At 37.8% G+C, this 72,089-nt stretch overlaps 5 protein-coding genes across 5 annotated transcripts; all 5 read right to left on the minus strand.

Annotated features, from left to right (window-relative positions):
• Nucleotides 1-23,590: 23,590 nt before the first annotated feature.
• Nucleotides 23,591-24,500, minus strand: LOC128870271 (uncharacterized). The gene is made up of 4 exons (XM_054112871.1): nucleotides 24,381-24,500; nucleotides 24,097-24,309; nucleotides 23,880-24,036; nucleotides 23,591-23,709 (listed from the first exon to the last, which is right to left on the minus strand). The coding sequence occupies exons 1-4, from the start codon at nucleotides 24,441-24,443 to the stop codon at nucleotides 23,591-23,593; spliced, it is 552 nt and encodes a 183-aa protein (XP_053968846.1). The 5' UTR covers nucleotides 24,444-24,500.
• Nucleotides 24,501-33,774: 9,274 nt separating this feature from the next.
• Nucleotides 33,775-34,612, minus strand: LOC128870272 (uncharacterized). Its single transcript, XM_054112872.1, has 4 exons — nucleotides 34,560-34,612; nucleotides 34,276-34,488; nucleotides 34,059-34,215; nucleotides 33,775-33,893 (listed from the first exon to the last, which is right to left on the minus strand). The coding sequence occupies exons 2-4, from the start codon at nucleotides 34,396-34,398 to the stop codon at nucleotides 33,775-33,777; spliced, it is 399 nt and encodes a 132-aa protein (XP_053968847.1). The 5' UTR covers nucleotides 34,399-34,488; nucleotides 34,560-34,612.
• Nucleotides 34,613-43,642: 9,030 nt separating this feature from the next.
• Nucleotides 43,643-44,480, minus strand: LOC128870273 (uncharacterized). Its single transcript, XM_054112873.1, has 4 exons — nucleotides 44,428-44,480; nucleotides 44,144-44,356; nucleotides 43,927-44,083; nucleotides 43,643-43,761 (listed from the first exon to the last, which is right to left on the minus strand). The coding sequence occupies exons 2-4, from the start codon at nucleotides 44,264-44,266 to the stop codon at nucleotides 43,643-43,645; spliced, it is 399 nt and encodes a 132-aa protein (XP_053968848.1). The 5' UTR covers nucleotides 44,267-44,356; nucleotides 44,428-44,480.
• Nucleotides 44,481-53,540: 9,060 nt separating this feature from the next.
• Nucleotides 53,541-54,211, minus strand: LOC128870274 (uncharacterized). Its single transcript, XM_054112874.1, has 3 exons — nucleotides 54,042-54,211; nucleotides 53,825-53,981; nucleotides 53,541-53,659 (listed from the first exon to the last, which is right to left on the minus strand). The coding sequence occupies exons 1-3, from the start codon at nucleotides 54,162-54,164 to the stop codon at nucleotides 53,541-53,543; spliced, it is 399 nt and encodes a 132-aa protein (XP_053968849.1). The 5' UTR covers nucleotides 54,165-54,211.
• A 9,227-nt stretch (nucleotides 54,212-63,438) lies between these two features.
• Nucleotides 63,439-65,282, minus strand: LOC128870275 (uncharacterized). Its single transcript, XM_054112876.1, has 5 exons — nucleotides 64,428-65,282; nucleotides 64,224-64,351; nucleotides 63,940-64,152; nucleotides 63,723-63,879; nucleotides 63,439-63,557 (listed from the first exon to the last, which is right to left on the minus strand). The coding sequence occupies exons 2-5, from the start codon at nucleotides 64,284-64,286 to the stop codon at nucleotides 63,439-63,441; spliced, it is 552 nt and encodes a 183-aa protein (XP_053968851.1). The 5' UTR covers nucleotides 64,287-64,351; nucleotides 64,428-65,282.
• Between the last annotated feature and the right edge of the window lie 6,807 nt (nucleotides 65,283-72,089).

Genomic DNA, 72,089 nt, shown 5'->3' on the forward strand with positions numbered 1-72,089 from the left:
TCGTTAGATGAGTGACAAGTGCCACCGTCCTTTTGAAGCCACATATCGTCTACATCCATATCTTCCAATTCGGGCCATAAAAAGTTCGTTATCATCTCACGATGGCGAACACTATTCACAGTAACTGTCTGACCGTCCTCATTTTGGAAAAAATACGGCCCAATGATGCCGCCGGCCCATAAACCGTACCAAACAGCCACTCTTTGTGGGTGCATTGGTTTTTCGGCAATCACTCTTGGATTCTCATTCGCCCAAATGCGGCAATTCTGCCCTTTGGCGAATCCACTGAGGTGAAAATGTGCTTCATCACTGAAGATGATTTTCTTCATGAAGTGCGCGATATGCATTTTGATTTGAACGCCCGTTTTCATAATAAGCCTGAATAACTTTAGCGTGTTGCTAGATTGTGTGTCTTTCCATGTTTCAAATTGAATTAGTCTGGAATTCAAAAATGTCAAACGAAATTAAAAAAGAAACTTGACGTTGAGGTGTGGTTTACATTCAACATCGGCCTTTAAAATTTAACCACCCTCGAGACAAAAACTAGCTAATTTTTAACAATCTTAAAGTTATTTCATTTAGACCAACAGTCTACATGATACCAAAAGTGTTCATTGTGGCCTTATTTTACTACTAAGTGATAAAAATAAAAATGGCAGGAAAGTAAATATCGATTCCGAAAATATATAACTTGTTTGCGCAGGGTCAAAAAGATAATCTGAAATGATTGTATTTCAAAACATTAACAAAAGAAACGTTTAATTTTAGCAATTGCCTTCTTTGAAAAAATATTTTCATTTAGTTTTAAAAAGGCAAATTGTTTCAGCATAGTGGTCGAAGAGAAAAAGATCGTTCAAACACTGACTTGCGTCGCAAATACCGAATCTGCGTCAGTATCGATTCGCTTTTCTCTAAAGCAATCAACATTCTAAAAACCTCTTCGGATTTCATCCTTATGACAAATTTGCCAACTCAAGCTTTGTATTGAGGATTCGTTAACCAAATATGCCAAGCCTTCACTGAGTTGATTTCTTTTAAAAAATGAATCACGATTTTAAATGGCAGAGGGAATCACAAAGAATATTTGAAACAACAATAGATGTTTTGAAAATCATGAAAAAAACATCCGCTTTAAAACTGTTTTTGCCGGACTCCATCATTTCATTCGGAAAGAAAAGTGTCAGAGAAAGAGATAGGAAAGAATAGAGACAGAGAAAAAGCTAATTAGTCCGTTGACAACTATCCAGATTCTTTGGCAAATCTGTAAATATCCTCCAGTTTTATAGAACGAATATTACTCTTTCTCACGACATCGGAACCCAAATTTCGTAGCCTTGCTTTAGCTCAGTGCTATCCGCCTCCTCCAAGCACGACAGGCACATTGGGTTCTCAGTGATTCCAATGGTGGTAATATGCTGTAATAATACCGACCATCAACCGAACGTCTTTCCTTCCAAGTTTTAATAGAGAGTTCATGATTCCTGCGGAACTGATTTCGATTATTGGCTCTGGCCCTTGTGGGGGAGCCGCTGATCCACGGTTGGCCAATTCATCGGCAATCTCGTTTACTTGAACACCGGAGTGTTCTGGAACCCCTATAATTATAAGCCTATTTTGTCTTGTGACATAATTAAGCTTCTTCTTACATTACTGGACAATCTTCGAGCTTTGCTTCACGTTCTCCAGGGCCTTCAGTGCAGCCTGACTGTCACTGAAAATTCCAATCTGTTTCCCGCTCCATCTCCTCTCGATTATCCATTCGGCTACTTTCAGGATGGCAAAAATTTCCGTTTGGAAAACAGTTGCCATTTCCCCCATCGCATAGTGATAGTATTACTATTGTTTAAGCACCATCCAACTCTGGACCATATTTCATTCTTGGAATGCATTCTGGATTGCTCCATTGCTCATGCAATGAAAATCTGACATCAAATTTCCTTCCAACTGAAACTATGGGTATCAGGTCGTCTTTAGGTGCCAAAAACAGTGGATACTGCTTAGATAGCAACTTAAAGATTTCTCTGTGTCCCGAAGTTCCGTCTTCGTGCCAGAAACCATATTTATGGATCCTACACATTGCTTTTATATTTTCCTGTTGTATCTTAAGATCCAAAGGGAGCAACTCAAGCATAGCATTAAGGGCATCGCCAGAGGTTTTACTCATGGCACCCGTATTGCAGTAAAATATAATTCTTTGTAGCCTGTATAGTTCCCGGAGTGTGGACTTAATCATGCTCCGTCGCAACCAGACCATAGAGGCATAAGTAATGAATGGTCTGATAAGTGCTGTGAATATCCATAGGATCACAGCAGGTTCCAGACCTCAGGTTTTACCAGAGGCTCCACGGCATTGCTGCAAAATCCTTAATGCGCGATTTACCTTCAGTGAAACGTGTGTCTCCCAATCCACACCTTTCAGTGTTGGAAGACTGAGTCCCATCCAATTTCCGTTTTCTCGTGAACAAGACTATGGTGGTTGTGTTCGTATTAACGGAAAGACCTTCTCTGCACGCGCCGCAATCAGATTAAGGCGTTCGGGCCATAGGCTAGACTTAAGTTACGGGCACTCTAGCATTCTTAAAAACTTTGAGTTCATCCCAATGGTGCTGGACCACTGTACACCCACGCTGGGTCCGAGCGGACCTTTTTCTACTCACATTCCCTCAAGGGATGAGTGGGCGGGGTGCAACATTTGGCGGCAGGGCATGGCAAACATGTTCACGGTTGGCTCTAAGTTAGACGGAAAGGTTGGTGGGGGAGTATTCTGTAAGGAGCCTTCCATCAAACTTAAATTTAGGCCCCCGGACCACTGTAGCTTTTTCTATGCGGAGGTATCCGCAATTACGGAAGCGGTGGACTGGTTGCTTAATTCGGTGATTAGCGCCTTGGGCTCGCTGTTTGTGCGTTCGAGATTGGTCGGGGAATATCTGGCTTCTCTCTCGATTGCATCCGAATACTTCATCATCAGGCTCATTTGGGTTCCCGGGTAGAGCGGCAAAGAGGGAAACTGCTGAGCTGATGAGTTGGCTAGACAGGGAACTTTGGAGACGATTTCGTCGCGAAATGAGAGAATTGGGGTTCCCCTGAGAACCTGTGGTCTACTCCTGAAAAGATGGGCCTCGAGTCAACTCAGCGAGCGCTGGGCTAGTGCACAAACGTGCAAGGTCGCGAGATCCTTCTGGCTACGGGTAGATCGGGGACGCTCAAGGCAACTCCTGAGGCTAACAAAGCCCCAGCTCTCGCATTTGGTGGGCATCCTTACCGGACATTGTCCGTTAGGTGTTCACGCCGTGAGACTTGGGATTGCCTCAAGTCCGTTCTGCAGAAACTGTCTGGAGGACGAGGTGGAATCATCTCAACACCTTCTTCTCAGCAGCCCTGCTCTCGTCTGGCAAAGACTTAGACATCTGGGCTCTCACTTTTTCGCTACGCCTGCGGATATAGCCGGTGTAAATATCATAAATTTGGTGAAGTTCATCAGTAGCTTGTTACGGCTAACTACGAACGCAAATCAGCCCCCGTCGGCGTCGTCGTAAAATGTACGGTCATCATCGTCTCTAATCCCCAGGCTCCTACTTCCTTCCCATCTCCTTTCTCCTCTCCCATGTATGGCACCACAACGGACGAATTTCTTAATATTTGTCCAAGTGAGCCCTTAGCTAGGGCAGCCATTTAACCTAACCTAGCCTAACCTAACCTTCTCTCATGAACCAGTCATTGATTTTGTCCAGGATTCTCAGCATTTTCGTGCAAAGCCTCTTGAGGGATTTATCCGATATTAGCGCACAGACATCGTTCGCATATGCTTGGACATGAAAACCGAGTTCCTGCATCTCCGCTAGTAGAGAGTCTACTACCAAGCACCATAGCAGCGGAGAAAAAACACCCCCTATGGGACATCCTTGGTTGGCCCTGACGGTGATTAGTTCGCCACTGTTCTCCCCAGCGGTTAACAGCCTCTCAGAGAGCATGGAATTTATCCATTTTACAATGGTTTGATTAACTCCATGTCATTCGGCAGAAGAACATATTGTGCCAAAGGTGGTATTATCCAAAGCCCCCTCAATGTCCACGAACGCAACCATTGTGTACTCGTCAGCTTTCAGTCCGGCTTCAATCTTTCTAACAAGATCATGTAAGGCTGATTCACATGATTTTCCACTCTGGTAAACGTGTTGATTTCTATAAAGTGAACTTCTCGGCAATACAGCCACTCGAATATGTTTCTCCACCACTCGTTTTAGACTTTTCAGCACTAACGATGTCAAAACTAATTGGTCTAAGGCTTTTTGCTAGGGAATAGTCATCTTTTTCTGGTTTCGGAATAAATACTACTCTTACGCGTCGCCATTGGGATGCTATATGACCAAGTGCAAGACCGGCTGTGAAGATCCTTTTCAGGTCCTCAAACAGCCTGTCTCCTTTTTTAAGCATTGGTGGATATATTCCGACAGGTCCAGGAGACTTAAAGTTTTCAAAGGAATATAAGAATAGATTCTTATCGATTCTTTTGTCACTATACGAATAGCAATGTACCAGCTGTATCTAGAAGTTCAACCGTCGCTACCGTTATTGTTCATGCCACTCTGTACTTCAGAGAGTGTTCTATTAGCCGGGAAATAGGTTTCGAGTAGAGCATTAAACGTTTCCGTAGTGGAATTGGTGTATGAACCTTCACATTTTCGAATAGAATTTAGCCTTATTGAGCGGTCTAGATGAAGAACCTTACAAAGTCTCGCTGTTTCCCTCATTTCTTCGACGTTAATACAGAAATTTTTATAGAATTCAAGTTTGGCTTTCCGTACTTTTTTCTTATATTATGTCTGTGTAAGTCGATGATTGGTCTTCCGTTTGGGGTTTGTAAGGTCTCATTAAGAAGTTTCCTGGACCGTATACGAAGCTTCGACAGTTCAGGAATCCACAAAGGAACCGCTTTCCTCTGTCTACTTTGCCTGAGTGAACACAGCTCCTCAAAGCAATTGATTAAGGAAGGTAGGTATAGTGGTTTTCGTTTGACACACCTAGGCCTGCTGTAGGCCCATTGTGATACCAACGGGGCTGTCCGCTCTTCTCAATCTACATTGTCCTCATTGAACAAACCTGTGGCTTTGATATATCTAACAAGACTTGTTATTTTTATATAAACTACTTCTGCCAAGTTATTCAGGGAGCTTTTTCCTAAAATAACCTAAAAGAACCTTCTTCTATCCAGAGTCATGCACCCGCATAGAAAGTGTTTTATAGTCGCTTCTTCTTCAATGTCATTACAGCTGCTGCAATAGTCGTTATATTTATTTATTGAATTTATTTCTTTGAATAGATACATTCTTACAGACTATATTAAGCTAATGTACAATAGTTTGTAGTTACTAAGAAAAGAACGATTTAAGATGATTGACTAAGATGCCATACGGCCATGTAAAATCAGCACCAGAAGAATTGAAAAACATATTTAAATCTGAACATGCCCTAGGAATCGGAGCATTCTCCCCATAGTTGGTTCTCGATAATCCAATTTTAAAGGTTTCGTACTGTCGGAGCCTCATATTGGGTATATTAAATTGAATTTTACTTAAAAGGGAAGGACAATCAATAGATCCAGAAATGATACGAATAATAAATGAGCACGATAGAATAGATCGTCTGCTATCAAGTGGTTTTAAGTCAATCAATAGACATCGGAGCGCAAAACGAAGAAAGACATTCTGAACTCTCTCAACCCGATTAGACAGACCTATTTGGTACGGTCTCCAAATAATAGCGGCATACTCTAATCTTGATCTAACAAAACCACAATACAATGTTTTGAGAGTGTGTGGGTTGGTAAATGCAGAACAATTTCGGCGAACGAATGCTAGCATCGCATTTGATCGTCTTATGACATGGTTAACATGGCTGGTGAAATTCAGCTTAGTGTCGAAAATAACGCCTAAGTCTTTAATTTCCTCAACGGATTGCAAAGCCAGCAATATTATATAGGGCGCTCCCAGTCCACTGGCCTGCCTGCCAATCAGACAATGCCAGGTTAGGACTCCGAGAAGATTTCTCATGTTTTTCCTGTTTAGTTTCAACAGTTGGTTTGTGCGGCCCTTGTTCCATTCCGGCCATGTCATTTTACTAGTTGCACAGGTCAGGCATTGAGACCATAGCCTGTTGGCAGCACTGATAGTGTGTTTATCTATAAACATCTTGCAAGTTGCTAAGGGTATAGGCATGTTCGCTTTGTCTGGTTGGATCAGTAATGTGGTACCCAATCTCGCCAGTTCATCTGCGTTGCAGTTGCCTTCTATGCCTCTATGACCCGGCACCCAGAACAGGTTTATTACAAAGTACTGTGATAGTGCCAAAACGTCGATACATTCTTTTACTGACTTCGAGTTAATATTACGCGATTTTAAAGCTTTCAGGGCCGATTGACTATCTGACTATATGTTTATATCTCTTCTTGTGAGGACACTTTTATTTAGAGCTAGCAGGCCTTCTCTGATAGCCAATACTTCAGCTTGAAATACGCTGCAGTGATCCGGTAACCGGAATGAGATGTTGGCATTCATTCCTTCAGAATGAAAACCTCCGCCTACTTAGTCATTTAGCTTGGAACCATCAGTATAGATGCTGATTTCGGTTGTATTGTCCATTACCCCATTGTCCCAATCTTCTCCCGTGGGGAAAGTTGTGGTAAAGGATGTTTTTAAATGCAACTCCATTTCCAACTGACCTATTGGTAAGTGTTAAATCCACCCTTCAAATCCCCTGTGTCCTTTTAGTCAGAAAAGTTGGTTTGTTAGCAGGGTTTTGAATGACCAAATCAGATGACAGGATAAAATCCAGTAACTTGAAATCTCTGCGGTTGCATTTTCTGCTGCCCCATACAATGTTCTACGATAGTACGAAATTTCGCAGACGTAAACTTGTTTTAAGCTAGGGACGGGCAGCAGAGTGGCACGCTCGCAGCAGAGCGTGCTAGCAAAGTGCTAGATGAGGGGGCGACAAACTTACATCAGAAGGGTAAGCAATAGGCGTGTACGTATATTAATCAGTTCTGAGCAACGCATATGTGTTTGTAAAAAAGAGAGTGAAGCTTTGCCAATAGCAAAGTTACCAGATAAGGGACTTCATTCCATGTTAGGGGATTTTGAAGTGTTGGGATTTGCTAGATCGTTCATAATAAATAATAAGATGCTTTTCGTTTTTTTTTTATTGGAAACGCTTCTTTGAATATTAACATCATCTTTGCAAATTTCTATTTTATTTACTTTTTTAATTTTTGTAATCAAGAAGTTCGAACACTCGCATGTCAAAGTTTCATAGTTTCAAACTATGTGGAGAAAAATTTGTACTGACAAATCGGTGTATATTTTTCTGAATGAAAAAATTGTCTTCGTTTACATATAAGTATGTATGTATATCGTATGTCTTTATGTTAGTGAATTGTTTTAAAGAAATGCAGCAAACAGTAATCTCAACCAGCCATGTTTTATTTAAACAATGCATGTTATAAATTTTATGTTGTTAAAAAAGACAATTTATACATGTTTCCATTAAAAAAATAGAGGATTTTTTCAGAAAACATTGAGGAAATTATCATAGCAGAGTGGGTATTCTTGGTGAGTACATAGTTGCTCTAAAATTCAAATCACACGCATATGGCAATGCGCACAGTATGACAAAGTACACAAAAATGATTAGAGAAATTTGTTTGCATCCGCTCATGGATTTCGCACTATCGGTGGCAACGCAAACCACTTTTCGCCATGATACACCCAAGCGTTCAGTACATTCATTAACACATTGAAATAAATCCTCACCTTTAGTCGTCCCTTTCATTGGAATAATGTCCAAAAGTTCTTCACATATATTTGGGTGGGCATCAACTCCTCGGATAAAAATCGCTAATTGGGCTATGTCGGATATATCTGTACTGTTGTCAATTGCCAATGAAATCGCTGTGAATGATTTTATACGCTCTTTTAACTGCGATATTGTAATTTCCGCCATTTCATCTACTCGTCTGCTTATAGTTCTACGAGATAAGGGGACAAAACTCCTACTGCTTTTAATATACAAGACTTCACCAATTCGCCATCCGAAAATGCACGATTCTCACGAACAAGGTTTAACGCGATTTCATAAGTTGTACGCTTTGCATCTACAACGCAATCTTCGTTTTCCTAAGAAATTAAAAAAAAATTTTAATAATTTGAATTTTTCCGACCATCTGTAATTTGGCACATCGAATCGGGCTCTTATTTTAGATTTAAGGATTTGTATATACTTGTCCTTTCTTCTCGTACATATTCATCATATTCACTCCTGTGCAGCTCTATGTTAAAAACCTTACACACCACACGTTTTTCACATACAAGGCATTGTGATACTCCGTCTACATATTTGCATAAAAAAGTTACCCTCCACTTCGGATTCAAATTTAACAATGTTCTTTTATTTGAGGTCATGCTGAACCAAATGTTTTATATTTAATATTTAATTTAACTTTGTTTATCTAGATTAAAAGTTAAAACAGAGTAATATATTACACATTAGAAATAAATTTATGTTTTTGTCGGCAGTTGAACACTGTGCACTTTGTTTTGACGTTCGCCGTTTCAAATTTTTAAATAGAATTTTCAGCACTTTCACTGCATCCACACCATACCAATACACTTAATATTAGCGGTTTTTTATGCGATAATAATATGTAACTTACGGTCTCAAAAAATATCGTCGAAAAATGAAGAAATCACGAAAAAACTGATTTTATTTATGAAATGTCAAAACTTATGAGTAAGAGTTGCCGCAGTTGTTAAATGTGGGAATCAATTTGGGAAATTGTTGATTTTATTATTCATGATTTATATACATAAGTATATACTATTGGTTGTTTACTTTTATTTGCAGTTGTGCATATCAGAGTGTATTGGATTTATATGGGCGAAATTAGTTGTCAATCACGTCCACTTGAAAAATAAAAGAAAAAATGGTATCATATAGTAGCTAAAAATTCAGAAAAATTTGACAAACTTCGGTAGCTGAAGAGAGTTTGCAGTTTTATAAAGTAATTTGCTAAAAAAATTGATTTCTGGATTTCTTAGCTCAATTTAAAAAAATTTATCCGATCTCAAAAACCATTCAAGTAATCATAACATAAGTGTGAATAATTTACAGATTCGTCAGTATATGCAGTGATCAATATTATTGAAGATTTAACTGTCATTGCTTTCCAATATGTAAGATTTTAATTTAGTCTCAAATGAAATATTTTCAGATGCCTTAATCTTCTTTACATCTAGCAATTAAAAAACAGTATTACGCGAACTTTTGAAATGTTTTATTGCATGTCTATTGTTGTTTATTATCTTAATTCATTATTATAATAGAAAGTGTAATTTGTATTTAATTTAGTTGTTGAAGAAAAATCTACCAAAAAGCCAAATTTTTTAGAAATTTTTTGATATGAAGTTAAAAGTTGTCATCCCTGGTAAGAATTCATGAATAATTGCTCTCTCATTCAGGATACAAACACAGACACAACTCGCTCAATTTTTCTGTTTCTTCCCTGTGCTTTGTTATCCCCCTTCACCTAGCACTTTTAGCTCGCAGAAGCACACGCTGCTGCACAGTGCAAATGTGCTGAGTTTGCCCATCACTATTTTAAGCTAACGGCGGCTTTTGTTTATATCATTAATGTGTGCTTCTGCGCGCACTTGACACACAGCAGCTAAAACAATCACCATTCGCTACGACTGGCGCCATTCTGTCACGCATTTTGTGTGAAAAACTAAATCAAGTGAGCGGATGCATTCCGAATGTTGACTGTGTCATACGGAGAAGCTTCTTTGGACCAAATCAACGTTTATCGGTGGTAAAAAATGTTCTTAGAAGGCCGAGAAGATGTGAATGACGAAAAGCGTGCCGGCATGCCGGACGCCAGAGCACTTCAACAAAAGACGAAAAAATTGATGAAGTGAAGAAAATGGTATTGGCCAATCGTCGAAACACCGTTGGAGAAGTTGCTGAGGACCTAGACATATCGATTGGCTCGTGCCATTCAATTCTGTTCAATGATTTGGGCATGAGACGAGTCGCCGCAAAATTCGTACCAAAACTGCTCAATTTCGACCAAAATCAGCATCGCATGAACAATGCTTATGAGATGTTAGACTCTGTTCGCGACGACCCAAATTTGCTCCAGAGGGTCATAACTGGTGACGAATCATGGGTTTATGGTTATGACGTGGAAACCAAAGCTGAATTATCTCAATGGAAGCTGCCACACGAACCAAGATCGAAAAAAGCGCGCCAAGTTCGGTCGAATGTACAAGTTTTGCTTACCGTTTTCTTCGATTGTAGGGGCATTGTGCATAATGAGTTGTTGCCACAGGGTAAAACGGTAAATAAGGAATATTACCTGCAAGTTATGCCCAATTTGCGCGAAACAATCCGCCAGAAGCGCCCAGATTTGTGGAAGAACAAAAATTGGCTCTTGCATCACCCTTCTCACACATCGTTGCTTGTGCGCGACTTTTTGGCCAAAAACAGCACACTAATGAGGCCACAGCCACCGTATTTCCCAGATCTGGCCCCTTGTGACTTTTTCTTGTTCCCTAAAGTGAGGCCAATGAAAGGACAACGCTACGCTGCGATTGACGAGATAAAGACGGTTCGATGCCGGAGGAGCTGAACAAGATAAAAAAAACTGATTTTTTGAAGTGCTTCGAACGTTGGCACAAGTGCATAGTATCTCGTGGGGATTACTTTGAAGGGGACGAAATAGATATTAATGAATAAATAAATAATTACTGAAAAAAAACAAAAAATTCGCTTTACTTTTTGAACTTACCTCGTATATACGAAGATGCCGGTACTCACCACGACAAAAATTGACGGTTCACCAAACATGTTTGTCTTCCTCAAGAAAAAAGGCTTATGAACAGCTCAGACGCGTGAGGGAAGGTGCGGTGGGCTCGTTTTATAAATGATTGAGTCCTTATTTGATAAATACGCGCTTGCGTTTATGAATGGAAAAGTTTTTGTTGTATTAAAGAACATTTTATAATTCTGTTTCTGCACCTATTATAGGTATTTTTTTTTGTAAGTATAATATTTTGAATATCGACTGGGGGACGGCAAATTTCATTAAGTACATAATAAATAAAAACGTATATTTTGTTAACCTTTACAGATAAATTCAAATACATATGTACATGTATGTATGTATGTAAATCAATATTAAATCAAATTGTTCATCATATTGTACATATAAGATCCTCTAACTCCTAGTTGGAGCATAGAACCTTGAATGGTAATGTAGGTATAAAATTATCTGCTTTATTGCGTCATAAATATTAAAATACATTTTTGTATTTTATTTATTTATTTATATAAAGAGAAACAATTATAAATAATTATTACACGTATATCTAAAGCACTGGCTGCCAGGATCGTCGGCTAGATAGAAAAATAGTATACTCAAGTAATAATATTTAGTTAATAATAATGGGTCTATTTAAAACTGATGTAAGGATATTTGGTTATATGCTTATTTTACATAGAGATACAAAGTGTGATAGAATATATACGTTGGTGATTTAAAATATTTCATACAAAAATCTACAAAAAGCAAAAATTGGGAAATCAAAATTTTGGCATAGCATTAAACATGTTAAACAAAATCATTTACAAAATAAAGTTAGAAAAATTATAGTTTTTATTAAAATAACTTAAAAACAGTGTTGAATAATGTTAATTATAGATAAATGAGTTTTTGGTGGTTTTTGGCTTTAGTTTATTAAACAATGGAATATTGTAACTGACGTTCCGCGATGCTACCAGTATCATTATAACGAGTAATGGTGCGATAAACAAAAACTGTATTTACTTTAAGGTGTTCGAGCTCACGAACAATCGCTGGTTGTGATTTTCCAGCCAAATATAATGCAATCACCCTATTATTACACACCAAATATAAAGGTTGTCAAAAAAGGTCTTACGGTATTTCCGCAAGCTTGGCTTTGCAAGCGCGTAGTTCTAGTTGTATTCGTCGCATCGGTTCCCGCTAGAGCTTTTTGGAAAGCTCTTTTCACGTGCTAACACGTGTTTGATTAATTGTTGTTTGCTTTTAGTCGTTCGTGAGTTATAGCAGAGAATGTTAATGCAATGAGAAGGTGCAAATGTTACTGTGAGCTTTTTTTAGTACAATTGAGATTTGAAAGATTTGTAATAAGATCTGACTTTTGCCCACACAAAAATTAGAAACACCACACATCTTTCACCTCAACACACAACACATTTCTCACCTCGACATTAAACCAATTAAATTTTTACTATTTTCGTATTTTTGAAATAATAAGCGAATACGTAAAATTTATTACATAATTTTTTTTTTTCAATTACATTAAAAAAAACGATTTAAAAAAAAAAATTTATAAAAAAAAGTTTGCGCCGGGAATTGAACTCGGGTCTAACATGTGGCGAGGAAAAATAGGCGGTGCGTTTATTTTTTCGAATGCTTATTTTTTGACCATTTTGTTACTTTTGAAATGATAAGCGGATTCATAAAATGTATTACAAATTTTTTTACGATTACATTAAAAAAAAAAACGATTTAAAAAAAAAAAATTTATAAAAAAAAGTTTGCGCCGGGAATTGAACTCGAGTCTAACATGTGGCGAGGAAAAATAGGCGGTGCGTTTATTTCTTCGACTGCTTATTTTTTGACCATTTTGTTACTTTTGAAATGATAAGCGGATACATAAAATGTATTACAAATTTTTTTACGATTACATTAAAAAAAAAAAAATTTAAAAACGAAAAAAAAATTTGTGCCGAGAATTGATGGCGAGTCACGTGGGGAGGATAAATACGCAGAGCGTTTATTTCTGCGCCTGCGTTGTGAACAAAAGGTTTTGTGCATTAGAGGTGCCAAACTATCGATGGTGGGCGCCATCGATTGTGGACGATAGTAATTCTCAAACCATCGATGGTGGTCGATAGTACCATCGATAGTGGTCGATAGTCGCAATAAAAAACAGTGATTGAAAATCATTGAAATTTATAAGAAAAAACAAATAATTTGAATTTTATTTTAATTCACAAGGAACACTTTAGAACAACTATATATTTTCACAAGTGTGAGTGACTTACATTTGGAAAAAAAGAGTAAGAGGCTATGGGCCTTTTCTGCCAAAATATTGAACTTATAAGTTTAAGGAACATTGCTTACATTTTATCAAATTACATTTTAGGGAAAAAGCTAAAAATATATTACAAAAGCCTTATAAAAGACTTAAAAGCTAAAACTTGAAAACTATAATTTGATTTATTTGTTATAGCGAAAGATTTTTGTTTAAAAACAACAAAACGTTCACATTTTCTTCTTTAAGCCGTGTTCGCCTATCAGAAACAATTTGTCCCGCCTTGCTGAAAGCTCTTTCCGAATCCACAGACGTTGCGGGGATGCATAAATATTTATACATCAGTAATTTTAATAAAGGAAAATCCACCTGGTTGACCTGCAATCAAATGTATTACCAAAACTTAGTTTTATGTATCGAAGATTGATTTATTAATTTTACCTTGATCCATAAAAGAGGGTCCATTTCCTGTGGGGCTATGTCTCTCTCCAGATACTGCCTTTTAATAATGATTGCATCAGATCGAACATTACTCTTTTTAGTAGCACATTGTTGGTTCAAAAAATCAAAAACTGGGTCCGTAGTGGTCGTGCTTGCTTCCAGACTGACAGGGTCTTCAACATGAGTCAAATTGCCCAAATTGACCAACTCATTTTTCAAGATACTTGCTGCTTGTTCAGCATTTGCGTTGGATTGAAACCTGGCTTCATGTTTTAATAAAACTCTCTCAATCATGTCGTGGAAGCTGTTCCACCTTGTTGGGGTTTCTTGCAACAAGGTATGTATATGCAAAATTTTCTTGAACTTGTTTCAATTTTTCGTTCGCAATTGAACTTTTCTTAAAAAATTTTACAATATTTTTACATTTTGCAACATCGTTGTGACATCGTTGTGATTGAGATTCAAGCCATCTTGGACTACCAAATTAACTGTATGAGCAAAGCATGGCAGATTTTGGATTTTTAAAATTTCACATGCTTTCAGCATTGAGCTTGCATTGTCAGTTACAATGCAGACAGTTTTTTCAAAGATATGCCAAGATGTTGAATTTGAATTTGAATTTGAAAAGGTCGAGCCAAGGAGCACCAGGAGATTTGGTGGCTCCTAAAACACTCAGGCTAAAAAAGCCCATTGTATTTAAAGCTCTGGAAAGGGGGTAGATAGTCAAGGAGGGAGGGAGAAAAGTATCATAGAAAGAGATAGGAAAGAATAGAGACAGAGATAGAGATAGTTAGTCCTGTGAGAATTTTCCAGATTCTTTGACAAATTTGTAAATATCCTCCAGTTTTAGAGAACGAATAATACTCATTCTCATGACATCGGAACCCAATACTCGTAGTCGCGCTCTAGCAAAGGCAGGACACTCACAGAGAAAGTGCTCAGTGCTATCCGCCTCCTCCAAGCACGACAGGCATACCGGGTCCTCGATGATTCCAATGGTGGCCATATGCTGACCCCATGGGTTGTGTCCTGTAATGATGCCGACCATCAACCGAATGTCTTTCCTTCTAAGTTTTAGTAGAAAGTTTGACAGTTTTCTGTTCGGACTTGTCACAAAACACTTTGCAGTTCTGCAGCGTTCTAGACCGGACCATCGCTCTTTATGTAGATTGTCTACATAATCGTTGATCCAGTTCTTGATTCCTGCGGGACTGATTCCGATTATTGGCTCTGGCCCCTGTGGAGGCACCGCTGATCCACGGTTGGCCAATTCGTCGGCAATTTCGTTTCCTTGAACACCGGAGTGTCCTGGAACCCATATAAGTACAAGCCTGTTCTGTTTTGCGACAGAATTAAGCTTCTTCTTACATTCTTGAACAATCTTTGAGGTTTGCTTCGCGTTCTCCAGGGCCTTCAATGCAGCCTGACTGTCACTGAAGACTCCAATCTGTTTCCCGCTCCATCTCCTCTCGATTATCCATTCGGCTACTTTTAGGATGGCAAAAACTTCTGTTTGGAAGACAGTTGCCATTCCCCCCATAGCGTAGTGATACTTATTACTATCGTTTAAGTACCATCCGGCTCCAGACCCTATTTCAGTCTTGGACCCATCGGTAAAGAAAATATCCGTCAAACCTCCCTGCATGCCTCCTGGATTGCTCCATTGCTCACGCAATGGAAATCTGACATCAAATTTCCTTCCGAATGAAACTGTGGGTATCAGGTCATCTTTAGGTGCCAAAAACAGTGGATACTGCTCCGACAGCAACTTAAAGATTTCTCTGTGTCCCGAAGCTCCATCTTCGTGCCAGAAACCATATTTATGGAGTCTACACATAGCTTTTATTGCTTCCTGTTGTATCTTAAGATCCAGGGGGAGCAAATCAAGCATAGCATTTAGGGCATCTCCAGAGGTTGTACTCATGGCACCCGTGATGCATAAACATACACTTCTTTGCAGCCTGTATAGTTCCCGGATTGTGGACTTAACCATGCTCCGTCGCCACCAGACCACAGAAGCGTAAGTGATGATTGGTCTGATAAGTGCCGTGTATATCCATAGGACCACAGCAGGTTTCAGACCCCAAGTTTTGCCAAAGGCTCTACGGCATTGCTGAAAAATCTTCAATGCACGATTCACCTTCAGTGAAACGTGTGTCTCCCAAGTCAGCTTCTTATCCAAGATTACTCCTAGATATTTAACTTCGTTGGAAAGACCAAGTGTCACACCTTTCAGTGTTGGAAGACTGAGTCCCTCCAATTTCCGTTTTCTCGTAAACAAGACTATAGTTGTTTTGTTCGGATTAACGGAAAGACCTTGTCTCATGCACCAATCATCGATTTTGTCAAGAATCCTCTGCACTTTCGTGCAAAGCCTCCTTAAGGATTTATCCGATGTTAGCGCACAGACGTCGTCCGCATATGCTTGGACGTGAAAGCCGAGTTCCTGCATCTCCACTAATAGGGAGTCTACGACGAAGCACCACAGCAGCGGAGAAAGAACACCCCCTTGGGGACATCCTTGCTTGGCCCTGACTGTGATTTGCTCGTCATCGCTCCCACCAGCGGTTAACAGCCTCTCAGAGAGCATGGAGTATATCCATTTTATAATGGCTTGATTAACTCCGTGTCGTTCGGCAGAAGAACATATCGAGTCGAAAGTGGCATTATCAAAAGCCCCCTCAATGTCCACGAACACGCCCATTGTGTATTCGTCAGCTTCCAGCCCAGCTTCAATCTTGCTAACAAGATCGTGTAAGGCTGATTCACATGATTTTCCACTCTGGTAAGCGTGTTGATTTCTACTAAGTGGACTTCTCGGCAATACCCCCACTCGAATATGTTTCTCCACCACTCGTTCCAGACTTTTCAACATGAACGATGTCAAACTGATTGGTCTGAAACTTTTTGCTAGGGAATAGTCATCTTTTCCTGGTTTCGGAATAAATACTACTCTTACGCGTCGCCATTGGGATGGTATATAACCAAATGCAAGACAGGCTGTGAAGATCCTTTTCAGGGCCTCAATCAGCCTGTCTCCTCCTTTTTTAAGCATTGGTGGATATATTCCGTCAGGTCCAGGGGATTTAAAGTTCTCAAAGGAAGATAAGGAAAACCTTATCGATTCCCTTGTCACTATCCGACTAGCAATATACCAGCTGTACCTAGAGGTTCCACCGTTGCCACCGTTGTTGTTCATGCCACTCTCAACTTCAGAGATAGTTCTACTACCCGGAAAGTGAGTTTCGAGTAGAGCATTAAACGTTTCCGATTTGGAAATGGTGTATGAACCATCAGGTTTTCGAATGGAATCCAGCCTTACTGAGCGGTCTAAATGAAGGACCTTACAAAGTCTCGCTGTTTCCCTCATTTCTTCGACGTTACTGCAGAAATTTCTATGGGATTCAAGTTTGGCTTGCCGTACTTTTTTCTTATATTCTCTCTGTGTAAGTCGATGATTGGCCCAGTCCTCTTCTGTTTTGGTCTTCAAGGCCTTATTAAGAAGTTTCCTGGACCGTACACGAAGCTTCGACAGTTCAGGGTTCCACCAAGGAACCGCTTTCCCCTGTCTGCTTTGCCTGAGTGGACACAGTTCCTCAAAGCAATTGATTAAAGTACCTTCTAATTTCTTAGTCGCATCTTCAATCATTTCTGCTGATTTGAGTTTTTTCAGGTTTGGTAATCGCTCTGTTACAAGCTCACCATACCTGTCCCAGTCCACATTTCGAGGATTCCTACCGGAAGGTATTGATATTGTGTCAATTCCCAGTCGGAATTCGATAAGACGATGATCAGAAAGAGAGTCCTCCTCCAAAACTCGCCATCGGTTGATTTGATTTCCAACTGACCTATTGGTAAGTGTTAAATCAATCACCTCTTGTCTCCTTCTGGTCACAAAAGTTGGTTTGTTACCAGTGTTTTGAATGACCAAATCGGATGACAGGATAAAATCCAGTAGCTTGAGACCTCTGGGGTTGCATTTGCTGCTTCCCCACACAATGTTCTGTGAATTTGCGTCACAGCCCACTATTAGCCCCAGATTATTGGATTCTGCGTACTTGACCACTTCTCTTAGCTCCCTCGAAGGAGGTGGCTGTAAAGAGTCGTAGGGTAGGTAGGCCGAAACTATAATAGCTTCGACACTGTTCCCACTTTTCAAGTACTTTATTTTTGCAGCAACGATATCTCCGGAGCATAGCTCTTTTAACATCGTGTGTTCGATCAACCTCGGCATGATAATACATGCTCGCGGTCTCACATTCCCTTCACAATGAAGTATTTGTCCCCACGACATAGCACTTAGACCACAGATACGCTTGTGACATACCCATGGTTCTTGTATAAGTATTATGTGTGGGTTTGTTTGCAGTTTTGCATGCCTACGGCACAAGAGAGCCGTAGACGCTTTGCTATGCTGCAGATTTATCTGTGTAAATATTACTTCAGTCATGAGACTGAGTATATTTACGCTTTGTCCTCCACCTTATCCTGGACGCGGAACTGGATCCGCCCCAGATGTAGGTGGGGACGGCACCCGTACTTCGACTTAAGAACCTTGAGGGACCCAAGATCGATACCCAGTACCAGATGGGAACCTGCCTCCGAAGTGGTAGCGGATTTCTGCCTGGTGCACGAGTATACTCTCCAGAGAGTCGTGTCAAGATCCTTATTCTGAACACGGATGCGTTTGAGGAGTTCTGCTGAATTACAGGAAGGACCCGGAATCCAGACACTCGCTCGTAGCAGCCTTTCTTTGCTACTCTCAACAAGAATAAACTTGCTGTTTTCGCAGGCTGGGATTTTTGCTATCGCTTTTTCTAGCCATTCTCGGGAAAAAGCATTGGAACAGTGCACCTTTACGATGCCGTCCACCACGCTTTTCCCCTCGAAAGTCGGCGCGTCTTTCGACTCACCGATAGCTTTCCACAGATAGCTGTCAAGATAGTCTTGTTGCCCTTTGGACAGTAGACCATCTTGTTTGTCGGTATGTATCTCCACCGTCATTGCCTTTGCTGCCATTCTCGCGAATGATTCGCCAGACGTTGACGGAAGAGTGTCATTCGACATTTGAGGTCCCTTAGCCTCTGCCTTGTCAGGCAAAGGTTTGTCTGCCTTGGATGGGGTCGAGGATGCAGGCATTTCCGAATTGCGTTTTTCAACTTTCCTCTTCTTTGCCTTCCTCCTCTTCCCGGTCGTTGGCACAGACCCCGTTTCGTTTCCGGAAGAGCGCAGCGCTACAGAGGAATCCTCTGTTCTGCCACGCTTTCCCGTTTCCGTTACAGGTGTCGAAGTTGACGGAGCTTGAGTCCTTGCCTTAGCTAGTGCTTCGGCTTGCCTCGCCTTCTGTCTTCTTCGTTTGATCTGCCTTGCGGTTAGACCAACACCTGCGTTCGAATCTCCAATAACTTCGGTCTTTTTACCGGTACTTACCTGATTCACACCAGGTTTAACCGTTGTCAAAGACTTACTCGGTACCAGAGATCCGTCTGAGTCTACTGAGAGATTGTCCGCCATCTCCACATCCTCCACAACTTGTTCAGTTGCTTCAGATCGTTTCGATGGCGGTGTATCGCTCACACTCACTCGGCTCTCCATTGGCATAGCCAATGTGCCATGTTTCACCACTAGTAATGCGCTTCCTCCGGAACCCTGGGTGTCAGTTCCGGTCATAGGGGAATGTGGGGTTCGGGCCTGCACATCCGATGCCCGAGCCGTCGATTGCTCGACGGGAGGATTTCCCAAAAGTGGGTTACCTCGTGCAGAAATATCTTTATTTAGCCTCCACATAAGAAAAGAAATGCATTTTATCCCTCCTGCCAGGTTGTCGGTACGGTACTCTCCACATAGTACTTGGGTGGCCACCAATTCCGCCGTTCCGCGGATGAGTGGATACCCAATTCCTATATGAAGCTGCCCTCTTAGTTCGTGGTAAGTTAATCTCCATAGAATGGGGTTAACCCACCACTTAAGCCTCATCCCCGCGGCAAGGAGACCGACATGACAAGGTGCCAAGATGTTAGTATATCTTTTAAAGTGTCTGCAATATTTTGTGACGAGTGATTTGTAGTATCGATCAGTTTTTTGGTTGCTAGCGATGTCGTTTTGATGCCGTATTCATGTACGAAATGAACCGTTACCGTTAAAAAGCTCACGTTAGCACTAGATGTCCACATATCGCAAGTGATAGCAATGTTCGAAACCTGCTCCAAAATTGTTGACAATTTTTCCGTCGTTTTTTTAAACAAATTGGTCATCAGGACGTTTTCCAAATGACTCCGGCTGGGAAGCTTGTAACGTGGATCTGTAATTAATTTAATAAATCCTTTGTCCTTCACTATGCTAAAGGGCTGAATATCCTCAGCAACCATCTCTGCTACGAGTTCATCTAAGTCCTTTTTACGCTTGCATCATACAACACAGCCCTTTTAGTGTATGACTCCACTGACCGCATGCTTGACCTGCAGCTGCTGCTGAAAGACGCAATGTTCTCGTCTTGTTCAACATCTTCAGCAACTTGTGTATCAGGAGCATTTCTGTCCAAATTCAGGTGAAACCGTTTAAGGTGATCACGCAGGTTCGATGTGTTGCCACTGGTTTTATACTCCTTGGCGCAACTAAGGCATTTGGCAAATTTCTTATCATCAGATCTTTTAAAATAATTCCACACATCCGAAATTTTACTTTTCTTTTTTGTGCAGGCTTCTCCAACACAAAATTTGTTTCGTTGTCGCTACTGTTGCAATCGCAATTTGCTGCAGCAGAACTGCGTCCTAAAATTAGACAAAAGTGTTCTAAGCATTCTTACTAATTATTTGAAAAATGTATTACCTCGTTTAAGAAAGCGATCCATTTATATATTTTTAGGAATTGTTATTTTAAACACTTTACACTTTTTAATATTTGTACACAAGCGACGCCACAAATAAAAAAAGCGCGAATATTTGCTTGGTGATGTGTAAATCGCTCTTTTGACGATACTATCGTCCACTATCGAGACTTTGAACCATCGATAGTTCAGTAGCTCGATAGTGCCCTACCATCGATGGTGACGATAGTGCCATCGATAGTTTGGCACCTCTATTGTGCATGCGCGCGACGCGAATAAATTTTAATAAAGTTCTGAAAGTAATTCATGAAGTTTTTCATTACACACATATGTACATAAATGAACGTATACTTTATATGTAAATAAATGATGGTATATGAAATATACATAAGTACATAATATGTATGTACATGTCAATAGGAGGTATTTGCATTCAGAAAAAAAGAACGGTTTAAGATAAATCAACACTTATTTTATATTGTATGTCAATTTATAGTTTATGTATTCGACAGCATTTACATACATATGTATGTATATTATGTACATTTGTATATGAAAAACAATAATGCACAAGCGCAAGAACATCATATCACATATGCAAGTATGCCCAAATAACCTTGACTTATGTATGTACACATGTCATACCACATCACATTCTTACAAGAAATCAAATACACATACGCACTAGTGAACGAGCTTCTTCCTAACAAGTGCAAAAACAATTCTGCTCTATGTATGCATATATACCGACTTTATGTCCTAGCTATATACATACATACATATATATCTACTTGCCTTCTAAACTTCCTGCAAAATAATTGTATTCATATGTTACTACATCCATGCACGTTCATACATTGAAGCATACATATACATATGCGCGAGCACAGCGCTCCCTTCTTGCTTCCGTGTACTTTTGTCTTTCACCAGTCGATATTCCTAATATTGTACTTACAAAAACACAATACTTTGATAGACGCAAAAGCAACAGCAAGCACAACGCGATGGCCGCTTTGCCACCACACATTCTAAAATGTTCTAGAACACAACAAAAACACATACATACCTCACATGCGCATGTCGCCCAAAGCTAAAATCTAAGCCTAGCGACTACAAAAACAAAATACATTCGTAGACGCAGTCGCAGCGGCCATGATTCTATCAGCGACGGCGCTGAACAATTTAGAACAAAAACAAAAAGTTCATTCATAAGTTCGAGTTCATATTTCAATTTCATTCATAAAACGAGCCGCCCATATGCCAATTTTCGCGACCATTCGAAAATAGTCAATATTGGAATATTTCGCGTGGAATTATTTGCCAATATTTGATAAATCTAAAATTTTTGTCATGTCGAGTGGCCGCGGCTCCGTATGTATGTATGCACCCTTATATGTACATATGTAAATATGTCTTCTAACTGTGCGACAGTCGCGAGTTAATGCGACTTCCAGCGAATCACACATTGCTGTCCGCAAAGCCGCATATATGTACCTTATGATCAGAAAGTACCGGGAATGTTTAAATTAAACAAAACTGAGTTAAATTTAAGGCAAATTTATATTATCTCCTTCAAAATATGACCCGTCTGAAGCAACATACATGTGCCAACGTTTAACCCAGTCCTCCAAACACCCCCGGCAGGCCGATTTGTATTCTCTTTGATCAGTGCGATGGCGCGTTATCATCATGCAAAATCTGAGAATTGTTTGCTCACATTTCCGGGGGTTTCCAACACACAGCATCTCTCTAAGGTTTCAAAACGGATAAATAATATTCTCTATTTTGAATGTTTGGCCCGATGGAAGGTACTCATGGTGGACTATGCCTTGGCAATCGAAGGAAACAGTCAATATCACCTTCCCGGTTCTTTTTGCTCATAGGGTATACATATCCCATCTTTTCACTGACGGACAAGAAGACGGTCGCAGTTGCTGTTTTTTATATGCATACATTTTGCGTTCGTTGAAGGTTTGTATATATTTGTATACATATGCGTGTATGCGCGTTTGGCTTTCTGGATGCATCCATGGATATTAGAATATTTTCTCATCAATATGTGTATGTAAGTATTCAGATTTGACTGAAGAGATTAAATATAGGAATGCATATTCATATGATTCCCTTTATGGCTGTTTTACATATAAATTAATTCAAAAGAAGTATGAATAATGTTATATAGAAAATAAATTTCTAAATAACAGGTATTAGAAAAACCTGAATACACTATTTTAAATCAATTCTAATTAAATCAAATATAAAAAATGAAATAAAAATATCGAGCAAAAAACTGTGTACAGGATTTGAACCTGAGTCAAACCTGAGACTATGTACCGCATACTCAACACATCTTTCACGGTTGCGCTAATTTACAATTATTAATGAAGTTATCTAAATCACTCATTTATTCGATTCGCACTTTTATATGCACATATTCTGCGTTAGTTGAAAGTTTCCCAGCAAGAAGAGTGGCGGTCAGGTTACCCTTCACGTAACCGCCACGCGTGGTCGTTAAACTATCACTAACCACGCCCCTTTACAATCACTTTGTTAAAAGCGTTGGGAAAATCGTGCCAAAAATTTTGTGTACGTGTGATTTTTTATCCCTTTCATACATATGGATTCGTTTGCCAGTGCCAGTTTCATATAAACGTAGCGACGAACAAAATAACTTTTAGGCCAGCGCCGGCAGCATAGCGCGATAGCCGAGCGGCTAGCAATGCAACTTTCCAATCCAAAATCCCCGGTTCGAGTCACAAACAAATTTTTTTTTTTTATATTTATTTCATTTTGTTTTAGTTTAATGGTTTTCTTTTACAAATTGACGACAAATATAACGTAAATAACATTTATTTAACTCTATTAATATATTTACACTTATATTTAAGAAACTGTGTTTTCACGAAACTATTTTAATAACAAAAGTACGTTTACATTTAATTTGATTAGTATTTTTGATTAGTAATTTATTTATTTACTAGTTATTAGTATACCTACTTCTTTATATATATTATAATTATATTTAAAAAATTATATTAAGGCAAAATTAGTGTGAAAATAGTATAAACTGTAATATTCGAAGGCAAAAGGTAAATACATTCATTGATTAATAGTTAATTTTACATTTTTTTTAGTTCTAATTAATAATTTATTTACATATAACTTTTTTATATATATTAAGTGTTAAATATTATTTCTTATTTAAATTCCGCTGCCGATAATTTCGCTGCTTAAAACGGTGGTGACTAAGCTCAATTGACCTACGAATGTTCTTCTCGTAAGTTGCTCGTCCGCATAGCTGAAAAATATCTGAAACAAGAAAACAGATACAATGTTATAGATGCGGTGTATATATGTATATATGTAAATTTTTTTTTTAATTTTTGTGCAAAATTTTAGAACTATATTAGTTATTTACCATATTACAATTTTAAATAAAGTGAATAACCAAAAACAAAAGAAAGTACAAATTTACCTACCAAAAAGTATGTCCGAAACAAGAGAATATTGGGACAATGCTTCATTGTTGCCCCTACCATCCCAGTTGCAAAGCGACAACATTTCATTACTATAAAGTTGACGAAGCAAATCGTCAACAGTCGTTTCAGGACCCTTAATTTTCAAAAGTAAAGTTTTCTAAAAATTAAAACAAAAACATCTATTAGACAAGAACGAAGAAATTATTTTTTTACTAACCATTGCCTCAAGATATTGTTGTTGCAGCAGCTTTTTTTCAAATTCTTCAGCTGCAGCTAGCGTTTGCAATGGTAATGTGGACGATATTTCCGTTTGAATTTCATCCACTTCTTCTCCAGTCATTTTACAAACAGAATGATGAATCCTGCGGAGTAGGACCTTACATTCACGCACCGTCTTAAATTGTGTTAGCTGCTCACTGGCTTCGATTTTCTGTATAGTTATCAAAATAAGAATGTAAATAAATAGTTTGATACGACAGTGGTATGCCGCTAAATACGTACATTTTCATTAAATATGTTTTCTAAATTAGTTAGTCGCTTGCCGAAATGAAAGAATTGGTCCATAACTATTTTCTGGTTTTCCAATAATTTTGCTTGGTTTGTTAAAACCGTTTTTTACAATTCCTCAACTGCTGGGAAAAATTAAAAATTTAAGTTTAAATTAACAATATAAATATAATATATATATATGCATTTAAAAATACCCACTGGCTGCTGAGCCTCAATGCCAATGCTTTCTTCGCTGAACAAAAACTCCATATCTGTAATAATAGCATAAAAAAACAGCAGTATCAAATTTCTTAATATTTTAAATGTTAAATCTAATTTTCAAAAACGTGGAAAAGGTGATGCAGAACTGGTATAAGTAAGTGTTTGCCTTCATGGGGTATGCAAAAGTATTTGTATGCAATGTCCTCTTTGGGTATTTTTATTTCTTCATTACCTAATTGATCACCTAGTATTATACCTAGTGCCGGAGAAGATTGTACCGGTTGGTCAAAATAGTTTTCTAATTTGCCAAAACTGTATCCTATTAAATAATCACCTATACCTATTATTTTGACAGGCCCAACTTTTCTGCTAAAACAGTAGGAATCTTTTTCTTTTTTGTGATCAATTTTGAAAGCACCAATTTTTGAAATATTCTCGACATCATTTCCTTCTTCTAGCCTAAAATGTATTTGCTCAAGAATTTTGTTTGGCTTTTTAACGATTTTCTTTAAATATTGCATATAGTTTTCAAACTTATATGCCGAAAAACTATCAAGAGTTCCATACTGCCTAGCACAATCTGTTATGTGCAACTACCCATGCACATTATAACTAACTAAATAGTCACCAAAGATTTGCCCAAACAAATGAACAAACTTCTGCAAAATATTCTGTGCTACGTCTGCTTCAGTTTTTAATGATTTTTGGCTTGATAATAGCCGTATTCCAGTGTGCAATAGGAGGAAGAGAAAGTAAAAATCACTACCAATACAGTCTTTTAATACAAAAATTCCAATATACAATACAAATTGTCTGTATTCCGTCGATTTCCAATTATTGATTTCATTGAAATCCCTGCACACGTGACCAAAATCTGTAGGAACATATTTTGACAAAAAATTAATTTTTTCATTAATTTTAGTGACATTAGCTCTCTTCATTAACAACTGAGTCAACTTTTTAGTTACACCAAGATCGACTAGGTGCATTGGATCAAGTGGAAATTGCGACACCATTTTAAAACCTGATTTTTCTAAAATGCTTTCGCAAGTTCTAAAAGTAGAACTATGATGTGCCGGTTCTGCTCTATATTTAAAAGAAACATCAGAGCGTAGGTTATGAACTTTTTTCGAAAAGCAAATCCTTTTATTTACATAACTTCCTACTTGATCACACTTTGAGCAACTATTTTTACCATTGTGAGACTGTACACCTGTGACAAAGGCACGGGCAGGTGTATCACAGCAAAATAAACGGATATCAAACTTTTTCTTTATGGGATTTGATCCCACTTGAAGTCCGTTTTCTTTCAAATAAATTACTTCCTCACAAAAATCTTTTAAGTAATCATTGACGTTCCACGGTTTTTCCGTCCCAGAAAAGCAAGCAATGGTAAAAGGGTACTCGTTTGGAAAGCCAACGATTGCTCCAAGGATGGGCCACAAAACTTTACTTGAACTGTTATACAACTTAAGCCCATCAATGCCTACGTCAATTTTTACTTCATCACCTCCTAGGACTAGTTTGCGGTTGTGTGCTTTGCAGTCTTCCACAAGGCTTCTTATTAGCGGCGACGGCAGTGGACCTGTGTCGTCTCCGGCAAAATAGAACGAGGTTAGCCAGATGTTGCTTCCGCTCACTTCCCAGCTAACCGTCGTAGTATCTGCGTTACTGAAATTTTGAATCATAAATATGTTAAGATGTGCTTTTGCAATTATGCATGCTCTTTTAGTACCTTCACAATTGGTCTTGTATACTTTATACCCTCATGTCCTCAGACCGCAGATTTCGCCATTCCGTACCCAGGGTTCCTGGATGAGGACTACATCCGGCTAATCTTCTGCCAGACGATCCAGGAGGGCAAGGCAGGCTTCCTTACAATGATGTAGGTTTATCTGCAGAAGATGCATCAGCTGTTAGCGTTATGTCTGGGTCTTCTTTGTTTTCGCATAAAAGTTCCCTTTCGGAATACTTACGCTGTTGTACGGAATACTTACCCTCCCGTTCGAAGTACAACCTCCCTAAGCCCATTTCTCAGCCTGAAGAGGTGTATTCTTCTTCGGTGGGATGGTCGTCTTCGCTCATTGGCTCGGTTTCGCTCATGGGTTCTAGTTCGCTCATGAGCTTTGCACTTTCCTTCGTGGTGAGGAACTCAATTGCATCCGTGTAGGTTTTATAAATGTGAAGCTTCACCTTTACAAAACCGTATCTCAATTGCCCATCGCATTTCGCTAACGGTTCAATTGAGTTTTCTGTGAGGAGCAGGAGAGCCTGCATGGTGGCGCGCTTCTGTTCTTTCGATTCTTTCACGCTGTTTTTGTTGGTAAGTGTTTTGACATACCTTCACTCCTGCGTTGGGATATCCGGATTGCAGACCCGAATGAGCTTCATAATCTCTTCCGGGTCTTCGACGGTTGAAGGTTACCAAACCCTTGCTCGTGGCCTGGACGGAATATCCTTCCTGTCCACGACCATTAGCTTGGCATTTGGGTACACTTCGCCGACTTTGGAGATGGCCTCTTTATGCAGCTGAACCGATCTCTCATCGTCGCACGCTATTATTTTTATCTGGCCTTGGTGCCAGCCTAAGTCTTCGCACGCAGGGGGGGCCGGGGCTCTCCAGAATAACCTTCAGTGCCACTTTCGTTAGCTCGGCCTCGATCCATTTCCATTGGGCCTTGGGGATCGTACCTTCAGGATAGTTCTCGTCCAGGACTCCTATGATAAAGCGGTCTTTTGCAACCTCTGCAAATGATCTTCTGGGCGTCACGCCCATTGATTTGTGCCTTTTTGCGCTTGGCTTATTATCCTCCAAGGACCGCTGTCGTTTTGGAGCCGATTGTATTGGTTTGAAGTCGGGGTTGAAACCAGGAATGATCGCATTCGCTCTTTCAATCGCCTCTTTCAACTCCTGTGACATTTCACCTTCCTTTGGGTGAGTTTCGTGCACCCTCCTTAGGAGCCTAGCTGCGTTTCTGCGATCCTGGTAGCTCGCTTTCGCTGGGTCTACCACCCTCACAAGCGGTCATCCTTCGGTACCGGAGCTAGCAGTAGCAGTGCTTCCGGTCGGGACCGTTTTTGGGGGCTGAATCGCAGTTGACTGCCGGGCTAGTGCACCTCTACTTGTACTTGGACCTGTGTCCAGTTCTGATTGTGTGGCAACTGGCCTCGCTTTCGCTGAGACTGTCGCTGTATGTTTCGATCGACTTATTAAGCCGATGGATGGCGTTTTCTTCGAGCTCAGTGCGACCGTTGCTTTTATTGCGAAACTGTTTGTTCCTGTCGGTCTATTAGAAGGAGGGCCGATCTCCTTTTTTTGTTTGTTTTTGAATTAGGACTCTGCATTTTTGGACCCACGAGTGTCGGAGAAAGGATGTCCGCCCGTGCATAGCTCCGAACTACACGAGTAAGGCTAGTTATTACGGAGGACGCCAGTTATCCGTAAGCTCCGTTCGAGACTTGGTTATTTATTAGAAGGACCTCAAGCCTGACAGATTCTCGGCACGGCTCGCATCACACCTTAATCCAGCCCTTCACCCCCGACCACGTTAAAAGTACCTTGAGTAGTGCTGTACTATTGAGGAGTATCGAACCCTACCCATAGTACCCTTAACTTAGCTAAGTACCTCCTGAAAATAGGAAAACTCTGGTACTTATTACCAGCTGGCACCCTCGGGGAGGGTTCAGTGGAGGATTTTCGCCAGCCTAACATACGTACATAACTTACATATGATACATACATATTATAATTTAACTAAACTTGCGTTTCCGTCATGTGCCGTCTGGAATTAAGCAATTCCAAAGAATTGCTTTATTAAAACGGCAATAATGCAACTTATACTTTTATTGAACACTTATTAACCTTTTTCTTAACAAAGCCGTCTGTGTTAAATTAAATATTCGAGTTGAATTTTAGTTAGTGGGAACGGAAATGCAAATTATTAATAGCGAACTAAATAAATGGGTAAACAGTTCTTGGAACTGCATTTATGTAAAAATAAAGTAGTAAATTAATGTGAGAAGTACATATTTATGTACGTACTATATGTATATTAGTATTTATATTATATTGGCTTGTGTTAAGGGGTTATATGTACGCAGTTATGACTTTCAAAAAAATCGATTTTTTCTTATTACATTTTTGTAATGTACATATATTCAAAAGTATACGCACGAAATTTGAAGTAGATCTAAGCAATACTTTCGGAGTTATACCTAAATATGTAGAGATGTCTCGGCACGTTTTAAGGTAGGTATTGAAACTTTAAACGTGTTTTTTTCAAAACGGCATTTTTCAAGTCGGTGTACACGATATCTCGAAAACGGCTTGTTTGTTCAACCGTTTTAACTCAATCTTTAAAGATACATTTTCTAGTAATTAATCGTTCCTTTTGTAAATCTGATACTTATTTTCCATTTTATAATCAATTTACGGCCAAATTTTAACGTAAAAATCGAAATCATTTCTTTTAAAAGCTGCCAATTTGTGAAAATTCACTATTTTGATTAGCCGAACGATTAATTACTAGATAATCTAATATACTAACAAAATTTGTTTGGTTTTTTGATTTCAGATAATCCAATCCTGAGTTACGATGTACACCGTAAATCGTCTTTTTTTAAAGGAGGTTCGAGAAATCGCCTGCAGCGCGCTCTATAATCAACATTTTCATAAATAAAAAATTTTGTTACGTTCTTGAAGGATGCTTTTATAACCGCCAAAAATTTTCAAATTAAAATATTCTGAAGTTTCTTCAGGATAAATCCTTGACGACCCGTCTTTTATTTGCTTCATAACTGCGTACAACCCCTTAAGGGAATAACGGAAGATATTACAATATAACACTCTATCTCAAATCTTACCCCCAATATTTGCTACATGGCCCGGGCTTGGTTAGCTGTACTCATTTTAGAAACCATTCCGCCAATCATTTTCCCCAATGAGTCCGCTGAGTTGTTGGATTTGTTTTCCTTCTCAATACATCTTCTTTTGAAGAGATTGATGGCTCCTCCATTCTATACCTCAGCACTTCTGCCACGTTTTTTTCCATTAGGTTGCTGTGACTGGGGTAGAGCAACTGACGGAGATGAAGCTTAGATTACTGATGTTGATGGCGATGCTGAATCAACATCAATACACTTTCCTGCCATACCGGTCGCGGTATTAAAATAATTGTGTTCTAGAATTAAAAATACTAATAAATACAGGGTCCGGCTCTCGAAATGTAACCAAGCTCAGACCGCTCGCGCAGCTGATGCACGGGCATCAGCTGTCTGTTAGCGCGGAAACATTTTGCCGAGAGTAAGCGCGAAAAAAAAATCAGTAATGGATTTCAATAGTGTGATTGCATAATAGGTTGTCTTTTTGAATCCAAGGTTGTTCAAATGGTTTATAACGGTTTGATGACTCGTGCCCAGCTCTTGACCGATGCTACGGCTGCTACTATGCCGGTCTCTTTCGATCAATTCAGCGATTTTATCGCAATTTTTGACGACAGGCCTTCCGGACCGTGGCGCATCTTCGATCACCTCTGCACCAGAACGAAAACGTTGAAACCATCGTTGTGCGGTGGAAATGGAAACTGTATCGGGTCCATAAACTGCACAAATTTTATAGGCAGCATGAGATGCATTTTTGCCTTTATCGTAGTAGTACCAGAGAATGTTAATGCAATGAGAAGGTGCAAATGTTACTGTGAGCTTTTTTTAGTACAATTGAGATTTGAAAGATTTGTAATAAGGTCATTTAGCACACCGAGTTTATAGACACCTCACTGACTTTTGCCCACACAAATATTAGAAACACCACATATCTTTCACCTCAACACACAACACATTTCTCACCTCGACATTAAACCAATTAAATTTTTACTATTTTCGTATTTTTGAAATAATAAGCGAATACGTAAAATTTATTACATAATTTTTTTTTTCAATTACATTAAAAAAAAACGATTTAAAAAAAAAAATTTATAAAAAAAAGTTTGCGCCGGGAATTGAACTCGAGTCTAACATGTGGCGAGGAAAAATAGGCGGTGCGTTTATTTCTTCGAATGCTTATTTTTTGACCATTTTGTTACTTTTGAAATGATAAGCGGATACATAAAATGTATTACAAATTTTTTTACGATTACATTAAAAAAAAAAAATTTCAAAACGAAAAAAAAAAAATATGTGCCGAGAATTGATGGCGAGTCACGTGGGGAGGATAAATACGCAGAGCGTTTATTTCTGCGCCTGTGAACAAAAGGTTTTGTGCATGCGCGCGACGCGAATAAATTTTAATAAAGTTCTGAAAGTAATTCATGAAGTTTTTCATTACACACATATGTACATAAATGAACGTATACTTTATATGTAAATAAATGATGGTATATGAAATATACATAAGTACATAATATGTATGTACATGTCAATAGGAGGTATTTGCATTCAGAAAAAAAGAACGGTTTAAGATAAATCAACACTTATTTTATATTGTATGTCAATTTATAGTTTATGTATTCGACAGCATTTACATACATATGTATGTATGTACATTTGTATATGAAAAACAATAATGCACAAGCGCAAGAACATCATATCACATATGCAAGTATGCCCAAATAACCTTGACTTATGTATGTACACATGTCATACCACATCACATTCTTACAAGAAATCAAATACACATACGCACTAGTGAACGAGCTTCTTCCTAACAAGTGCAAAAACAATTCTGCTCTATGTATGCATATATACCGACTTTATGTCCTAGCTATATACATACATATATATATACCTACTTGCCTTCTAAACTTCCTACAAATTAATTGTATTCATATGTTACTACATCCATGCACGTTCATACATTGAAGCATACATATACATATGCGCGAGCACAGCGCTCCCTTCTTGCTTCCGTGTACTTTTGTCTTTCACCAGTCGATATTCCTAATATTGTACTTACAAAAACACAATACTTTGATAGACGCAAAAGCAACAGCAAGCACAACGCGATGGCCGCTTTGCCACCACACATTCTAAAATGTTCTAGAACACAACAAAAACACATACATACCTCACATGCGCATGTCGCCCAAAGCTAAAATCTAAGCCTAGCGACTACAAAAACAAAATACATTCGTAGACGCAGTCGCAGCGGCCATGATTCTATCAGCGACGGCGCTGAACAATTTAGAACAAAAACAAAAAGTTCATTCATAAGTTCGAGTTCATATTTCAATTTCATTCATAAAACGAGCCGCCCATATGCCAATTTTCGCGACCATTCGAAAATAGTCAATATTGGAATATTTTGCGTGGAATTATTTGCCAATATTTGATAAATCTTAAATTTTTGTCATGTCGAGTGGCCGCGGCTCCGTATGTATGTATGCACCCTTATATGTACATATGTAAATATGTCTTCTAACTGTGCGACAGTCGCGAGTTAATGCGACTTCCAGCGAATCACACATTGCTGTCCGCAAAGCCGCATATATGTACCTTATGATCAGAAAGTACCGGGAATGTTTAAATTAAACAAAACTGAGTTAAATTTAAGGCAAATTTATATTATCTCCTTCAAAATATGACCCGTCTGAAGCAACATACATGTGCCAACGTTTAACCCAGTCCTCCAAACACCCCCGGCAGGCCGATTTGTATTCTCTTTGATCAGTGCGATGGCGCGTTATCATCATGCAAAATCTGAGAATTGTTTGCTCACATTTCCGGGGGTTTCCAACACACAGCATCTCTCTAAGGTTTCAAAACGGATAAATAATATTCTCTATTTTGAATGTTTGGCCCGATGGAAGGTACTCATGGTGGACTATGCCTTGGCAATCGAAGGAAACAGTCAATATCACCTTCCCGGTTCTTTTTGCTCATAGGGTATACATATCCCATCTTTTCACTGACGGACAAGAAGACGGTCGCAGTTGCTGTTTTTTATATGCATACATTTTGCGTTCGTTGAAGGTTTGTATATATTTGTATACATATGCGTGTATGCGCGTTTGGCTTTCTGGATGCATCCATGGATATTAGAATATTTTCTCATCAATATGTGTATGTAAGTATTCAGATTTGACTGAAGAGATTAAATATAGGAATGCATATTCATATGATTCCCTTTATGGCTGTTTTACATATAAATTAATTCAAAAGAAGTATGAATAATGTTATATAGAAAATAAATTTCTAAATAACAGGTATTAGAAAAACCTGAATACACTATTTTAAATCAATTCTAATTAAATCAAATATAAAAAATGAAATAAAAATATCGAGCAAAAAACTGTGTACAGGATTTGAACCTGAGTCAAACCTGAGACTATGTACCGCATACTCAACACATCTTTCACGGTTGCGCTAATTTACAATTATTAATGAAGTTATCTAAATCACTCATTTATTCGATTCGCACTTTTATATGCACATATTCTGCGTTAGTTGAAAGTTTCCCAGCAAGAAGAGTGGCGGTCAGGTTACCCTTCACGTAACCGCCACGCGTGGTCGTTAAACTATCACTAACCACGCCCCTTTACAATCACTTTGTTAAAAGCGTTGGGAAAATCGTGCCAAAAATTTTGTGTACGTGTGATTTTTTATCCCTTTCATACATATGGATTCGTTTGCCAGTGCCAGTTTCATATAAACGTAGCGACGAACAAAATAACTTTTAAGCCAGCGCCGGCAGCATAGCGCGATAGCCGAGCGGCTAGCAATGCAACTTTCCAATCCAAAATCCCCGGTTCGAGTCACAAACAAATTTTTTTTTTTTATATTTATTTCATTTTGTTTTAGTTTAATGGTTTTCTTTTACAAATTGACGACAAATATAACGTAAATAACATTTATTTAACTCTATTAATATATTTACACTTATATTTAAGAAACTGTGTTTTCACGAAACTATTTTAATAACAAAAGTACGTTTACATTTAATTTGATTAGTATTTTTGATTAGTAATTTATTTATTTACTAGTTATTAGTATACCTACTTCTTTATATATATTATAATTATATTTAAAAAATTATATTAAGGCAAAATTAGTGTGAAAATAGTATAAACTGTAATATTCGAAGGCAAAAGGTAAATACATTCATTGATTAATAGTTAATTTTACATTTTTTTTAGTTCTAATTAATAATTTATTTACATATAACTTTTTTATATATATTAAGTGTTAAATATTATTTCTTATTTAAATTCCGCTGCCGATAATTTCGCTGCTTAAAACGGTGGTGACTAAGCTCAATTGACCTACGAATGTTCTTCTCGTAAGTTGCTCGTCCGCATAGCTGAAAAATATCTGAAACAAGAAAACAGATACAATGTTATAGATGCGGTGTATATATGTATATATGTAAATTTTTTTTTTAATTTTTGTGCAAAATTTTAGAACTAGTTATTTACCATATTACAATTTTAAATAAAGTGAATAACCAAAAACAAAAGAAAGTACAAATTTACCTACCAAAAAGTATGTCCGAAACAAGAGAATATTGGGACAATGCTTCATTGTTGCCCCTACCATCCCAGTTGCAAAGCGACAACATTTCATTACTATAAAGTTGACGAAGCAAATCGTCAACAGTCGTTTCAGGACCCTTAATTTTCAAAAGTAAAGTTTTCTAAAAATTAAAACAAAAACATCTATTAGACAAGAACGAAGAAATTATTTTTTTACTAACCATTGCCTCAAGATATTGTTGTTGCAGCAGCTTTTTTTCAAATTCTTCAGCTGCAGCTAGCGTTTGCAATGGTAATGTGGACGATATTTCCGTTTGAATTTCATCCACTTCTTCTCCAGTCATTTTACAAACAGAATGATGAATCCTGCGGAGTAGGACCTTACATTCACGCACCGTCTTAAATTGTGTTAGCTGCTCACTGGCTTCGATTTTCTGTATAGTTATCAAAATAAGAATGTAAATAAATAGTTTGATACGACAGTGGTATGCCGCTAAATACGTACATTTTCATTAAATATGTTTTCTAAATTAGTTAGTCGCTTGCCGAAATGAAAGAATTGGTCCATAACTATTTTTTGGTTTTCCAATAATTTTGCTTGGTTTGTTAAAACCGTTTTTTACAATTCCTCAACTGCTGGGAAAAATTAGAAATTTAAGTTTAAATTAACAATATAAATATAATATATATATATATGCATTTAAAATACCCTTGTCGCCAACTGGCTGCTGAGCCTCAATGCCAATGCTTTCTTCGCTGAACAAAAACTCCATATCTGTAATAATAGCATAAAAAAACAGCAGTATCAAATTTCTTAATATTTTAAATGTTAAATCTAATTTTCAAAAACGTGGAAAAGGTGATGCAGAACTGGTATAAGTAAGTGTTTGCCTTCATGGGGTATGCAAAAGTATTTGTATGCAATGTCCTCTTTGGGTATTTTTATTTCTTCATTACCTAATTGATCACCTAGTATTATACCTAGTGCCGGAGAAGATTGTACCGGTTGGTCAAAATAGTTTTCTAATTTGCCAAAACTGTATCCTATTAAATAATCACCTATACCTATTATTTTGACAGGCCCAACTTTTCTGCTAAAACAGTAGGAATCTTTTTCTTTTTTGTGATCAATTTTGAAAGCACCAATTTTTGAAATATTCTCGACATCATTTCCTTCTTCTAGCCTAAAATGTATTTGCTCAAGAATTTTGTTTGGCTTTTTAACGATTTTCTTTAAATATTGCATATAGTTTTCAAACTTATATGCCGAAAAACTATCAAGAGTTCCATACTGCCTAGCACAATCTGTTATGTGCAACAACCCATGCACATTATAACTAACTAAATAGTCACCAAAGATTTGCCCAAACAAATGAACAAACTCCTGCAAAATATTCTGTGCTACGTCTGCTTCAGTTTTTAATGATTTTTGGCTTGATAATAGCCGTATTCCAGTGTGCAATAGGAGGAAGAGAAAGTAAAAATCACTACCAATACAGTCTTTTAATACAAAAATTCCAATATACAATAAAAATTGTCTGTATTCCGTCGATTTCCAATTATTGATTTCATTGAAATCCCTGCACACGTGACCAAAATCTGTAGGAACATATTTTGACAAAAAATTAATTTTTTCATTAATTTCAGTGACATTAGCTCTCTTCATTAACAACTGAGTCAACTTTTTAGTTACACCAAGATCGACTAGGTGCATTGGATCAAGTGGAAATTGCGACACCATTTTAAAACCTGATTTTTCTAAAATGCTTTCGCAAGTTCTAAAAGTAGAACTATGATGTGCCGGTTCTGCTCTATATTTAAAAGAAACATCAGAGCGTAGGTTATGAACTTTTTTCGAAAAGCAAATCCTTTTATTTACATAACTTCCTACTTGATCACACTTTGAGCAACTATTTTTACCATTGTGAGACTGTACACCTGTGACAAAGGCACGGGCAGGTGTATCACAGCAAAATAAACGGATATCAAACTTTTTCTTTATGGGATTTGATCCCACTTGAAGTCCGTTTTCTTTCAAATAAATTACTTCCTCACAAAAATCTTTTAAGTAATCATTGACGTTCCACGGTTTTTCCGTCCCAGAAAAGCAAGCAATGGTAAAAGGGTACTCGTTTGGAAAGCCAACGATTGCTCCAAGGATGGGCCACAAAACTTTACTTGAACTGTTATACAACTTAAGCCCATCAATGCCTACGTCAATTTTTACTTCATCACCTCCTAGGACTAGTTTGCGGTTGTGTGCTTTGCAGTCTTCCACAAGGCTTCTTATTAGCGGCGACGGCAGTGGACCTGTGTCGTCTCCGGCAAAATAGAACGAGGTTAGCCAGATGTTGCTTCCGCTCACTTCCCAGCTAACCGTCGTAGTATCTGCGTTACTGAAATTTTGAATCATAAATATGTTAAGATGTGCTTTTGCAATTATGCATGCTCTTTTAGTACCTTCACAATTGGTCTTGTATACTTTATACCCTCATGTCCTCAGACCGCAGATTTCGCCATTCCGTACCCAGGGTTCCTGGATGAGGACTACATCCGGCTGATCTTCTGCCAGACGATCCAGGAGGGCAAGGCAGGCTTCCTTACAATGATGTAGGTTTATCTGCAGAAGATGCATCAGCTGTTAGCGTTATGTCTGGGTCTTCTTTGTTTTCGCATAAAAGTTCCCTTTCGGAATTCTTACGCTGTTGTACGGAATACTTACCCTCCCGTTCGAAGTACAACCTCCCTAAGCCCATTTCTGAGCCTGAAGAGGTGTATTCTTCTTCGGTGGGATGGTCGTCTTCGCTCATTGGCTCGGTTTCGCTCATGGATTCTAGTTCGCTCATGAGCTTTGCACTTTCCTTCGTGGTGAGGAACTCAATTGCATCCGTGTAGGTTTTATAAATGTGAAGCTTCACCTTTACAAAACCGTATCTCAATTGCCCATCGCATTTCGCTAACGGTTCAATTGAGTTTTCTGTGAGGAGCAGGAGAGCCTGCATGGTGGCGCGCTTCTGTTCTTTCGATTCTTTCACGCTGTTTTTGTTGGTAAGTGTTTTGACATACCTTCACTCCTGCGTTGGGATATCCGGATTGCAGACCCGAATGAGCTTCATAATCTCTTCCGGGTCTTCGACGGTTGAAGGTTACCAAACCCTTGCTCGTGGCCTGGACGGAATATCCTTCCTGTCCACGACCATTAGCTTGGCATTTGGGTACACTTCGCCGACTTTGGAGATGACCTCTTTATGCAGCTGAACCGATCTCTCATCGTCGCACGCTATTATTTTTATCTGGCCTTGGTGCCAGCCTAAGTCTTCGCACGCAGGGGGGGCCGGGGTTCTCCAGAATAACCTTCAGTGCCACTTTCGTTAGCTCGGCCTCGATCCATTTCCATTGGGCCTTGGGGATCGTACCTTCAGGATAGTTCTCGTCCAGGACTCCTATGATAAAGCGGTCTTTTGCAACCTCTGCAAATGATCTTCTGGGCGTCACGCCCATTGATTTGTGCCTTTTTGCGCTTGGCTTATTATCCTCCAAGGACCGCTGTCGTTTTGGAGCCGATTGTATTGGTTTGAAGTCGGGGTTGAAATCTCCTGTGACATTTCAACTCCTGTGACATTTCACCTTCCTTTGGGTGAGTTTCGTGCACCCTCCTTAGGAGCCGAGCTGCGTTTCTGCGATCCTGGTAGCTCGCTTTCGCTGGGTCTACCACCCTCACAAGCGGTCATCCTTCGGTACCGGAGCTAGCAGTAGCAGTGCTTCCGGCCGGGACCGTTTTTGGGGGCTGTACTTGTACTTGGACCTGTGTCCAGTTCTGATTGTGTGGCAACTGGCCTCGCTTTCGCTGAGACTGTCGCTGTATGTTTCGATCGACTTATTAAGCCGATGGATGGCGTTTTCTTCGAGCTCAGTGCGACCGTTGCTTTTATTGCGGAACTGTTTGTTCCTGTCGGTCTATTAGAAGGAGGACCGATCTCCTTTTTTTGTTTGTTTTTGAATTAGGACTCTGCATTTTTGGACCCACGAGTGTCGGAGAAAGGATGTCCGCCCGTGCATAGCTCCGAACTACACGGGTAAGGCTAGTTATTACGGAGGACGCCAGTTATCCGTAAGCTCCGTTCGAGACTTGGTTATTTATTAGAAGGGCCTCAAGCCTGACAGATTCTCGGCACGGCTCGCATCACACCTTAATCCAGCCCTTCACCCCCGACCACGTTAAAAGTACCTTGAGTAGTGCTGTACTATTGAGGAGTATCGAACCCTACCCATAGTACCCTTAACTTAGCTAAGTACCTCCTGAAAATAGGAAAACTCTGGTACTTATTACCAGCTGGCACCCTCGGGGAGGGTTCAGTGGAGGATTTTCGCCAGCCTAACATACGTACATAACTTACATATGATACATACATATTATAATTTAACTAAACTTGCGTTTCCGTCATGTGCCGTCTGGAATTAAGCAATTCCAAAGAATTGCTTTATTAAAACTGCAATAATGCAACTTATACTTTTATTGAACACTTATTAACCTTTTTCTTAACAAAGCCGTCTGTGTTAAATTAAATATTCGAGTTGAATTTTAGTTAGTGGGAACGGAAATGCAAATTATTAATAGCGAACTAAATAAATGGGTAAACAGTTCTTGGAACTGCATTTATGTAAAAATAAAGTAGTAAATTAATGTGAGAAGTACATATTTATGTACGTACTATATGTATATTAGTATTTATATTATATTGGCTTGTGTTAAGGGGTTATATGTACGCAGTTATGACTTTCAAAAAAATCGATTTTTTCTTATTACATTTTTGTAATGTACATATATTCAAAAGTATACGCACGAAATTTGAAGTAGATCTAAGCAATACTTTCGGAGTTATACCTAAATATGTAGAGATGCCTCGGCACGTTTTAAGGTAGGTATTGAAACTTTAAACGTGTTTTTTTCAAAACGGCATTTTTCAAGTCGGTGTACACGATATCTCGAAAACGGCTTGTTTGTTCAACCGTTTTAACTCAATCTTTAAAGATACATTTTCTAGTAATTAATCGTTCCTTTTGTAAATCTGATACTTATTTTCCATTTTATAATCAATTTACGGCCAAATTTTAACGTAAAAATCGAAATCATTTCTTTTAAAAGCTGCCAATTTGTGAAAATTCACTATTTTGATTAGCCGAACGATTAATTACTAGATAATCTAATATACTAACAAAATTTGTTTGGTTTTTTGATTTCAGATAATCCAATCCTGAGTTACGATGTACACCGTAAATCGTCTTTTTTTAAAAGAGGTTCGAGAAATCGCCTGCAGCGCGCTCTATAATCCACATTTTCATAAATAAAAAATTTTGTTACGTTCTTGAAGGATGCTTTTATAACCGCCAAAAATTTTCAAATTAAAATATTCTGAAGTTTCTTCAGGATAAATCCTTGACAACCCGTCTTTTATTTGCTTCATAACTGCGTATAACCCCTTAAGGGAATAACGGAAGATATTACAATATAACACTCTATCTCAAATCTTACCCCCAATATTTGCTACATGGCCCGGGCTTGGTTAGCTGTACTCATTTTAGAAACCATTCCGCCAATCATTTTCCCCAATGAGTCCGCTGAGTTGTTGGATTTGTTTTCCTTCTCAATACATCTTCTTTTGAAGAGATTGATGGCTCCTCCATTCTATACCTCAGCACTTCTGCCACGTTTTTTTCCATTAGGTTGCTGTGACTGGCGTAGAGCAACTGACGGAGATGAAGCTTAGATTACTGATGTTGATGGCGATGCTGAATCAACATCAATACACTTTCCTGCCATACCGGTCGCGGTATTAAAATAATTGTGTTCTAGAATTAAAAATACTAATAAATACAGGGTCCGGCTCTCGAAATGTAACCAAGCTCAGACCGCTCGCGCAGCTGATGCACGGGCATCAGCTGTCTGTTAGCGCGGAAACATTTTGCCGAGAGTAAGCGCGAAAAAAAATCAGTAATGGATTTCAATAGTGTGATTGCATAATAGGTTGTCTTTTTGAATCCAAGGTTGTTCAAATGGTTTATAACGGTTTGATGACTCGTGCCCAGCTCTTGACCGATGCTACGGCTGCTACTATGCCGGTCTCTTTCGATCAATTCAGCGATTTTATCGCAATTTTTGACGACAGGCCTTCCGGACCGTGGCGCATCTTCGATCACCTCTGCACCAGAACGAAAACGTTGAAACCATCGTTGTGCGGTGGAAATGGAAACTGTATCGGGTCCATAAACTGCACAAATTTTATAGGCAGCATGAGATGCATTTTTGCCTTTATCGTAGTAGTACCAGAGAATGTTAATGCAATGAGAAGGTGCAAATGTTACTGTGAGCTTTTTTTAGTACAATTGAGATTTGAAAGATTTGTAATAAGGTCATTTAGCACACCGAGTTTATAGACACCTCACTGACTTTTGCCCACACAAATATTAGAAACACCACATATCTTTCACCTCAACACACAACACATTTCTCACCTCGACATTAAACCAATTAAATTTTTACTATTTTCGTATTTTTGAAATAATAAGCGAATACGTAAAATTTATTACATAATTTTTTTTTCAATTACATTAAAAAAAAAACGATTTAAAAAAAAATTTATAAAAAAAAGTTTGCGCCGGGAATTGAACTCGAGTCTAACATGTGGCGAGGAAAAATAGGCGGTGCGTTTATTTCTTCGAATGCTTATTTTTTGACCATTTTGTTACTTTTGAAATGATAAGCGGATACATAAAATGTATTACAAATTTTTTTACGATTACATTAAAAAAAAATTTGAAAACGAAAAAAAAAAAATATGTGCCGAGAATTGATGGCGAGTCACGTGGGGAGGATAAATACGCAGAGCGTTTATTTCTGCGCCTGTGAACAAAAGGTTTTGTGCATGCGCGCGACGCGAATAAATTTTAATAAAGTTCTGAAAGTAATTCATGAAGTTTTTCATTACACACATATGTACATAAATGAACGTATACTTTATATGTAAATAAATGATGGTATATGAAATATACATAAGTACATAATATGTATGTACATGTCAATAGGAGGTATTTGCATTCAGAAAAAAAGAACGGTTTAAGATAAATCAACACTTATTTTATATTGTATGTCAATTTATAGTTTATGTATTCGACAGCATTTACATACATATGTATGTATGTACATTTGTATATGAAAAACAATAATGCACAAGCGCAAGAACATCATATCACATATGCAAGTATGCCCAAATAACCTTGACTTATGTATGTACACATGTCATACCACATCACATTCTTACAAGAAATCAAATACACATACGCACTAGTGAACGAGCTTCTTCCTAACAAGTGCAAAAACAATTCTGCTCTATGTATGCATATATACCGACTTTATGTCCTAGCTATATACATACATACATATATACCTACTTGCCTTCTAAACTTCCTACAAAATAATTGTATTCATATGTTACTACATCCATGCACGTTCATACATTCAAGCATACATATACATATGCCCGAGCACAGCGCTCCCTTCTTGCTTCCGTGTACTTTTGTCTTTCACCAGTCGATATTCCTAATATTGTACTTACAAAAACACAATACTTTGATAGACGCAAAAGCAACAGCAAGCACAACGCGATTTTCGCGACCATTCGAAAATAGTCAATATTGGAATATTTCGCGTGGAATTATTTGCCAATACTTGATAAATCTTAAATTTTTGTCATGTCGAGTGGCCGCGGCTCCGTATGTATGTATGCACCCTTATATGTACATATGTAAATATGTCTTCTAACTGTGCGACAGTCGCGAGTTAATGCGACTTCCAGCGAATCACACATTGCTGTCCGCAAAGCCGCATATATGTACCTTATGATCAGAAAGTACCGGGAATGTTTAAATTAAACAAAACTGAGTTAAATTTAAGGCAAATTTATATTATCTCCTTCAAAATATGACCCGTCTGAAGCAACATACATGTGCCAACGTTTAACCCAGTCCTCCAAACACCCCCGGCAGGCCGATTTGTATTCTCTTTGATCAGTGCGATGGCGCGTTATCATCATGCAAAATCTGAGAATTGTTTGCTCACATTTCCGGGGGTTTCCAACACACAGCATCTATCTAAGGTTTCAAAACGGATAAATAATATTCTCTATTGACTGTTTGGCCCGATGGAAGGTACTCATGGTGGACTATGCCTTGGCAATCGAAGGAAACAGTCAATATCACCTTCCCGGTTCTTTTTGCTCATAGGGTATACATATCCCATCTTTTCACTGACGGACAAGAAGACGGTCGCAGTTGCTGTTTTTTATATGCATACATTTTGCGTTCGTTGAAGGTTTGTATATATTTGTATACATATGCGTGTATGCGCGTTTGGCTTTCTGGATGCATCCATGGATATTAGAATATTTTCTCATCAATATGTGTATGTAAGTATTCAGATTTGACTGAAGAGATTAAATATAGGAATGCATATTCATATGATTCCCTTTATGGCTGTTTTACATATAAATTAATTCAAAAGAAGTATGAATAATGTTATATAGAAAATAAATTTCTAAATAACAGGTATTAGAAAAACCTGAATACACTATTTTAAATCAATTCTAATTAAATCAAATATAAAAAATGAAATAAAAATATCGAGCAAAAAACTGTGTACAGAATTTGAACCTGAGTCAAACCTGAGACTATGTACCGCATACTCAACACATCTTTCACGGTTGCGCTAATTTACAATTATTAATGAAGTTATCTAAATCACTCATTTATTCGATTCGCACTTTTATATGCACATATTCTGCGTTAGTTGAAAGTTTCCCAGCAAGAAGAGTGGCGGTCAGGTTACCCTTCACGTAACCGCCACGCGTGGTCGTTAAACTATCACTAACCACGCCCCTTTACAATCACTTTGTTAAAAGCGTTGGGAAAATCGTGCCAAAAATTTTGTGTACGTGTGATTTTTTATCCCTTTCATACATATGGATTCGTTTGCCAGTGCCAGTTTCATATAAACGTAGCGACGAACAAAATAACTTTTAGGCCAGCGCCGGCAGCATAGCGCGATAGCCGAGCGGCTAGCAATGCAACTTTCCAATCCAAAATCCCCGGTTCGAGTCACAAACAAATTTTTTTTTTTTTATATTTATTTCATTTTGTTTTAGTTTAATGGTTTTCTTTTACAAATTGACGACAAATATAACGTAAATAACATTTATTTAACTCTATTAATATATTTACACTTATATTTAAGAAACTGTGTTTTCACGAAACTATTTTAATAACAAAAGTACGTTTACATTTAATTTGATTAGTATTTTTGATTAGTAATTTATTTATTTACTAGTTATTAGTATACCTACTTCTTTATATATATTATAATTATATTTAAAAAATTATATTAAGGCAAAATTAGTGTGAAAATAGTATAAACTGTAATATTCGAAGGCAAAAGGTAAATACATTCATTGATTAATAGTTAATTTTACATTTTTTTTAGTTCTAATTAATAATTTATTTACATATAACTTTTTTATATATATTAAGTGTTAAATATTATTTCTTATTTAAATTCCGCTGCCGATAATTTCGCTGCTTAAAACGGTGGTGACTAAGCTCAATTGACCTACGAATGTTCTTCTCGTAAGTTGCTCGTCCGCATAGCTGAAAAATATCTGAAACAAGAAAACAGATACAATGTTATAGATGCGGTGTATATATGTATATATGTAAATTTTTTTTTTAATTTTTGTGCAAAATTTTAGAACTAGTTATTTACCATATTACAATTTTAAATAAAGTGAATAACCAAAAACAAAAGAAAGTACAAATTTACCTACCAAAAAGTATGTCCGAAACAAGAGAATATTGGGACAATGCTTCATTGTTGCCCCTACCATCCCAGTTGCAAAGCGACAACATTTCATTACTATAAAGTTGACGAAGCAAATCGTCAACAGTCGTTTCAGGACCCTTAATTTTCAAAAGTAAAGTTTTCTAAAAATTAAAACAAAAACATCTATTAGACAAGAACGAAGAAATTATTTTTTTACTAACCATTGCCTCAAGATATTGTTGTTGCAGCAGCTTTTTTTCAAATTCTTCAGCTGCAGCTAGCGTTTGCAATGGTAATGTGGACGATATTTCCGTTTGAATTTCATCCACTTCTTCTCCAGTCATTTTACAAACAGAATGATGAATCCTGCGGAGTAGGACCTTACATTCACGCACCGTCTTAAATTGTGTTAGCTGCTCACTGGCTTCGATTTTCTGTATAGTTATCAAAATAAGAATGTAAATAAATAGTTTGATACGACAGTGGTATGCCGCTAAATACGTACATTTTCATTAAATATGTTTTCTAAATTAGTTAGTCGCTTGCCGAAATGAAAGAATTGGTCCATAACTATTTTTTGGTTTTCCAATAATTTTGCTTGGTTTGTTAAAACCGTTTTTTACAATTCCTCAACTGCTGGGAAAAATTAAAAATTTAAGTTTAAATTAACAATATAAATATAATATATATATATATGCATTTAAAATACCCTTGTCGCCAACTGGCTGCTGAGCCTCAATGCCAATGCTTTCTTCGCTGAACAAAAACTCCATATCTGTAATAATAGCATAAAAAAACAGCAGTATCAAATTTCTTAATATTTTAAATGTTAAATCTAATTTTCAAAAACGTGGAAAAGGTGATGCAGAACTGGTATAAGTAAGTGTTTGCCTTCATGGGGTATGCAAAAGTATTTGTATGCAATGTCCTCTTTGGGTATTTTTATTTCTTCATTACCTAATTGATCACCTAGTATTATACCTAGTGCCGGAGAAGATTGTACCGGTTGGTCAAAATAGTTTTCTAATTTGCCAAAACTGTATCCTATTAAATAATCACCTATACCTATTATTTTGACAGGCACAACTTTTCTGCTAAAACAGTAGGAATCTTTTTCTTTTTTGTGATCAATTTTGAAAGCACCAATTTTTGAAATATTCTCGACATCATTTCCTTCTTCTAGCCTAAAATGTATTTGCTCAAGAATTTTGTTTGGCTTTTTAACGATTTTCTTTAAATATTGCATATAGTTTTCAAACTTATATGCCGAAAAACTATCAAGAGTTCCATACTGCCTAGCACAATCTGTTATGTGCAACTACCCATGCACATTATAACTAACTAAATAGTCACCAAAGATTTGCCCAAACAAATGAACAAACTCCTGCAAAATATTCTGTGCTACGTCTGCTTCAGTTTTTAATGATTTTTGGCTTGATAATAGCCGTATTCCAGTGTGCAATAGGAGGAAGAGAAAGTAAAAATCACTACCAATACAGTCTTTTAATACAAAAATTCCAATATACAATAAAAATTGTCTGTATTCCGTCGATTTCCAATTATTGATTTCATTGAAATCCCTGCACACGTGACCAAAATCTGTAGGAACATATTTTGACAAAAAATTAATTTTTTCATTAATTTTAGTGACATTAGCTCTCTTCATTAACAACTGAGTCAACTTTTTAGTTACACCAAGATCGACTAGGTGCATTGGATCAAGTGGAAATTGCGACACCATTTTAAAACCTGATTTTTCTAAAATGCTTTCGCAAGTTCTAAAAGTAGAACTATGATGTGCCGGTTCTGCTCTATATTTAAAAGAAACATCAGAGCGTAGGTTATGAACTTTTTTCGAAAAGCAAATCCTTTTATTTACATAACTTCCTACTTGATCACACTTTGAGCAACTATTTTTACCATTGTGAGACTGTACACCTGTGACAAAGGCACGGGCAGGTGTATCACAGCAAAATAAACGGATATCAAACTTTTTCTTTATGGGATTTGATCCCACTTGAAGTCCGTTTTCTTTCAAATAAATTACTTCCTCACAAAAATCTTTTAAGTAATCATTGACGTTCCACGGTTTTTCCGTCCCAGAAAAGCAAGCAATGGTAAAAGGGTACTCGTTTGGAAAGCCAACGATTGCCCCAAGGATGGGCCACAAAACTTTACTTGAACTGTTATACAACTTAAGCCCATCAATGCCTACGTCAATTTTTACTTCATCACCTCCTAGGACTAGTTTGCGGTTGTGTGCTTTGCAGTCTTCCACAAGGCTTCTTATTAGCGGCGACGGCAGTGGACCTGTGTCGTCTCCGGCAAAATAGAACGAGGTTAGCCAGATGTTGCTTCCGCTCACTTCCCAGCTAACCGTCGTCGTATCTGCGTTACTGAAATTTTGAATCATAAATATGTTAAGATGTGCTTTTGCAATTATGCATGCTCTTTTAGTACCTTCACAATTGGTCTTGTATACTTTATAACCTCATGTCCTCAGACCGCAGATTTCGCCATTCCGTACCCAGGGTTCCTGGATGAGGACTACATCCGGCTGATCTTCTGCCAGACGATCCAGGAGGGCAAGGCAGGCTTCCTTACAATGATGTAGGTTTATCTGCAGAAGATGCATCAGCTGTTAGCGTTATGTCTGGGTCTTCTTTGTTTTCGCATAAAAGTTCCCTTTCGGAATACTTACGCTGTTGTACGGAATACTTACCCTCCCGTTCGAAGTACAACCTCCCTAAGCCCATTTCTGAGCCTGAAGAGGTGTATTCTTCTTCGGTGGGATGGTCGTCTTCGCTCATTGGCTCGGTTTCGCTCATGGGTTCTAGTTCGCTCATGAGCTTTGCACTTTCCTTCGTGGTGAGGAACTCAATTGCATCCGTGTAGGTTTTATAAATGTGAAGCTTCACCTTTACAAAACCGTATCTCAATTGCCCATCGCATTTCGCTAACGGTTCAATTGAGTTTTCTGTGAGGAGCAGGAGAGCCTGCATGGTGGCGCTCTTCTGTTCTTTCGATTCTTTCACGCTGTTTTTGTTGGTAAGTGTTTTGACATACCTTCACTCCTGCGTTGGGATATCCGGATTGCAGACCCGAATGAGCTTCATAATCTCTTCCGGGTCTTCGATGGTTGAAGGTGACCAAACCCTTGCTCGTGGCCTGGACGGAATATCCTTCCTGTCCACGACCATTAGCTTGGCATTTGGGTACACTTCGCCGACTTTGGAGATGGCCTCTTTATGCAGCTGAACCGATCTCTCATCGTCGCACGCTATTATTTTTATCTGGCCTTGGTGCCAGCCTAAGTCTTCGCACGCAGGGGGGGCCGGGGTTCTCCAGAATAACCTTCAGTGCCACTTTCGTTAGCTCGGCTTCGATCCATTTCCATTGGGCCTTGGGGATCGTACCTTCAGGATAGTTCTCGTCCAGGACTCCTATGATAAAGCGGTCTTTTGCAACCTCTGCAAATGATCTTCTGGGCGTCACGCCCATTGATTTGTGCCTTTTTGCGCTTGGCTTATTATCCTCCAAGGACCGCTGTCGTTTTGGAGCCGATTGTATTGGTTTGAAGTCGGGGTTGAAATCAGGAATGATCGCATTCGCTCTTTCAATCGCCTCTTTCAACTCCTGTGACATTTCACCTTCCTTTGGGTGAGTTTCGTGCACCCTCCTTAGGAGCCGAGCTGCGTTTCTGCGATCCTGGTAGCTCGCTTTCGCTGGGTCTACCACCCTCACAAGCGGTCATCCTTCGGTACCGGAGCTAGCAGTAGCAGTGCTTCCGGCCGGGACCGTTTTTGGGGGCTGTACTTGTACTTGGACCTGTGTCCAGTTCTGATTGTGTGGCAACTGGCCTCGCTTTCGCTGAGACTGTCGCTGTATGTTTCGATCGACTTATTAAGCCGATGGATGGCGTTTTCTTCGAGCTCAGTGCGACCGTTGCTTTTATTGCGGAACTGTTTGTTCCTGTCGGTCTATTAGAAGGAGGACCGATCTCCTTTTTTTGTTTGTTTTTGAATTAGGACTCTGCATTTTTGGACCCACGAGTGTCGGAGAAAGGATGTCCGCCCGTGCATAGCTCCGAACTACACGAGTAAGGCTAGTTATTACGGAGGACGCCAGTTATCCGTAAGCTCCGTTCGAGACTTGGTTATTTATTAGAAGGACCTCAAGCCTGACAGATTCTCGGCACGGCTCGCATCACACCTTAATCCAGCCCTTCACCCCCGACCACGTTAAAAGTACCTTGAGTAGTGCTGTACTATTGAGGAGTATCGAACCCTACCCATAGTACCCTTAACTTAGCTAAGTACCTCCTGAAAATAGGAAAACTCTGGTACTTATTACCAGCTGGCACCCTCGGGGAGGGTTCAGTGGAGGATTTTCGCCAGCCTAACATACGTACATAACTTACATATGATACATACATATTATAATTTAACTAAACTTGCGTTTCCGTCATGTGCCGTCTGGAATTAAGCAATTCCAAAGAATTGCTTTATTAAAACTGCAATAATGCAACTTATACTTTTATTGAACACTTATTAACTTTTTTCTTAACAAAGCCGTCTGTGTTAAATTAAATATTCGAGTTGAATTTTAGTTAGTGGGAACGGAAATGCAAATTATTAATAGCGAACTAAATAAATGGGTAAACAGTTCTTGGAACTGCATTTATGTAAAAATAAAGTAGTAAATTAATGTGAGAAGTACATATTTATGTACGTACTATATGTATATTAGTATTTATATTATATTGGCTTGTGTTAAGGGGTTATATGTACGCAGTTATGACTTTCAAAAAAATCGATTTTTTCTTATTACATTTTTGTAATGTACATATATTCAAAAGTATACGCACGAAATTTGAAGTAGATCTAAGCAATACTTTCGGAGTTATACCTAAATATGTAGAGATGCCTCGGCACGTTTTAAGGTAGGTATTGAAACTTTAAACGTGTTTTTTTCAAAACGGCATTTTTCAAGTCGGTGTACACGATATCTCGAAAACGGCTTGTTTGATCAACCGTTTTAACTCAATCTTTAAAGATACATTTTCTAGTAATTAATCGTTCCTTTTGTAAATCTGATACTTATTTTCCATTTTATAATCAATTTACGGCCAAATTTTAACGTAAAAATCGAAATCATTTCTTTTAAAAGCTGCCAATTTGTGAAAATTCACTATTTTGATTAGCCGAACGATTAATTACTAGATAATCTAATATACTAACAAAATTTGTTTGGTTTTTTGATTTCAGATAATCCAATCCTGAGTTACGATGTACACCGTAAATCGTCTTTTTTTAAAGGAGGTTCGAGAAATCGCCTGCAGCGCGCTCTATAATCAACATTTTCATAAATAAAAAATTTTGTTACGTTCTTGAAGGATGCTTTTATAACCGCCAAAAATTTTCAAATTAAAATATTCTGAAGTTTCTTCAGGATAAATCCTTGACGACCCGTCTTTTATTTGCTTCATAACTGCGTATAACCCCTTAAGGGAATAACGGAAGATATTACAATATAACACTCTATCTCAAATCTTACCCCCAATATTTGCTACATGGCCCGGGCTTGGTTAGCTGTACTCATTTTAGAAACCATTCCGCCAATCATTTTCCCCAATGAGTCCGCTGAGTTGTTGGATTTGTTTTCCTTCTCAATACATCTTCTTTTGAAGAGATTGATGGCTCCTCCATTCTATACCTCAGCACTTCTGCCACGTTTTTTTCCATTAGGTTGCTGTGACTGGGGTAGAGCAACTGACGGAGATGAAGCTTAGATTACTGATGTTGATGGCGATGCTGAATCAACATCAATACACTTTCCTGCCATACCGGTCGCGGTATTAAAATAATTGTGTTCTAGAATTAAAAATACTAATAAATACAGGGTCCGGCTCTCGAAATGTAACCAAGCTCAGACCGCTCGCGCAGCTGATGCACGGGCATCAGCTGTCTGTTAGCGCGGAAACATTTTGCCGAGAGTAAGCGCGAAAAAAAATCAGTAATGGATTTCAATAGAGTGATTGCATAATAGGTTGTCTTTTTGAATCCAAGGTTGTTCAAATGGTTTATAACGGTTTGATGACTCGTGCCCAGCTCTTGACCGATGCTACGGCTGCTACTATGCCGGTCTCTTTCGATCAATTCAGCGATTTTATCGCAATTTTTGACGACAGGCCTTCCGGACCGTGGCGCATCTTCGATCACCTCTGCACCAGAACGAAAACGTTGAAACCATCGTTGTGCGGTGGAAATGGAAACTGTATCGGGTCCATAAACTGCACAAATTTTATAGGCAGCATGAGATGCATTTTTGCCTTTATCGTAGTAGTACCAGAGAATGTTAATGCAATGAGAAGGTGCAAATGTTACTGTGAGCTTTTTTTAGTACAATTGAGATTTGAAAGATTTGTAATAAGGTCATTTAGCACACCGAGTTTATAGACACCTCACTGACTTTTGCCCACACAAAAATTAGAAACACCACATATCTTTCACCTCAACACACAACACATTTCTCACCTCGACATTAAACCAATTAAATTTTTACTATTTTCGTATTTTTGAAATAATAAGCGAATACGTAAAATTTATTACATCATTTTTTTTTTTCAATTACATTAAAAAAAAACGATTTAAAAAAAAAATTTATAAAAAAAAGTTTGCGCCGGGAATTGAACTCGAGTCTAACATGTGGCGAGGAAAAATAGGCGGTGCGTTTATTTCTTCGAATGCTTATTTTTTGACCATTTTGTTACTTTTGAAATGATAAGCGGATACATAAAATGTATTACAAATTTTTTTACGATTACATTAAAAAAAAAAAATTTGAAAACGAAAAAAAAAAAATATGTGCCGAGAATTGATGGCGAGTCACGTGGGGAGGATAAATACGCAGAGCGTTTATTTATGCGCCTGTGAACAAAAGGTTTTGTGCATGCGCGCGACGCGAATAAATTTTAATAAAGTTCTGAAAGTAATTCATGAAGTTTTTCATTACACACATATGTACATAAATGAACGTATACTTTATATGTAAATAAATGATGGTATATGAAATATACATAAGTACATAATATGTATGTACATGTCAATAGGAGGTATTTGCATTCAGAAAAAAAGAACGGTTTAAGATAAATCAACACTTATTTTATATTGTATGTCAATTTATAGTTTATGTATTCGACAGCATTTACATACATATGTATGTATGTACATTTGTATATGAAAAACAATAATGCACAAGCGCAAGAACATCATATCACATATGCAAGTATGCCCAAATAACCTTGACTTATGTATGTACACATGTCATACCACATCACATTCTTACAAGAAATCAAATACACATACGCACTAGTGAACGAGCTTCTTCCTAACAAGTGCAAAAACAATTCTGCTCTATGTATGCATATATACCGACTTTATGTCCTAGCTATATACATACATACATATATACCTACTTGCCTTCTAAACTTCCTACAAAATAATTGTATTCATATGTTACTACATCCATGCACGTTCATACATTCAAGCATACATATACATATGCCCGAGCACAGCGCTCCCTTCTTGCTTCCGTGTACTTTTGTCTTTCACCAGTCGATATTCCTAATATTGTACTTACAAAAACACAATACTTTGATAGACGCAAAAGCAACAGCAAGCACAACGCGATTTTCGCGACCATTCGAAAATAGTCAATATTGGAATATTTCGCGTGGAATTATTTGCCAATACTTGATAAATCTTAAATTTTTGTCATGTCGAGTGGCCGCGGCTCCGTATGTATGTATGCACCCTTATATGTACATATGTAAATATGTCTTCTAACTGTGCGACAGTCGCGAGTTAATGCGACTTCCAGCGAATCACACATTGCTGTCCGCAAAGCCGCATATATGTACCTTATGATCAGAAAGTACCGGGAATGTTTAAATTAAACAAAACTGAGTTAAATTTAAGGCAAATTTATATTATCTCCTTCAAAATATGACCCGTCTGAAGCAACATACATGTGCCAACGTTTAACCCAGTCCTCCAAACACCCCCGGCAGGCCGATTTGTATTCTCTTTGATCAGTGCGATGGCGCGTTATCATCATGCAAAATCTGAGAATTGTTTGCTCACATTTCCGGGGGTTTCCAACACACAGCATCTCTCTAAGGTTTCAAAACGGATAAATAATATTCTCTATTTTGAATGTTTGGCCCGATGGAAGGTACTCATGGTGGACTATGCCTTGGCAATCGAAGGAAACAGTCAATATCACCTTCCCGGTTCTTTTTGCTCATAGGGTATACATATCCCATCTTTTCACTGACGGACAAGAAGACGGTCGCAGTTGCTGTTTTTTATATGCATACATTTTGCGTTCGTTGAAGGTTTGTATATATTTGTATACATATGCGTGTATGCGCGTTTGGCTTTCTGGATGCATCCATGGATATTAGAATATTTTCTCATCAATATGTGTATGTAAGTATTCAGATTTGACTGAAGAGATTAAATATAGGAATGCATATTCATATGATTCCCTTTATGGCTGTTTTACATATAAATTAATTCAAAAGAAGTATGAATAATGTTATATAGAAAATAAATTTCTAAATAACAGGTATTAGAAAAACCTGAATACACTATTTTAAATCAATTCTAATTAAATCAAATATAAAAAATGAAATAAAAATATCGAGCAAAAAACTGTGTACAGGATTTGAACCTGAGTCAAACCTGAGACTATGTACCGCATACTCAACACATCTTTCACGGTTGCGCTAATTTACAATTATTAATGAAGTTATCTAAATCACTCATTTATTCGATTCGCACTTTTATATGCACATATTCTGCGTTAGTTGAAAGTTTCCCAGCAAGAAGAGTGGCGGTCAGGTTACCCTTCACGTAACCGCCACGCGTGGTCGTTAAACTATCACTAACCACGCCCCTTTACAATCACTTTGTTAAAAGCGTTGGGAAAATCGTGCCAAAAATTTTGTGTACGTGTGATTTTTTATCCCTTTCATACATATGGATTCGTTTGCCAGTGCCAGTTTCATATAAACGTAGCGACGAACAAAATAACTTTTAGGCCAGCGCCGGCAGCATAGCGCGATAGCCGAGCGGCTAGCAATGCAACTTTCCAATCCAAAATCCCCGGTTCGAGTCACAAACAAATTTTTTTTTTTTTATATTTATTTCATTTTGTTTTAGTTTAATGGTTTTCTTTTACAAATTGACGACAAATATAACGTAAATAACATTTATTTAACTCTATTAATATATTTACACTTATATTTAAGAAACTGTGTTTTCACGAAACTATTTTAATAACAAAAGTACGTTTACATTTAATTTGATTAGTATTTTTGATTAGTAATTTATTTATTTACTAGTTATTAGTATACCTACTTCTTTATATATATTATAATTATATTTAAAAAATTATATTAAGGCAAAATTAGTGTGAAAATAGTATAAACTGTAATATTCGAAGGCAAAAGGTAAATACATTCATTGATTAATAGTTAATTTTACATTTTTTTTAGTTCTAATTAATAATTTATTTACATATAACTTTTTTATATATATTAAGTGTTAAATATTATTTCTTATTTAAATTCCGCTGCCGATAATTTCGCTGCTTAAAACGGTGGTGACTAAGCTCAATTGACCTACGAATGTTCTTCTCGTAAGTTGCTCGTCCGCATAGCTGAAAAATATCTGAAACAAGAAAACAGATACAATGTTATAGATGCGGTGTATATATGTATATATGTAAATTTTTTTTTTAATTTTTGTGCAAAATTTTAGAACTAGTTATTTACCATATTACAATTTTAAATAAAGTGAATAACCAAAAACAAAAGAAAGTACAAATTTACCTACCAAAAAGTATGTCCGAAACAAGAGAATATTGGGACAATGCTTCATTGTTGCCCCTACCATCCCAGTTGCAAAGCGACAACATTTCATTACTATAAAGTTGACGAAGCAAATCGTCAACAGTCGTTTCAGGACCCTTAATTTTCAAAAGTAAAGTTTTCTAAAAATTAAAACAAAAACATCTATTAGACAAGAACGAAGAAATTATTTTTTTACTAACCATTGCCTCAAGATATTGTTGTTGCAGCAGCTTTTTTTCAAATTCTTCAGCTGCAGCTAGCGTTTGCAATGGTAATGTGGACGATATTTCCGTTTGAATTTCATCCACTTCTTCTCCAGTCATTTTACAAACAGAATGATGAATCCTGCGGAGTAGGACCTTACATTCACGCACCGTCTTAAATTGTGTTAGCTGCTCACTGGTTTCGATTTTCTGTATAGTTATCAAAATAAGAATGTAAATAAATAGTTTGATACGACAGTGGTATGCCGCTAAATACGTACATTTTCATTAAATATGTTTTCTAAATTAGTTAGTCGCTTGCCGAAATGAAAGAATTGGTCCATAACTATTTTCTGGTTTTCCAATAATTTTGCTTGGTTTGTTAAAACCGTTTTTTACAATTCCTCAACTGCTGGGAAAAATTAAAAATTTAAGTTTAAATTAACAATATAAATATAATATATATATATATGCATTTAAAATACCCTTGTCGCCAACTGGCTGCTGAGCCTCAATGCCAATGCTTTCTTCGCTGAACAAAAACTCCATATCTGTAATAATAGCATAAAAAAACAGCAGTATCAAATTTCTTAATATTTTAAATGTTAAATCTAATTTTCAAAAACGTGGAAAAGGTGATGCAGAACTGGTATAAGTAAGTGTTTGCCTTCATGGGGTATGCAAAAGTATTTGTATGCAATGTCCTCTTTGGGTATTTTTATTTCTTCATTACCTAATTGATCACCTAGTATTATACCTAGTGCCGGAGAAGATTGTACCGGTTGGTCAAAATAGTTTTCTAATTTGCCAAAACTGTATCCTATTAAATAATCACCTATACCTATTATTTTGACAGGCACAACTTTTCTGCTAAAACAGTAGGAATCTTTTTCTTTTTTGTGATCAATTTTGAAAGCACCAATTTTTGAAATATTCTCGACATCATTTCCTTCTTCTAGCCTAAAATGTATTTGCTCAAGAATTTTGTTTGGCTTTTTAACGATTTTCTTTAAATATTGCATATAGTTTTCAAACTTATATGCCGAAAAACTATCAAGAGTTCCATACTGCCTAGCACAATCTGTTATGTGCAACTACCCATGCACATTATAACTAACTAAATAGTCACCAAAGATTTGCCCAAACAAATGAACAAACTCCTGCAAAATATTCTGTGCTACGTCTGCTTCAGTTTTTAATGATTTTTGGCTTGATAATAGCCGTATTCCAGTGTGCAATAGGAGGAAGAGAAAGTAAAAATCACTACCAATACAGTCTTTTAATACAAAAATTCCAATATACAATAAAAATTGTCTGTATTCCGTCGATTTCCAATTATTGATTTCATTGAAATCCCTGCACACGTGACCAAAATCTGTAGGAACATATTTTGACAAAAAATTAATTTTTTCATTAATTTTAGTGACATTAGCTCTCTTCATTAACAACTGAGTCAACTTTTTAGTTACACCAAGATCGACTAGGTGCATTGGATCAAGTGGAAATTGCGACACCATTTTAAAACCTGATTTTTCTAAAATGCTTTCGCAAGTTCTAAAAGTAGAACTATGATGTGCCGGTTCTGCTCTATATTTAAAAGAAACATCAGAGCGTAGGTTATGAACTTTTTTCGAAAAGCAAATCCTTTTATTTACATAACTTCCTACTTGATCACACTTTGAGCAACTATTTTTACCATTGTGAGACTGTACACCTGTGACAAAGGCACGGGCAGGTGTATCACAGCAAAATAAACGGATATCAAACTTTTTCTTTATGGGATTTGATCCCACTTGAAGTCCGTTTTCTTTCAAATAAATTACTTCCTCACAAAAATCTTTTAAGTAATCATTGACGTTCCACGGTTTTTCCGTCCCAGAAAAGCAAGCAATGGTAAAAGGGTACTCGTTTGGAAAGCCAACGATTGCCCCAAGGATGGGCCACAAAACTTTACTTGAACTGTTATACAACTTAAGCCCATCAATGCCTACGTCAATTTTTACTTCATCACCTCCTAGGACTAGTTTGCGGATGTGTGCTTTGCAGTCTTCCACAAGGCTTCTTATTAGCGGCGACGGCAGTGGACCTGTGTCGTCTCCGGCAAAATAGAACGAGGTTAGCCAGATGTTGCTTCCGCTCACTTCCCAGCTAACCGTCGTAGTATCTGCGTTACTGAAATTTTGAATCATAAATATGTTAAGATGTGCTTTTGCAATTATGCATGCTCTTTTAGTACCTTCACAATTGGTCTTGTATACTTTATAACCTCATGTCCTCAGACCGCAGATTTCGCCATTCCGTACCCAGGGTTCCTGGATGAGGACTACATCCGGCTGATCTTCTGCCAGACGATCCAGGAGGGCAAGGCAGGCTTCCTTACAATGATGTAGGTTTATCTGCAGAAGATGCATCAGCTGTTAGCGTTATGTCTGGGTCTTCTTTGTTTTCGCATAAAAGTTCCCTTTCGGAATACTTACGCTGTTGTACGGAATACTTACCCTCCCGTTCGAAGTACAACCTCCCTAAGCCCATTTCTGAGCCTGAAGAGGTGTATTCTTCTTCGGTGGGATGGTCGTCTTCGCTCATTGGCTCGGTTTCGCTCATGGATTCTAGTTCGCTCATGAGCTTTGCACTTTCCTTCGTGGTGAGGAACTCAATTGCATCCGTGTAGGTTTTATAAATGTGAAGCTTCACCTTTACAAAACCGTATCTCAATTGCCCATCGCATTTCGCTAACGGTTCAATTGAGTTTTCTGTGAGGAGCAGGAGAGCCTGCATGGTGGCGCGCTTCTGTTCTTTCGATTCTTTCACGCTGTTTTTGTTGGTAAGTGTTTTGACATACCTTCACTCCTGCGTTGGGATATCCGGATTGCAGACCCGAATGAGCTTCATAATCTCTTCCGGGTCTTCGACGGTTGAAGGTTACCAAACCCTTGCTCGTGGCCTGGACGGAATATCCTTCCTGTCCACGACCATTAGCTTGGCATTTGGGTACACTTCGCCGACTTTGGAGATGGCCTCTTTATGCAGCTGAACCGATCTCTCATCGTCGCACGCTATTATTTTTATCTGGCCTTGGTGCCAGCCTAAGTCTTCGCACGCAGGGGGGGCCGGGGTTCTCCAGAATAACCTTCAGTGCCACTTTCGTTAGCTCGGCTTCGATCCATTTCCATTGGGCCTTGGGGATCGTACCTTCAGGATAGTTCTCGTCCAGGACTCCTATGATAAAGCGGTCTTTTGCAACCTCTGCAAATGATCTTCTGGGCGTCACGCCCATTGATTTGTGCCTTTTTGCGCTTGGCTTATTATCCTCCAAGGACCGCTGTCGTTTTGGAGCCGATTGTATTGGTTTGAAGTCGGGGTTGAAATCAGGAATGATCGCATTCGCTCTTTCAATCGCCTCTTTCAACTCCTGTGACATTTCACCTTCCTTTGGGTGAGTTTCGTGCACCCTCCTTAGGAGCCGAGCTGCGTTTCTGCGATCCTGGTAGCTCGCTTTCGCTGGGTCTACCACCCTCACAAGCGGTCATCCTTCGGTACCGGAGCTAGCAGTAGCAGTGCTTCCGGCCGGGACCGTTTTTGGGGGCTGTACTTGTACTTGGACCTGTGTCCAGTTCTGATTGTGTGGCAACTGGCCTCGCTTTCGCTGAGACTGTCGCTGTATGTTTCGATCGACTTATTAAGCCGATGGATGGCGTTTTCTTCGAGCTCAGTGCGACCGTTGCTTTTATTGCGGAACTGTTTGTTCCTGTCGGTCTATTAGAAGGAGGACCGATCTCCTTTTTTTGTTTGTTTTTGAATTAGGACTCTGCATTTTTGGACCCACGAGTGTCGGAGAAAGGATGTCCGCCCGTGCATAGCTCCGAACTACACGAGTAAGGCTAGTTATTACGGAGGACGCCAGTTATCCGTAAGCTCCGTTCGAGACTTGGTTATTTATTAGAAGGACCTCAAGCCTGACAGATTCTCGGCACGGCTCGCATCACACCTTAATCCAGCCCTTCACCCCCGACCACGTTAAAAGTACCTTGAGTAGTGCTGTACTATTGAGGAGTATCGAACCCTACCCATAGTACCCTTAACTTAGCTAAGTACCTCCTGAAAATAGGAAAACTCTGGTACTTATTACCAGCTGGCACCCTCGGGGAGGGTTCAGTGGAGGATTTTCGCCAGCCTAACATACGTACATAACTTACATATGATACATACATATTATAATTTAACTAAACTTGCGTTTCCGTCATGTGCCGTCTGGAATTAAGCAATTCCAAAGAATTGCTTTATTAAAACTGCAATAATGCAACTTATACTTTTATTGAACACTTATTAACTTTTTTCTTAACAAAGCCGTCTGTGTTAAATTAAATATTCGAGTTGAATTTTAGTTAGTGGGAACGGAAATGCAAATTATTAATAGCGAACTAAATAAATGGGTAAACAGTTCTTGGAACTGCATTTATGTAAAAATAAAGTAGTAAATTAATGTGAGAAGTACATATTTATGTACGTACTATATGTATATTAGTATTTATATTATATTGGCTTGTGTTAAGGGGTTATATGTACGCAGTTATGACTTTCAAAAAAATCGATTTTTTCTTATTACATTTTTGTAATGTACATATATTCAAAAGTATACGCACGAAATTTGAAGTAGATCTAAGCAATACTTTCGGAGTTATACCTAAATATGTAGAGATGCCTCGGCACGTTTTAAGGTAGGTATTGAAACTTTAAACGTGTTTTTTTCAAAACGGCATTTTTCAAGTCGGTGTACACGATATCTCGAAAACGGCTTGTTTGATCAACCGTTTTAACTCAATCTTTAAAGATACATTTTCTAGTAATTAATCGTTCCTTTTGTAAATCTGATACTTATTTTCCATTTTATAATCAATTTACGGCCAAATTTTAACGTAAAAATCGAAATCATTTCTTTTAAAAGCTGCCAATTTGTGAAAATTCACTATTTTGATTAGCCGAACGATTAATTACTAGATAATCTAATATACTAACAAAATTTGTTTGGTTTTTTGATTTCAGATAATCCAATCCTGAGTTACGATGTACACCGTAAATCGTCTTTTTTTAAAGGAGGTTCGAGAAATCGCCTGCAGCGCGCTCTATAATCAACATTTTCATAAATAAAAAATTTTGTTACGTTCTTGAAGGATGCTTTTATAACCGCCAAAAATTTTCAAATTAAAATATTCTGAAGTTTCTTCAGGATAAATCCTTGACGACCCGTCTTTTATTTGCTTCATAACTGCGTATAACCCCTTAAGGGAATAACGGAAGATATTACAATATAACACTCTATCTCAAATCTTACCCCCAATATTTGCTACATGGCCCGGGCTTGGTTAGCTGTACTCATTTTAGAAACCATTCCGCCAATCATTTTCCCCAATGAGTCCGCTGAGTTGTTGGATTTGTTTTCCTTCTCAATACATCTTCTTTTGAAGAGATTGATGGCTCCTCCATTCTATACCTCAGCACTTCTGCCACGTTTTTTTCCATTAGGTTGCTGTGACTGGGGTAGAGCAACTGACGGAGATGAAGCTTAGATTACTGATGTTGATGGCGATGCTGAATCAACATCAATACACTTTCCTGCCATACCGGTCGCGGTATTAAAATAATTGTGTTCTAGAATTAAAAATACTAATAAATACAGGGTCCGGCTCTCGAAATGTAACCAAGCTCAGACCGCTCGCGCAGCTGATGCACGGGCATCAGCTGTCTGTTAGCGCGGAAACATTTTGCCGAGAGTAAGCGCGAAAAAAAATCAGTAATGGATTTCAATAGTGTGATTGCATAATAGGTTGTCTTTTTGAATCCAAGGTTGTTCAAATGGTTTATAACGGTTTGATGACTCGTGCCCAGCTCTTGACCGATGCTACGGCTGCTACTATGCCGGTCTCTTTCGATCAATTCAGCGATTTTATCGCAATTTTTGACGACAGGCCTTCCGGACCGTGGCGCATCTTCGATCACCTCTGCACCAGAACGAAAACGTTGAAACCATCGTTGTGCGGTGGAAATGGAAACTGTATCGGGTCCATAAACTGCACAAATTTTATAGGCAGCATGAGATGCATTTTTGCCTTTATCGTAGTAGTACCAGAGAATGTTAATGCAATGAGAAGGTGCAAATGTTACTGTGAGCTTTTTTTAGTACAATTGAGATTTGAAAGATTTGTAATAAGGTCATTTAGCACACCGAGATTATAGACACCTCACTGACTTTTGCCCACACAAAAATTAGAAACACCACATATCTTTCACCTCAACACACAACACATTTCTCACCTCGACATTAAACCAATTAAATTTTTACTATTTTCGTATTTTTGAAATAATAAGCGAATACGTAAAATTTATTACATAATTTTTTTTTCAATTACATTAAAAAAAAAAACGATTTAAAAAAAAAATTTATAAAAAAAAGTTTGCGCCGGGAATTGAACTCGAGTCTAACATGTGGCGAGGAAAAATAGGCGGTGCGTTTATTTCTTCGAATGCTTATTTTTTGACCATTTTGTTACTTTTGAAATGATAAGCGGATACATAAAATGTATTACAAATTTTTTTACGATTACATTAAAAAAAAAAAATTTGAAAACGAAAAAAAAAAAATATGTGCCGAGAATTGATGGCGAGTCACGTGGGGAGGATAAATACGCAGAGCGTTTATTTATGCGCCTGTGAACAAAAGGTTTTGTGCATGCGCGCGACGCGAATAAATTTTAATAAAGTTCTGAAAGTAATTCATGAAGTTTTTCATTACACACATATGTACATAAATGAACGTATACTTTATATGTAAATAAATGATGGTATATGAAATATACATAAGTACATAATATGTATGTACATGTCAATAGGAGGTATTTGCATTCAGAAAAAAAGAACGGTTTAAGATAAATCAACACTTATTTTATATTGTATGTCAATTTATAGTTTATGTATTCGACAGCATTTACATACATATGTATGTATGTACATTTGTATATGAAAAACAATAATGCACAAGCGCAAGAACATCATATCACATATGCAAGTATGCCCAAATAACCTTGACTTATGTATGTACACATGTCATACCACATCACATTCTTACAAGAAATCAAATACACATACGCACTAGTGAACGAGCTTCTTCCTAACAAGTGCAAAAACAATTCTGCTCTATGTATGCATATATACCGACTTTATGTCCTAGCTATATACATACATACATATATACCTACTTGCCTTCTAAACTTCCTACAAAATAATTGTATTCATATGTTACTACATCCATGCACGTTCATACATTCAAGCATACATATACATATGCCCGAGCACAGCGCTCCCTTCTTGCTTCCGTGTACTTTTGTCTTTCACCAGTCGATATTCCTAATATTGTACTTACAAAAACACAATACTTTGATAGACGCAAAAGCAACAGCAAGCACAACGCGATTTTCGCGACCATTCGAAAATAGTCAATATTGGAATATTTCGCGTGGAATTATTTGCCAATACTTGATAAATCTTAAATTTTTGTCATGTCGAGTGGCCGCGGCTCCGTATGTATGTATGCACCCTTATATGTACATATGTAAATATGTCTTCTAACTGTGCGACAGTCGCGAGTTAATGCGACTTCCAGCGAATCACACATTGCTGTCCGCAAAGCCGCATATATGTACCTTATGATCAGAAAGTACCGGGAATGTTTAAATTAAACAAAACTGAGTTAAATTTAAGGCAAATTTATATTATCTCCTTCAAAATATGACCCGTCTGAAGCAACATACATGTGCCAACGTTTAACCCAGTCCTCCAAACACCCCCGGCAGGCCGATTTGTATTCTCTTTGATCAGTGCGATGGCGCGTTATCATCATGCAAAATCTGAGAATTGTTTGCTCACATTTCCGGGGGTTTCCAACACACAGCATCTCTCTAAGGTTTCAAAACGGATAAATAATATTCTCTATTTTGAATGTTTGGCCCGATGGAAGGTACTCATGGTGGACTATGCCTTGGCAATCGAAGGAAACAGTCAATATCACCTTCCCGGTTCTTTTTGCTCATAGGGTATACATATCCCATCTTTTCACTGACGGACAAGAAGACGGTCGCAGTTGCTGTTTTTTATATGCATACATTTTGCGTTCGTTGAAGGTTTGTATATATTTGTATACATATGCGTGTATGCGCGTTTGGCTTTCTGGATGCATCCATGGATATTAGAATATTTTCTCATCAATATGTGTATGTAAGTATTCAGATTTGACTGAAGAGATTAAATATAGGAATGCATATTCATATGATTCCCTTTATGGCTGTTTTACATATAAATTAATTCAAAAGAAGTATGAATAATGTTATATAGAAAATAAATTTCTAAATAACAGGTATTAGAAAAACCTGAATACACTATTTTAAATCAATTCTAATTAAATCAAATATAAAAAATGAAATAAAAATATCGAGCAAAAAACTGTGTACAGGATTTGAACCTGAGTCAAACCTGAGACTATGTACCGCATACTCAACACATCTTTCACGGTTGCGCTAATTTACAATTATTAATGAAGTTATCTAAATCACTCATTTATTCGATTCGCACTTTTATATGCACATATTCTGCGTTAGTTGAAAGTTTCCCAGCAAGAAGAGTGGCGGTCAGGTTACCCTTCACGTAACCGCCACGCGTGGTCGTTAAACTATCACTAACCACGCCCCTTTACAATCACTTTGTTAAAAGCGTTGGGAAAATCGTGCCAAAAATTTTGTGTACGTGTGATTTTTTATCCCTTTCATACATATGGATTCGTTTGCCAGTGCCAGTTTCATATAAACGTAGCGACGAACAAAATAACTTTTAGGCCAGCGCCGGCAGCATAGCGCGATAGCCGAGCGGCTAGCAATGCAACTTTCCAATCCAAAATCCCCGGTTCGAGTCACAAACAAATTTTTTTTTTTTTATATTTATTTCATTTTGTTTTAGTTTAATGGTTTTCTTTTACAAATTGACGACAAATATAACGTAAATAACATTTATTTAACTCTATTAATATATTTACACTTATATTTAAGAAACTGTGTTTTCACGAAACTATTTTAATAACAAAAGTACGTTTACATTTAATTTGATTAGTATTTTTGATTAGTAATTTATTTATTTACTAGTTATTAGTATACCTACTTCTTTATATATATTATAATTATATTTAAAAAATTATATTAAGGCAAAATTAGTGTGAAAATAGTATAAACTGTAATATTCGAAGGCAAAAGGTAAATACATTCATTGATTAATAGTTAATTTTACATTTTTTTTAGTTCTAATTAATAATTTATTTACATATAACTTTTTTATATATATTAAGTGTTAAATATTATTTCTTATTTAAATTCCGCTGCCGATAATTTCGCTGCTTAAAACGGTGGTGACTAAGCTCAATTGACCTACGAATGTTCTTCTCGTAAGTTGCTCGTCCGCATAGCTGAAAAATATCTGAAACAAGAAAACAGATACAATGTTATAGATGCGGTGTATATATGTATATATGTAAATTTTTTTTTTAATTTTTGTGCAAAATTTTAGAACTAGTTATTTACCATATTACAATTTTAAATAAAGTGAATAACCAAAAACAAAAGAAAGTACAAATTTACCTACCAAAAAGTATGTCCGAAACAAGAGAATATTGGGACAATGCTTCATTGTTGCCCCTACCATCCCAGTTGCAAAGCGACAACATTTCATTACTATAAAGTTGACGAAGCAAATCGTCAACAGTCGTTTCAGGACCCTTAATTTTCAAAAGTAAAGTTTTCTAAAAATTAAAACAAAAACATCTATTAGACAAGAACGAAGAAATTATTTTTTTACTAACCATTGCCTCAAGATATTGTTGTTGCAGCAGCTTTTTTTCAAATTCTTCAGCTGCAGCTAGCGTTTGCAATGGTAATGTGGACGATATTTCCGTTTGAATTTCATCCACTTCTTCTCCAGTCATTTTACAAACAGAATGATGAATCCTGCGGAGTAGGACCTTACATTCACGCACCGTCTTAAATTGTGTTAGCTGCTCACTGGCTTCGATTTTCTGTATAGTTATCAAAATAAGAATGTAAATAAATAGTTTGATACGACAGTGGTATGCCGCTAAATACGTACATTTTCATTAAATATGTTTTCTAAATTAGTTAGTCGCTTGCCGAAATGAAAGAATTGGTCCATAACTATTTTCTGGTTTTCCAATAATTTTGCTTGGTTTGTTAAAACCGTTTTTTACAATTCCTCAACTGCTGGGAAAAATTAAAAATTTAAGTTTAAATTAACAATATAAATATAATATATATATATATGCATTTAAAATACCCTTGTCGCCAACTGGCTGCTGAGCCTCAATGCCAATGCTTTCTTCGCTGAACAAAAACTCCATATCTGTAATAATAGCATAAAAAAACAGCAGTATCAAATTTCTTAATATTTTAAATGTTAAATCTAATTTTCAAAAACGTGGAAAAGGTGATGCAGAACTGGTATAAGTAAGTGTTTGCCTTCATGGGGTATGCAAAAGTATTTGTATGCAATGTCCTCTTTGGGTATTTTTATTTCTTCATTACCTAATTGATCACCTAGTATTATACCTAGTGCCGGAGAAGATTGTACCGGTTGGTCAAAATAGTTTTCTAATTTGCCAAAACTGTATCCTATTAAATAATCACCTATACCTATTATTTTGACAGGCACAACTTTTCTGCTAAAACAGTAGGAATCTTTTTCTTTTTTGTGATCAATTTTGAAAGCACCAATTTTTGAAATATTCTCGACATCATTTCCTTCTTCTAGCCTAAAATGTATTTGCTCAAGAATTTTGTTTGGCTTTTTAACGATTTTCTTTAAATATTGCATATAGTTTTCAAACTTATATGCCGAAAAACTATCAAGAGTTCCATACTGCCTAGCACAATCTGTTATGTGCAACTACCCATGCACATTATAACTAACTAAATAGTCACCAAAGATTTGCCCAAACAAATGAACAAACTCCTGCAAAATATTCTGTGCTACGTCTGCTTCAGTTTTTAATGATTTTTGGCTTGATAATAGCCGTATTCCAGTGTGCAATAGGAGGAAGAGAAAGTAAAAATCACTACCAATACAGTCTTTTAATACAAAAATTCCAATATACAATAAAAATTGTCTGTATTCCGTCGATTTCCAATTATTGATTTCATTGAAATCCCTGCACACGTGACCAAAATCTGTAGGAACATATTTTGACAAAAAATTAATTTTTTCATTAATTTTAGTGACATTAGCTCTCTTCATTAACAACTGAGTCAACTTTTTAGTTACACCAAGATCGACTAGGTGCATTGGATCAAGTGGAAATTGCGACACCATTTTAAAACCTGATTTTTCTAAAATGCTTTCGCAAGTTCTAAAAGTAGAACTATGATGTGCCGGTTCTGCTCTATATTTAAAAGAAACATCAGAGCGTAGGTTATGAACTTTTTTCGAAAAGCAAATCCTTTTATTTACATAACTTCCTACTTGATCACACTTTGAGCAACTATTTTTACCATTGTGAGACTGTACACCTGTGACAAAGGCACGGGCAGGTGTATCACAGCAAAATAAACGGATATCAAACTTTTTCTTTATGGGATTTGATCCCACTTGAAGTCCGTTTTCTTTCAAATAAATTACTTCCTCACAAAAATCTTTTAAGTAATCATTGACGTTCCACGGTTTTTCCGTCCCAGAAAAGCAAGCAATGGTAAAAGGGTACTCGTTTGGAAAGCCAACGATTGCCCCAAGGATGGGCCACAAAACTTTACTTGAACTGTTATACAACTTAAGCCCATCAATGCCTACGTCAATTTTTACTTCATCACCTCCTAGGACTAGTTTGCGGTTGTGTGCTTTGCAGTCTTCCACAAGGCTTCTTATTAGCGGCGACGGCAGTGGACCTGTGTCGTCTCCGGCAAAATAGAACGAGGTTAGCCAGATGTTGCTTCCGCTCACTTCCCAGCTAACCGTCGTAGTATCTGCGTTACTGAAATTTTGAATCATAAATATGTTAAGATGTGCTTTTGCAATTATGCATGCTCTTTTAGTACCTTCACAATTGGTCTTGTATACTTTATAACCTCATGTCCTCAGACCGCAGATTTCGCCATTCCGTACCCAGGGTTCCTGGATGAGGACTACATCCGACTGATCTTCTGCCAGACGATCCAGGAGGGCAAGGCAGGCTTCCTTACAATGATGTAGGTTTATCTGCAGAAGATGCATCAGCTGTTAGCGTTATGTCTGGGTCTTCTTTGTTTTCGCATAAAAGTTCCCTTTCGGAATACTTACGCTGTTGTACGGAATACTTACCCTCCCGTTCGAAGTACAACCTCCCTAAGCCCATTTCTGAGCCTGAAGAGGTGTATTCTTCTTCGGTGGGATGGTCGTCTTCGCTCATTGGCTCGGTTTCGCTCATGGATTCTAGTTCGCTCATGAGCTTTGCACTTTCCTTCGTGGTGAGGAACTCAATTGCATCCGTGTAGGTTTTATAAATGTGAAGCTTCACCTTTACAAAACCGTATCTCAATTGCCCATCGCATTTCGCTAACGGTTCAATTGAGTTTTCTGTGAGGAGCAGGAGAGCCTGCATGGTGGCGCGCTTCTGTTCTTTCGATTCTTTCACGCTGTTTTTGTTGGTAAGTGTTTTGACATACCTTCACTCCTGCGTTGGGATATCCGGATTGCAGACCCGAATGAGCTTCATAATCTCTTCCGGGTCTTCGACGGTTGAAGGTTACCAAACCCTTGCTCGTGGCCTGGACGGAATATCCTTCCTGTCCACGACCATTAGCTTGGCATTTGGGTACACTTCGCCGACTTTGGAGATGGCCTCTTTATGCAGCTGAACCGATCTCTCATCGTCGCACGCTATTATTTTTATCTGGCCTTGGTGCCAGCCTAAGTCTTCGCACGCAGGGGGGGCCGGGGTTCTCCAGAATAACCTTCAGTGCCACTTTCGTTAGCTCGGCTTCGATCCATTTCCATTGGGCCTTGGGGATCGTACCTTCAGGATAGTTCTCGTCCAGGACTCCTATGATAAAGCGGTCTTTTGCAACCTCTGCAAATGATCTTCTGGGCGTCACGCCCATTGATTTGTGCCTTTTTGCGCTTGGCTTATTATCCTCCAAGGACCGCTGTCGTTTTGGAGCCGATTGTATTGGTTTGAAGTCGGGGTTGAAATCAGGAATGATCGCATTCGCTCTTTCAATCGCCTCTTTCAACTCCTGTGACATTTCACCTTCCTTTGGGTGAGTTTCGTGCACCCTCCTTAGGAGCCGAGCTGCGTTTCTGCGATCCTGGTAGCTCGCTTTCGCTGGGTCTACCACCCTCACAAGCGGTCATCCTTCGGTACCGGAGCTAGCAGTAGCAGTGCTTCCGGCCGGGACCGTTTTTGGGGGCTGTACTTGTACTTGGACCTGTGTCCAGTTCTGATTGTGTGGCAACTGGCCTCGCTTTCGCTGAGACTGTCGCTGTATGTTTCGATCGACTTATTAAGCCGATGGATGGCGTTTTCTTCGAGCTCAGTGCGACCGTTGCTTTTATTGCGGAACTGTTTGTTCCTGTCGGTCTATTAGAAGGAGGACCGATCTCCTTTTTTTGTTTGTTTTTGAATTAGGACTCTGCATTTTTGGACCCACGAGTGTCGGAGAAAGGATGTCCGCCCGTGCATAGCTCCGAACTACACGAGTAAGGCTAGTTATTACGGAGGACGCCAGTTATCCGTAAGCTCCGTTCGAGACTTGGTTATTTATTAGAAGGACCTCAAGCCTGACAGATTCTCGGCACGGCTCGCATCACACCTTAATCCAGCCCTTCACCCCCGACCACGTTAAAAGTACCTTGAGTAGTGCTGTACTATTGAGGAGTATCGAACCCTACCCATAGTACCCTTAACTTAGCTAAGTACCTCCTGAAAATAGGAAAACTCTGGTACTTATTACCAGCTGGCACCCTCGGGGAGGGTTCAGTGGAGGATTTTCGCCAGCCTAACATACGTACATAACTTACATATGATACATACATATTATAATTTAACTAAACTTGCGTTTCCGTCATGTGCCGTCTGGAATTAAGCAATTCCAAAGAATTGCTTTATTAAAACTGCAATAATGCAACTTATACTTTTATTGAACACTTATTAACTTTTTTCTTAACAAAGCCGTCTGTGTTAAATTAAATATTCGAGTTGAATTTTAGTTAGTGGGAACGGAAATGCAAATTATTAATAGCGAACTAAATAAATGGGTAAACAGTTCTTGGAACTGCATTTATGTAAAAATAAAGTAGTAAATTAATGTGAGAAGTACATATTTATGTACGTACTATATGTATATTAGTATTTATATTATATTGGCTTGTGTTAAGGGGTTATATGTACGCAGTTATGACTTTCAAAAAAATCGATTTTTTCTTATTACATTTTTGTAATGTACATATATTCAAAAGTATACGCACGAAATTTGAAGTAGATCTAAGCAATACTTTCGGAGTTATACCTAAATATGTAGAGATGCCTCGGCACGTTTTAAGGTAGGTATTGAAACTTTAAACGTGTTTTTTTCAAAACGGCATTTTTCAAGTCGGTGTACACGATATCTCGAAAACGGCTTGTTTGATCAACCGTTTTAACTCAGTCTTTAAAGATACATTTTCTAGTAATTAATCGTTCCTTTTGTAAATCTGATACTTATTTTCCATTTTATAATCAATTTACGGCCAAATTTTAACGTAAAAATCGAAATCATTTCTTTTAAAAGCTGCCAATTTGTGAAAATTCACTATTTTGATTAGCCGAACGATTAATTACTAGATAATCTAATATACTAACAAAATTTGTTTGGTTTTTTGATTTCAGATAATCCAATCCTGAGTTACGATGTACACCGTAAATCGTCTTTTTTTAAAGGAGGTTCGAGAAATCGCCTGCAGCGCGCTCTATAATCAACATTTTCATAAATAAAAAATTTTGTTACGTTCTTGAAGGATGCTTTTATAACCGCCAAAAATTTTCAAATTAAAATATTCTGAAGTTTCTTCAGGATAAATCCTTGACAACCCGTCTTTTATTTGCTTCATAACTGCGTATAACCCCTTAAGGGAATAACGGAAGATATTACAATATAACACTCTATCTCAAATCTTACCCCCAATATTTGCTACATGGCCCGGGCTTGGTTAGCTGTACTCATTTTAGAAACCATTCCGCCAATCATTTTCCCCAATGAGTCCGCTGAGTTGTTGGATTTGTTTTCCTTCTCAATACATCTTCTTTTGAAGAGATTGATGGCTCCTCCATTCTATACCTCAGCACTTCTGCCACGTTTTTTTCCATTAGGTTGCTGTGACTGGGGTAGAGCAACTGACGGAGATGAAGCTTAGATTACTGATGTTGATGGCGATGCTGAATCAACATCAATACACTTTCCTGCCATACCGGTCGCGGTATTAAAATAATTGTGTTCTAGAATTAAAAATACTAATAAATACAGGGTCCGGCTCTCGAAATGTAACCAAGCTCAGACCGCTCGCGCAGCTGATGCACGGGCATCAGCTGTCTGTTAGCGCGGAAACATTTTGCCGAGAGTAAGCGCGAAAAAAAATCAGTAATGGATTTCAATAGTGTGATTGCATAATAGGTTGTCTTTTTGAATCCAAGGTTGTTCAAATGGTTTATAACGGTTTGATGACTCGTGCCCAGCTCTTGACCGATGCTACGGCTGCTACTATGCCGGTCTCTTTCGATCAATTCAGCGATTTTATCGCAATTTTTGACGACAGGCCTTCCGGACCGTGGCGCATCTTCGATCACCTCTGCACCAGAACGAAAACGTTGAAACCATCGTTGTGCGGTGGAAATGGAAACTGTATCGGGTCCATAAACTGCACAAATTTTATAGGCAGCATGAGATGCATTTTTGCCTTTATCGTAGTAGTACCAGAGAATGTTAATGCAATGAGAAGGTGCAAATGTTACTGTGAGCTTTTTTTAGTACAATTGAGATTTGAAAGATTTGTAATAAGGTCATTTAGCACACCGAGTTTATAGACACCTCACTGACTTTTGCCCACACAAAAATTAGAAACACCACATATCTTTCACCTCAACACACAACACATTTCTCACCTCGACATTAAACCAATTAAATTTTTACTATTTTCGTATTTTTGAAATAATAAGCGAATACGTAAAATTTATTACATCATTTTTTTTTCAATTACATTAAAAAAAAACGATTTAAAAAAAAAATTTATAAAAAAAAGTTTGCGCCGGGAATTGAACTCGAGTCTAACATGTGGCGAGGAAAAATAGGCGGTGCGTTTATTTCTTCGAATGCTTATTTTTTGACCATTTTGTTACTTTTGAAATGATAAGCGGATACATAAAATGTATTACAAATTTTTTTACGATTACATTAAAAAAAAAAAATTTGAAAACGAAAAAAAAAAAATATGTGCCGAGAATTGATGGCGAGTCACGTGGGGAGGATAAATACGCAGAGCGTTTATTTATGCGCCTGTGAACAAAAGGTTTTGTGCATGCGCGCGACGCGAATAAATTTTAATAAAGTTCTGAAAGTAATTCATGAAGTTTTTCATTACACACATATGTACATAAATGAACGTATACTTTATATGTAAATAAATGATGGTATATGAAATATACATAAGTACATAATATGTATGTACATGTCAATAGGAGGTATTTGCATTCAGAAAAAAAGAACGGTTTAAGATAAATCAACACTTATTTTATATTGTATGTCAATTTATAGTTTATGTATTCGACAGCATTTACATACATATGTATGTATGTACATTTGTATATGAAAAACAATAATGCACAAGCGCAAGAACATCATATCACATATGCAAGTATGCCCAAATAACCTTGACTTATGTATGTACACATGTCATACCACATCACATTCTTACAAGAAATCAAATACACATACGCACTAGTGAACGAGCTTCTTCCTAACAAGTGCAAAAACAATTCTGCTCTATGTATGCATATATACCGACTTTATGTCCTAGCTATATACATACATACATATATACCTACTTGCCTTCTAAACTTCCTACAAAATAATTGTATTCATATGTTACTACATCCATGCACGTTCATACATTCAAGCATACATATACATATGCGCGAGCACAGCGCTCCCTTCTTGCTTCCGTGTACTTTTGTCTTTCACCAGTCGATATTCCTAATATTGTACTTACAAAAACACAATACTTTGATAGACGCAAAAGCAACAGCAAGCACAACGCGATGGCCGCTTTGCCACCACACATTCTAAAATGTTCTAGAACACAACAAAAACACATACATACCTCACATGCGCATGTCGCCCAAAGCTAAAATCTAAGCCTAGCGACTACAAAAACAAAATACATTCGTAGACGCAGTCGCAGCGGCCATGATTCTATCAGCGACGGCGCTGAACAATTTAGAACAAAAACAAAAAGTTCATTCATAAGTTCGAGTTCATATTTCAATTTCATTCATAAAACGAGCCGCCCATATGCCAATTTTCGCGACCATTCGAAAATAGTCAATATTGGAATATTTCGCGTGGAATTATTTGCCAATACTTGATAAATCTTAAATTTTTGTCATGTCGAGTGGCCGCGGCTCCGTATGTATGTATGCACCCTTATATGTACATATGTAAATATGTCTTCTAACTGTGCGACAGTCGCGAGTTAATGCGACTTCCAGCGAATCACACATTGCTGTCCGCAAAGCCGCATATATGTACCTTATGATCAGAAAGTACCGGGAATGTTTAAATTAAACAAAACTGAGTTAAATTTAAGGCAAATTTATATTATCTCCTTCAAAATATGACCCGTCTGAAGCAACATACATGTGCCAACGTTTAACCCAGTCCTCCAAACACCCCCGGCAGGCCGATTTGTATTCTCTTTGATCAGTGCGATGGCGCGTTATCA

This window comes from Anastrepha ludens, chromosome X (assembly GCF_028408465.1).
Source record: "Anastrepha ludens isolate Willacy chromosome X, idAnaLude1.1, whole genome shotgun sequence".
NCBI classification, from domain to species: Eukaryota; Metazoa; Arthropoda; class Insecta; order Diptera; family Tephritidae; genus Anastrepha; species Anastrepha ludens.

What these genes read in the sequence shown, in the direction of transcription:
- LOC128870271 (XM_054112871.1), bottom strand. Translation starts at nt 24,443, where the DNA reads ATGGACCAATTCTTTCATTTCGGCAAGCGACTAACTAATTTAGAAAAC. An exon ending in AAAACATATTTAATGAAAAT is followed by an intron (nt 24,310 to 24,380) that starts GTACGTATTTAG and finishes ATAACTATACAG; the next exon opens with AAAATCGAAGCCAGTGAGCA. An exon ending in TGTTTCGGACATACTTTTTG is followed by an intron (nt 23,710 to 23,879) that starts GTAGGTAAATTT and finishes TTCTTGTTTCAG; the next exon opens with ATATTTTTCAGCTATGCGGA.
- LOC128870272 (XM_054112872.1), bottom strand. Translation starts at nt 34,398, where the DNA reads ATGACTGGAGAAGAAGTGGATGAAATTCAAACGGAAATATCGTCCACA. An exon ending in AACAATATCTTGAGGCAATG is followed by an intron (nt 34,216 to 34,275) that starts GTTAGTAAAAAA and finishes TTTAATTTTTAG; the next exon opens with AAAACTTTACTTTTGAAAAT. An exon ending in TGTTTCGGACATACTTTTTG is followed by an intron (nt 33,894 to 34,058) that starts GTAGGTAAATTT and finishes TTCTTGTTTCAG; the next exon opens with ATATTTTTCAGCTATGCGGA.
- LOC128870273 (XM_054112873.1), bottom strand. Translation starts at nt 44,266, where the DNA reads ATGACTGGAGAAGAAGTGGATGAAATTCAAACGGAAATATCGTCCACA. An exon ending in AACAATATCTTGAGGCAATG is followed by an intron (nt 44,084 to 44,143) that starts GTTAGTAAAAAA and finishes TTTAATTTTTAG; the next exon opens with AAAACTTTACTTTTGAAAAT. An exon ending in TGTTTCGGACATACTTTTTG is followed by an intron (nt 43,762 to 43,926) that starts GTAGGTAAATTT and finishes TTCTTGTTTCAG; the next exon opens with ATATTTTTCAGCTATGCGGA.
- LOC128870274 (XM_054112874.1), bottom strand. Translation starts at nt 54,164, where the DNA reads ATGACTGGAGAAGAAGTGGATGAAATTCAAACGGAAATATCGTCCACA. An exon ending in AACAATATCTTGAGGCAATG is followed by an intron (nt 53,982 to 54,041) that starts GTTAGTAAAAAA and finishes TTTAATTTTTAG; the next exon opens with AAAACTTTACTTTTGAAAAT. An exon ending in TGTTTCGGACATACTTTTTG is followed by an intron (nt 53,660 to 53,824) that starts GTAGGTAAATTT and finishes TTCTTGTTTCAG; the next exon opens with ATATTTTTCAGCTATGCGGA.
- LOC128870275 (XM_054112876.1), bottom strand. Translation starts at nt 64,286, where the DNA reads ATGGACCAATTCTTTCATTTCGGCAAGCGACTAACTAATTTAGAAAAC. An exon ending in AAAACATATTTAATGAAAAT is followed by an intron (nt 64,153 to 64,223) that starts GTACGTATTTAG and finishes ATAACTATACAG; the next exon opens with AAAATCGAAGCCAGTGAGCA. An exon ending in TGTTTCGGACATACTTTTTG is followed by an intron (nt 63,558 to 63,722) that starts GTAGGTAAATTT and finishes TTCTTGTTTCAG; the next exon opens with ATATTTTTCAGCTATGCGGA.